At 49.1% G+C, this 70,676-nt stretch overlaps 2 protein-coding genes and 2 long non-coding RNA genes across 4 annotated transcripts in view; 2 read left to right on the top strand and 2 right to left on the bottom strand.

Moving 5' to 3' along the window:
* LOC136793650 (uncharacterized) overlaps nt 1-2,443 on the top strand; it is a 13,994-nt gene extending 11,551 nt beyond the window's left edge. Inside the window, exon 3 of the long non-coding RNA XR_010839278.1 lies at nt 1,981-2,443. This is a non-coding gene — a long non-coding RNA (uncharacterized lncRNA). The remainder of the gene's footprint in view (nt 1-1,980) is intronic.
* An 18,529-nt stretch (nt 2,444-20,972) lies between these two features.
* LOC136793637 (uncharacterized) lies at nt 20,973-68,988 on the top strand. The gene is made up of 3 exons (XR_010839253.1): nt 20,973-21,097; nt 30,505-30,579; nt 68,902-68,988. It is a non-coding gene; the product is annotated as an uncharacterized lncRNA (long non-coding RNA).
* LOC131756670 (Golgi-associated RAB2 interactor protein 4-like) lies at nt 39,948-40,937 on the bottom strand (the record flags this gene model as incomplete). The annotated part of the gene is made up of 1 exon (XM_059063684.2): nt 39,948-40,937. A coding segment is annotated over exon 1 (990 nt), but the record flags the coding sequence as incomplete, so codon positions are not given.
* LOC131757213 (Golgi-associated RAB2 interactor protein 4-like) lies at nt 49,164-50,153 on the bottom strand (the record flags this gene model as incomplete). The annotated part of the gene is made up of 1 exon (XM_059064503.2): nt 49,164-50,153. A coding segment is annotated over exon 1 (990 nt), but the record flags the coding sequence as incomplete, so codon positions are not given.
* Nucleotides 68,989-70,676: the final 1,688 nt, after the last annotated feature.

The following is a 70,676-nucleotide window of genomic DNA, read 5'->3' as shown; positions in this document are numbered from 1 at the left end:
AGGTGGGCTTCAGTCATTGTGGCGCGTGGGCTCAGTAGTTGTGGCTCCTGGGCTCTAGAGCGCAGGCTCAGTAGGTGTGGTGCACGGGCTGAGTTGCTCCACGGCGTGTGGGATCTTCCCCGACCAGGGATCGAACCCCATGTCCCCTGCATTGGCGGGTGGGTTCTTAATCACTGTGCCACCAGGGAAGTCCTCACCAGAGATTTCTATGAGACTTCTCTCCTGGACAGTTGCACGTGCAAGCCCCTTACCTGACTGAGTGAGATGGGTTGTAGTTTTTGATGATCAGCAAAGCCTAAGTAAATCAATGCCCACGTGGGAAGTCCTCAGTCATCTTTCAACTGCCCGTTCAAATGGTACCTCCTTTGAGGAGCCTCCCCTGAATTACCTAATCGAACCTATTCTTCCTTCCTCTGTGCTATTGTAGAATCTCATATGTGTCTCTTTTACAGCATTAATCTTATTTTATTCAATTTTAGATTTACTGTATTATTTTTAAAATTTCATATTAATTTAGAATTATCTTGTCATTGTCTAGAAACCATAGTTGTCTTCAAATATGGTTGCATTAAATTTATAGGTCAATTTGGGGAGAATTGACATTTGATAATCTTAAACCTTCTAATCCATGCGGGTGATACTATCTAGTCTTTTATTTAAACATTTTAAATATCTCTCGGCTTATACAATGTATTATAAAAATTCACTGTAGATGTGTTGCACATCTTCCAGTAAATTTATCCCTAAATATTTGATGCTTTCTGATATTATTGTCAATGGGATTTGTAAGATTGTAATTTTCCAGTTGTTCGTGCTGGTTTATTGGTTTTTGTGTGTTGATCATGTGTCCTTTCACCTTGCTAAATTCACTTACTAATTCTAGTTTTGGTGTTTTTTTTGTTTGTTTTTTTTTAAGGATTTCTTGGAATTTTCTCTGTAGACAATGATGCTGCCTGTAAAGAAAGTTTTACTTTTTCCTTTCCAAACTGTGTGACTTTTATTTCATGTTCTTGCTTTATGCATTAGCTAAAGGCTCCAGCCTAGAATTTAGTAGATGGGTTAAGAGCAGTTATCTTTTCATTGTTCCCTCTCTCAGGGGAAATCTTCAATCTTTCACCATAAAGTATGTTGTTAGCTGTAGTTTTATTTCAGAATTGCCTTTTGTCAAGTTTAAGAAATTCACTTCTAGTTTTAGTTTTCTGGGCATTTTTATCGTGCAGGATTATTGGTGTTTTTCAAATGCTTTTTCTGCATCTATTGAGCTGAATACTTGATTTTTTTTTTTTTTTTTTTCGGTACGCGGGCCTCTCACCGCTGTGGCCTCTCCTATTGCGGAGCACAGGCTCCGGACGCGCAGGCTCAGCGGCCATGGCCCACGGGCCCAGCCGCTTCGCGGCATGTGGGATCTTCCCGGACCGGGACACGAACCCGCGTCCCCTGCATCGGCAGGCGTACTCTCAACCACTGCGCCACCAGGGACGCCCTGATTACTTGATTTTTAATCCTTCATTCTGTTAATGTGGTCAAGTACACTGATTGTTGTTTAGATGCTGAGTTGGCCATTCACTCCTGGGAAACCCCATGTGGTCGTGGTGCATTATTTGAACATATTGCTGGATTCAACTGGCCAGAAGTTTGTCAAGAATTTTTGTATCTGTATTTATGAACGATGTCGGTCTGTGATGTTTTTCTTGAACTGTTTTTGCCAGAATTGATATAAAAGCTTGTTTTTAATTAAAATTTATTTTTAATCAAACATATACATAATTTAAAATCATCAGATAGTGCTAGAAGGCTGATGGAGTAAGTAGCATTAGTTTCAACTACAGATAATTTGGAACGCCAAATATCTGCACTTAAACAAGATATATATGTACTCTCATTTAAAAGCAGTCTGAAAGGAAGGGAGTCAAGCTGGTATGGCAGCTCCACTGTGTCATCAGAGACCTAGGCTCATTGTCTTTTCCTGGTTATCCTTAGGGTCACTTCATATTCCAAGATGGCTGCTGGAGCCCCATTCATCAAGTCCATATTCCAGGCCATCAGCAAGAGAAAGGGGAAGGAAAGAGAAAGGTGGTCTGCCTCTCACTTTTACAGAGCCTTCCAGAAGTCCCACATGACCCTTCTAGTTATGTTTCTTTGGCCATCATTGTATCATATGACCACATCTAGTTGCAAGGAATGCAGGGAAGTGTAATCTTTTAGCTAGGTACATTGCCCAGGATTTACTGAGGAAGAAGAGGAGGATGGATACAAACATTATGCTGAGGCAAAAAGGCCAAGACACAAAAAGGGTACACACTGTATGATTCCATTTATCGGAAACTCTGGAAAAGCCAAATCTAATTTCTAGTGACATTACTGATTGCAGGTCAGGACTGAATGGGATGGAGCAAAAAGAAACTTTGGGGAATGATGGAAATGTTCTGTAACTTGATTACATGGGTGTATGAATTTGTCAGAATTCATCCAAATGTATACTTAAAATGGGTGCGTTTTTGTGTATATACTTCAATAAAGTTAATTTTTATAAGTTTGGAAAATCTCAGCAACCATAACAAAACTACTCGTAAATTTTGTTCATGTCCGTCATGTCTTCATTCGTTTGCTTACCTTTGCATGACTGAAATCAGAACGTACCTAATGACTTTGAATCTTGCTTTTTTCATTTAACATTACATCATAAAATTTTCCATATTGCTTCATTAATTTTCATAATCACCATTTTAAATGACTCTATAATCTTTTGGGAATTGAAAATGTAATCTATACTTACAGTAAAAAAAAAAAAAAAAAAAACACAAACAAACTTCGGAGACCCCCTACACAGTAAGAGCTAACTCTTCCCCTGAACTCTGACCTTTAAGGCCCCTTACTTAGAAGTAGTGGACAATCCAGTTTCTAGTATGTACATTCAGAAATATTCTATGCATATAAAGACAAGATGTGAACGTCTTTCCCTCTCCTTTTAGACATAACTAAGACAATACAAGATGCTTGCTTTTGCCCATAATACAGCTTGGTTACCATCTCATGTTCCTACATCAAAAGGGGCCTTGTTCTTTTTAACCACTACATGTATTCTACAGTGTACTGAACCAATATTGATAAGCACTTAGGGTTTTCCCAGGTTTTTTTTTCTGTTTCCCATACCACAAGGTATAATGTTAAAGTTTTGACTCAGCTATCAATTTACAGTAGATGCCACATTCCAAAGGCAGTGCTAGCCTGTATGCAAAATGTACCACAAAAGTAGCTGAGAGCTTGTCACATGATCATTGAAACCTCTCAGCTAAGCTGAGGATATAAAAGGGTGGAGAGGGAAGAGATTGTGAAGGGATTTGGGAGGGCTTCCTCCACCCGTTAAGGTCAAGAAAGACTTTCTTCAACAGGTAACTCAAAGGGCTCAGTATACGTCCCTACAGTCAGGGGTCTGACTTCTGTCTAGGAAACACCGAGGAGGAAAGAAATACTAGAATGATCTCTTAAGGGTATAAAGTGGTGTGGCTCCTGCTGTGCTCATCCTGTGGGCTCAGGACTTTTCCAGAGAAAATTACACAAGTTTTCCCGTGCAGCGGTTGGCTCTAAGTCGGTGCCATCTACACCCCCCTCCCCCTCCCACTGGCTTCCTCTGGTCTGTCAGCTGGAGGCAAGGCCAGCTTTGCCCATGAATCACAACCTGTTTCTCTCATATGCTCAGCACAAGTCAGGGGCGGACAGGCCAGGACATCTGGATAAGGTCTGGGTCCAGTTCTCAGCCTGGCTCCTTGCCTTTGACCATCTTCGGCCCCTAGCCCACCTACCCTGTGGGCTGGGCTGAAATAGAGACCCCGTGGGTCACTGTGCTCAGCCTGAAGGGCTTCTCTCTTCCTTCCTACCACCTGCATCAAGACAGGTGCTTCTTCTCACCCCGCTGCTGCCCTCCCGGGAGAGCCTGCTTTCTGGGCTTCTTTCCCCTCATTTGCTCCTCTTGATCTAGAGGCCAGTTGCCAAGGTCATGACATGCACACACTCCCTACGTGATCTGTCCTTGCAGTCCTTGGGTTGTTCTCTCTCTGCTCCTCCCGCCCTCAACTCTGCCCAGGGCTGGCTGTCCCCAGGACAAGGCATACGCTCAGAGAAGACGAGCCCCTGTTAGCATCCTTGGGAGCAAAGCAAAATTCTGCAAGGAAAGTCACTGCCCATGAAGATAATATCCAACAAGGTGCTTCTCAAACTTTAATTTGCATTGGAAGCATCAGAGGATCTTGCTGAACCGCAGACCCTGACCCAGGCTATCTGGATGATGAAAGTGTGCATCTCTAACAAGCTCCCACGTGATGCCAGTGCTGCTAGTCTGTGGACCAGACTTTGAGTGGCAAAGACTTAGGACATTCCAAAGCCAAAGTGATTTTTAAAAAGTCATTCTTTGGGGTCATCTCATAGGTAGAGAGAGCAAACAGAATTAAAAATAAATTACTGGGACTGCCCTGGTGGTCCAGTGGTTGAGAATCCGCCTTCCAATGCAGGGGACGCAGGTTTGATCCCTGATTTGGGAACTAAAGATCCCACGTGCCGCGGGGCGACTAAGCCCGCACGCCACAACTAGTGAGTCCGCGTGTTGCAACTACAGGGCCCATGTGCTCTGGAGCCCGCACACCATAACTAGAGAGAAGTCCACACGCCGTAACCAAAGATCCCGTGTGCTGCAACTAAGACCCGATGCAGCCAAAAATACATAAATAAGTAAATAAATATTTTTAAAAGATACATCCTCAAAAATAAATAAAATTAAAAATAAATTATTGAAATATTGTAAAGCACAAGGGCTTTTATTTCTTTCAAGGATACGTATTATCATGGAGTGGAGTGACAGAGGGCTAAAAAAGAGGGTCCTGTGACTCTGCCGCAACAAAGAGGGAAGCACTAAGATTCACAGGTCTGTTTTCCTGCTACATGTGAGGGCTTCCAAACAGCTTGAAAATGCCTGATTCTCACCCATAGACCAGGGTGCTATGACGGATTCTCGTATCCATTTTTTTTTTTCTTGGCCATTTTTAGGGCGTTTTCTAACCCTCCTTGAGTGTGTTCTTATCTATGCATTGAACAAATGAACAAAGAATTGGATTAGTTTGCTAAGAAATTAGTTTCCTCACTGTACAAAAGTAAACTCTGGTCCCATCACTACGTTGTCACAAAGTCTGTGCACTGTTCAAGTTAATGATGCTTTCCCCAAACCTAAGCCAGGCTCACACCTGTTTCCTTCTATTGCCGCTGCTTGCCCAGGGGTTGCTCGGGGTTACATGAATGTGTTTTCCTGAGCAAGGCTGGGCAGTCACTGTTGCTGTCCTGCAAGGACAGCCAGAAACAGCTCTTCTGTGATCACCTCTCCCCGCCTGTGCCGGGTCGGGGTGGGGATGCAGGAGGATTGGCAGGGAAGCTAAGAGGCTGCTTTGAGAGGCTGCCAAGTAAAGTGCTGCACGGTTATCTCTGAGTCATCAGGGCAGGGACGAGCTTGGAGGAGTGGGGTTTTCCTGCCAGTATTGTGGTGTCTCTGGGTATGAGCAGATGCAATTGGCTGTGTGGACTGGCAACCAGCCCCGTGGCTACTGCCTCATTTGCATCATGATTTATATGGTTGGGTCTTAGACACTCATGGGTAGGTGTTTTTCTGAAAGGTTTAGACAGACACATGCTTTATGCCTATCTAGGCAAGTGAAGAGTTCTTTGGAGTGATGAGCAGATTTTTGGCTGTTGCTTAATTTGTGCATTTCTACCAGTGGTGCCAGCTGCTAATGCAGTGATAGCTGCATTAGAAGCTGGAGCACCTCACTAGGGTCCACATTATGAAAAGCTTCACGTTGGGCCCTTGGCGTTGGAGAGGAGAGGCGATAAAGAGAACTGGTAAATACAGCCCTGGTTTTTGAGGAACTGACAGTCTGAGGCAGGAGGAGAAGCAAAGAAAGATCCTGAGAAATCATGAAGGAACTTCTGTGCAAATGGGTTTAGGAAGCACAAGGGCACGGGGCGGTGACCGTGGAGAGAGCAGAGGTGCTGCAGCCCTAGGGGGCGGGGGGAAGCAGAGGGGAATTCGCTGTGTCCTCTAGGGAGTTACTTAACCTCTCTAGGCTTTAATTCCCACCCCCATCCCCACATCCCACAGCGAAATCCCACAGCAACTGCCAGCTCAGTTGCTTGGAGGATTAAATGAGAGAATGCATATAAGATGTCTGGAGCAGCACCTGCTGTCAGTGGCACCTGTCACAATTATTATTGTCAATAGGATGGAACCACGGACCAACCATGATGCTGTCTTTCACATTTAGCCTTCCACTGTGAGGAAGGCCTGCCCTGAGCTCCCTCACTCCCTCAAACCTTGGGTTTTCCTTGGAATCGACAGCACCAGTGAATGGCTGGACAGAGGGCAAAGTGCCATCTGTGGCCACCAAACAGGATAGAACAGAATGAGGCTGAGAGGACCACTTGAGGGTAAACGTCAGAAGTGCAACCTCAGGGACAGAGAGCATCACTCACTTTCTACCCCCAGCCAGCTGGCTGGAACGGGTTGGCAGACTGAGAGGTTGCATGATGAGTAGTTACGAGCATAGGGCCAAACCGGGTTCAAATCTCAGCACTGTCACCATTCATATCCCCTTGGGAAAGTGACCTTAACCTCGCTGCATCTCTGTTCCTTGATCTGTCAGATGGAAATAATCATAGTGTTGTTGTGAGAATCAGAGAAGTTAACACATACAAAGGGGTCAGAACAGTGTCTGGCATGGAGTCAACACACTATTCTTTAAAAAAAAATAAAAAATTATTTATTTATTTTGGCTGCACCGCATCGGTATCTTTGTTGTGGCACGCGGGATCTTTAGTTGCAGCACGTGGACTTTTAGCTGCAGCACGCATGTGGGATCAAGTTCCCCGACCGGGGATCGAACCACGGCCCCCTGCATTGGGAGCGCGGAGTCTTTTACCCACTGGATCACCAGGGAAGTCCCTGCTATTCTTATTTAGCAGAGATCCTTGGGTATGACGTTCTGGGTTTTGTCCCTCTGCGATAATTTTTGGGGAGGTGGCTGGCCTGTGTATGGTAGTGTGACGGGGGGCTGTGGCGGCAGAGGACTGAAGACACCCAGGTGGGCAGGCAGAGCCCTGCCTTTGCCCTGGTCTGTGGGTTGTCAGGGAAGGGGAGGATAAGGCTGCTTGCCAGGAGGGAGGAGGATGTGCTTGTCCAGGGTCTTAAAGTTCCTTTAAAGGACTCTAACGAATTTTCTAGGAACATCCATGAGGAGCTCGGGGCCCTGCCCAAGGTGTCATCTCCTCTTGCAGGTGGAGAATGGCTGTGTCTCCATGACCCTTCTGGGGCACCATGCCCACCAGCTGTAGCCTCTGCTTCCCAACCCGCCAGCAGCCCCTCAGCCCAGGCACTGGTGCCTAAACCTTACCCTGGCAACATCTGACTTTTCCCACCACTACTTTCCCCTCTTTCGTGTTCCTTCTTTACTGAAACAAAACAAACAAACAAACAAACAAGCAAAAAACCCTTGTTGTGTCATATCTAGTCTTGTAAGTCACTTTAGGTTGCTCTTGGAATAGGCAGAGTATAAATAAATAAACTTGTTCCTGGAGTTCTCGTTTACCTTTCTTCAAGTTTTTACAGCAGTGATTTTCAAACATTTTTTTCAGAGATATCCCCCCTCCTCCGCTTTTTTTTTTTTTTTTTTTTTTTGATGTGGACCTTTTTCTTAAAGAAGATGTTGGGTGTAGGAGTTTATTAATTTATTTTATTTATTTTTGCTGTGTTGGGTCTTCGTTTCTGTGCGAGGGCTTTCTCTAGTTTGGCAAGCGGGGGCCACTCTTCATCGCGGTGCGCGGTCCTCTCGCTATCGCGGCCTCTCCTGTTGCGGAGCACAGGCTCCAGACGCGCAGGCTCAGTAATTGTGGCTCACGGGCCCAGCCGCTCCGCGGCATGCGGGATCCTCCCAGACCGGGGCTCGAACCCGTGTCCCCTGCATTAGCAGGCGATTCTCAACCACTGCGCCATCAGGGAAACCCGATGTGGGCTGTTTTTAAAGTCTTTATTGAATCTGTGACAATATTGCTTCTGCTTTATGTTTTGGTTTTTTGGCCATGACGCATGTGGGATCTTAGCTCCCCGACCAGGGATCAAACCCACACGCCCTGCACTGGAAGGCAAAGTCTTAACCACTGCACGGCCAGGGAAGTTCCGAGAAATCCTTTAGAAAAATTTTTTTTTAAATTTTTGGCTGCATTGAGTCTTCACTGCTGCTCACAGGCTTTCTCTAGTTGCGGCGAGCGGGGGCTACTCTTTGTTGTGGTGCGCAGGCTTCTCATTGTGGTGGCTTCTCTTGTTGCGGAGCATGGGTTCTAGGCGTTTGGGCTTCAGAAGTTGTGGCGCACGGGCTTAGCTGCTCCACGGCATGTGGGGTGTTCCTGAACCAGGGCTCGGACCCGTGTCCCCTGCATCGGCAGGCGGATTGTTAACCACTGAGCCACCACGGAAGCCCCCGAGAAATCCTTCTTCAAAAATGAAATATTTCGGTCTTCCCTGGTGGCGCAGTGGTTGAGAGTCCGCCTGCCGATGCAGGGGACACGGGTTCGTGCCCCGGTCCGGGAAGATCCCACATGCCGCGGAGCGGCTGGGCCCGTGAGCCATGGCCGCTGAGCCAGCACGTCCGGAGCCTGTGCTCCGCAACGGGAGAGGCCACGGCAGTGAGAGGCCCGCGTACCGCACACACACACAAAAATAAATAAATTAAAAAAGAAAGATTTCATAGAAGCTCTACATATATTATATATACCTCGGGTATTGTGGGCTCGGTTCCAGATCACCACAATAAGGTGAATATTGCAATAAATCGAGTCTCACAATTTTGGGGGTTCCCCAGTGTATATAAAAGTTATGTTTACACTGTACTGCAGTCTATTAAGCCAAAGTAGTATGTCTAAAAAAATGTATTAAAAATATATAAGGGGCTTCCCTGGTGGTGCAATAATTAAGAATCCGCCTGCAAATGCAGGGAACACGGGTTCGAGCCCTGGTCCAGGAAGATCCCACATGCCGCTGAGCAACTGAGCCCGTGTGCCACAACAACTGAGCCTGTGCTCTAGAGCCCGCGAGCCACAACTACTGAGTCCACGTGCCACAAGTACTGAAACCCACGCGCCTAGAGTCCGTGCTCCGCAACAAGAGAAGCCACCGCAATGAGAAGCCTGCCCGCCGCAATGAAGAGTAGCCCCTGCTCGCCGCAACTAGAGAAAGCCCGCAAGCAGCAAAGAAGACCCAATGCAGCCATAAGTAAATAAACAAATTTATTTTAAAATAGAGAGAGAGAGAAAATAAAAATTTATTTAAAATATTTTATCACTAAAAAGTGCCACAATAATTACAATAGTAACATCAAAGATCACTGATCACAGATCACCATAGTGTAATAATAACAAAAAAGTTTGAAATATTACAAGAATTACCAAAATGTGACACAGAGACATGAAGCGAGCAAATGCTATTGGAAAAATGGCACCAATAGACTTGCTTGATGCCAGGTTGCCACAAACCTTCAGTCTGTAAAAACCACAATATCTGTGAAGCGCAATAAAGTGAAGTGCAATAAAAAATAAAATGATATATATATATACGTGTATATATATATATATATATATACATCTGTATGTATATATACATATATATATCCATATATATGTGTATATATATATCTTGCTCAGTTAAAGCATGAGAAGGACCCCGAGCACCCAGGCCCTGGCCGTTCCCTTTTTTTGAGGCATCCTTAACAAGCCTTAGCTCTGGGGATCCCTGTTTGTAAACCACCAGTCTGCTCCATGGAAAACATGCTGCAATACTTAGTATGTCATTTTGATGCAAAAAATAAGGAAGTGAGATGGTTTCTTATGACCTTTTGGACAATTTGCTAACTAGTGGTGGAATGCTAAAGAATGAAATGCTAAAGAATTCACTAGTATCTAACAGAAAAGAACTGTGAACGAAAACAAGTCTTGGGGTTTGCCTGGTGGCGCAGTGGTTGAGAATCCGCCTGCCGATGCAGGGGACACGGGTTCGTGCCCCGGTCCCGGAAGAGTCCACATGACGCGGAGCGGCTGGGCTTGTGAGCCATGGCCGCTGAACCTGCGCGTCCAGAGCCTGTGCTCTGTGACGGGAGAGGCCACAACAGTGAGAGGCCCGTTTACCAAAAAAAAAAAAAAAAAGTCTTATTGACTCTTCTATTATAAAAGATAATCATTGTGAGTTTAAGTAACAATTTGGTCTTAAATATTACTGATGGAATGTCACAGTTAAATGTGGCTCCTTCATGTGAAATGTAGAAGAAAAAACTTCAGAAGTCATGATGGAACAGAGTTTTAACTGATAACTGACACAACATCTCTATCAGCTGCCTCTGTCTCCCCCATACCAGTGAATTCCCCATTCCTCAAAATGCCTCCACTTTCCGGTCTCCCTCCTTAAAGAGGGTTTAACCCTCTTTCTTCTCAACTCCCAACTCCATGAAGCCTCTTGTAAGCTACCTAGTCCAAACCTTGTAGCACTATGTCAAGCACAGGCTGCTCTGAGTTAGGATGCGGGCCTGGCTCCCCCAGGGAGGGGATAACGTGGTGTCTGAATCACTTTGCACTTAATGGTCAGCCTACACTAGGGCAGTGGCACCAAATAACTGCCACCGTTATGCTCTAATTCTGCCTGGTACCTAACACAGTGCCAGCTTCTAAAATAATTCAAACTTTTACGGCCGTGTTGGTATAAGTCAAATATATTAATATCATATGTCAAAACATCTTCTTCAGACCTAAAATTAATTGTTTTCTTCTGATTAAAATACATTGCAGCATTTTTGTAAGTCTCCCAAAATTCTGTAGTACTTGGTACTCGGCAGGTATATAAGACTGCTGCTTGCTAGCTATGTGGACTGGGCAATTTACTTAACTTCTCTGGGTTTAGTTTTCTCATTTGTAAAATGAGGATAATAATAGGACCCAATTTGCCAAATTAAACGTTATCTATCACTTGTTTTGCACAGTTAAAAACTGGGAAGCAGGGCTTCCCTGGTGGCGCAGTGGTTGAGAATCCGCCTGCCGATGCAGGGGACACGGGTTCGTGCCCCGGTCTGGGAAGATCCCACGTGCTGCGGAGCGGCTGGGCCCGTGAGCCATGGCCACTGAGCCTGTGCATCCGGAGCCTGCGCTCCGCAAAGGGAGAGGCCACAACAGTGAGAGGCCCGTGTACCACAAAAAAAAAAAAAAAAAAAAAAAAAAAAAACTGGGAAGCACAAAGGAGAAAATCTTAATTTCTTCTTGTGCTCTGATCCAACCTCAAATCTAGTGTTTCACTGTACTCTTGGCAAAAACAGACTTCCTATTTCAAAGGAAAAGCACCACAAAAAACAAATGAAACCAAACCAAAAGCCCTTTCTGAGACATCCAAGGACTCTTGCCAAGCACCAGCTTGATGAGTTCATAGTAAATGAATCAGAGACACACGCTTTAGATTTCCCTCTCAAAGTCCCAAGAGAGAAACAGGAAGGTGAGGATTTGAGAGAGCTCCTGGCTGTGCCAGCCCCACTCCACCAGCTGAGCGAGAGATCAGAGTGCCCAAGAGCCCCTCAGACATCCTTCCCCTGGGCTCAACTCACATTTCTCATTTGAATGTGTCCTGTCCCAGAGAGTAGATGCCATCGAGGGGCCCTGACAAGAAACCAGATAGTAAACACGGCACCCCAAACCCACTATTTGGTTATTGCTTAATCCTCCACCTCTATTCTGTCCATTTCTAGCTGCAGACAGGTAGGATTTCTAAGAAAGATCTGGGGGGTGGAGGTGGTGGACTGGCTCTCTGTGGGTGATGTTCTCCAGGAAACTCAGCTAGCTTCCTGAAAGATGTCATACACTGGAATGTTCTCAGGGGCTGGCAGGGGAACCCTGGAATGACTCAAGTGAGGACCTGAACCAGGAAAGGGTGGGTTATGGCCTAAAACCACACTCTCCTCTCACTTTGTCAAACTGCCTCCATTTTACTCACAGCTTTATCTCCTACCCCAATAACCAGGAAGACTTCCTAGATGAACTAGAAGCCATTTCCACCCCAGGTCCCGCTCACACCTCCAACACCCTCATTTGCATATGCCGTTAGATTTTATTGACAGCTGAGTGATCTGTGAATAGCTTCAGCAGGGTCCACTAATGGAATGCAATGAGTTGGATCGCAGCTTTTAAAAAGATCTGCTCGACATCCAGTTTGGTTGAGCCCCCCCCCCCCACCAGAGCCAATTTGTCAGAAAGTCAGTCAATACACGTGGAGTGATCGTGCACTGCTAGCAAGTCCTTTTGCCAAGCACTGGTTAGTGCAAGACCGAGACAGATGTTAAAGAAAGACCTGACCCTGACTCCTAGAGATGGAGAAGTCAGGGAAAATATAAACGGAAGCCACAAAGAACTCCAGACGCAAACATCTACAACCTGACTTGTTAACCTGTGTGGTCATGCCCAGCAGAGGTAAGTGTTCCCCACTGTCTTAATCTGGCTAAGGGTCTAGAGGCGGCTTCTTCCTCTCTGCCCAAGCAGGCCTTTATATGGAGCACACAGTATCTCCAATCCTAAGTGGAAACAAAACAAGTTTGGCACTACCGCTCACCCGCTCTAGGCATCCCCCCAGCCCCAGGAAGCAGGAGGGGCTTCCTGCCTAGAGGAGAGTAAAAGGCTCTCATCACTCAAAACTGGGCACCACACATCCCACAGCAGAGAAGGGGAACACTCAGCAGTTGCATCAGCAGATCTGTGTAAGAACCCACCACCTGGAGAAGACAACATGAATGCAGAATTGTAGCTGGAGGCTGTGGTTTGCGGTGACCACTGTGACCCACTGTAATTATCATGCACCAGGAGAGGGCCTGTGCTGGGCGTTTTGGAGCACAGAGATATATAAGACAGCTCTCTGGCCTTGGGACATCCTATATGAAGAGTCAACCAAAAGCACAAGGCTGTCTGCATTCAATGCCAAATGGCTGATGTGCACAGTGTATCAGAGGAAAAGAAATAATAATGGTAACATTTATTGAGCGCTTCCCATGTGTCAGAGCGCTATTCTAAATGGTTTATATATACTTAATTTTTCCAACAACCCGTAAGGTGGGTACTAGTAGTATTCTCATTTTATTGATGAGAAAAGTGAGGCTCAAGGAGATTAAAGAATTCACTTGGTGTCACATGATTTTTAATGGTAGATCCAGGATTTGAACTCAAAATTCCACTTCCACAAGCATGTTTTTCTTAAGAGATGGGAAAGGACTCTGGGAATGAGAGGTAACAGAAGGCACAGGACTCTGACTCTTGTTTTTTTCTTTTTCCTTTTTTTTTTTTTTTTTCTGTGTGTGTGTCTGTCTGTGTGTGTGTGTGTGTGTGTGTGGTACGCAGGCCTCTCACTGCCGTGGCCTCTCCCGTTGCGGAGCACAGGCTCCGGACGCTCAGACCCAGCGGCCATGGCTCACGAGCCCAGCCGCTCCGTGGCATGTGGGATCTTCCCGGACCGGGGCACGAACCCGTGTCCCCTGCATCGGCAGGCGGACTCTCAACCACTGCGCCACCAGGGAAGCCCTGACTCCTATTTCTGTTACTTATTTTTGATATAGACAGGGAAATTCAATGGCTGAGTTTTAAAGTAGGAGCATGCCTTAACAGTCGAGAGATCGTTTCTGATGTTTAGTTTTGCAATATTTAAAATCCTCAACTTGTGAGCATGGTTTTAAATTATATATTCAGTATCTTGTAATAATTCTCTCTATATATATGAATCACTTTGCCGTACACCTGAAACAAACACGATATTTAAAATCAACTATATTTCAATTATAAAAAAATTATACAGTGCGAGAGCAGTGGGCTGGGACTGTCTGGCTGGCGGGGAAGGGGAGGAGCTGAGGGGCAAAGAGGAAGGGAGGGCCGGGAGGGAGAAGCAGCTCTCCTGGGGGCTGCCTGCGTGTCGCTGCGGAGTCCCAGGCTTGCCTCTGCATCCTGCGCTCCCTGATGCGGCCTCCGTGTCACAGGCGGGACGGAGGACGGAGGGGAGGGGCATCCCGGTCGGGTGGGCGTGGGAGAGCGTCCTCAACAACCTCTTTCTTCCTCCTTGGGGTCGAGTCGTTCGCGAGGCAGCTCTCTTATCCTGGTGGGTCCCGTCCCGCAAGGGTCCCGGGTCCTGACCCTCGGTCCTCGGAGACCGTGTCAGGCAGGACCCAGAGTCTCCTGAACCACAGCGCCATCGTGTGGCCGCTGACAGGTGCCTCTGGGGCTCCTCTGGCTCCGCTATCCCGCGCTCTACCCACCTGTGCTGGTGGGTTTCAGTTGGCTGTCTTCTGGGGCAGGGAGGCGAGAGGGAAAGTGGGCCTGCCTGCCGAGGCCGGGACCAGATTTGCTTGGCTCTGAGAACTGGCTTCTCAGAGCGTAGCATATTGGAAGGAATGATCATTAGAGCTGGGCGGGCCAGAGCCCTGCCCCCCTTGCTTAGGAGCTTTTGTCCCTGAGCCTCTTGGGGCCTCAGTTTTCCCATCTGTTAAAGGGGCATAATCATACCTGGTGGAAGATAAATCGCGAAGCCTCTAGAAGCCTCCACCTCCTGCAAGCGGTGGGAGCTCAACGTGTCATTGATGGTGCCATAATCCTCAGTCACCCCAACAGGTCTCAATGCTGCTGAGACTCAGGCTTGGCAGACGGCAGGTGTTCGGGGTGCAAACCACTAGGAATGCCTTCTTAGTGCCAGCTTATTAGTGGGATAGCCCCAGGGCTAAATATTTGCCTATTCTCATAAAAGATAACAGTCCAGTTGGTCTTGCAAACCACATAGGAACAGCTGGCTAATCTGTTCACCAGCTCAGGGGAATGCTCCGTCTTCACCATTTACTTCTGCCTCCCACGTCTGCCCGAGGGAAGCCCTCTGGGAACAAACACATCCCACTTCTGAGAGGCACTGCAGTTGCAGTGGTGAGGGGGAGGCAATAATGCAGGGGATCCCGCAGACCCAGAGTTCACTTGCCGGGTGAGGACCTGGGGCAAGTCACTAACTTCTCCAAACCCCTGTCTCTCACCTGTGAGTCAGACATCGTAGCTCCCAATTCCTTAGGCTTTGTGGAATTAAATGAGGTATTCATGTGAAACGCTTAGTACACTGGATTTAGTATGTATTAACAACACCAGAGAACTTATTAAAATACTAGTAACCGGGCTCCACCCTGAGTTTCTGAATCAGTATATCTGGGGTGAGGCTCAAGAGTGTGCATTTCTAATTTGCATTTCACGAGATGCTGCTACAGTCTGTCCCAGGACCAAACTTTGAGAAGGACTAATCTCGCATATACTAGACCTGCAATTCATGTTCACTGGGACTCCCCAGCCATCCAAGTACAAATCAAAAGGGAGAATGACAAGATATGGGGGAATGTGAACCCAAACCCTATCAAGCAAAAGCTGCAAGCCCAACATCCAGCTAGTAGTAAGAAGAGTTCCATTTCACAAACGTAAATTGAATGTCTTCTCTCCATTGCTTCCATATGCTCCGTTGGACAGTGCTTTGCTCACATGCACTGTCTCATTTGATACTCATCCTAGCCTTCTGAAGTGTGTGACGATCAGGAGGAAGGGGCTCTCGGAGAGGTCCAGTGATTGCTGAGGGCACAGAGCTCTGGAAGGCAGAGTACAGGCAGCTGGTGCCGGCTGACTATGATGGGGGCCCTTTCAAGCTGCCTCTCAGACACCTGAGCATGCTTGGCCGAGGCTGGGTGGGCCCCTGTGAACCTGCCTCGGGCCCTGCCCTCTGACGGCTTCTGTCCCGTCTGAATTCCCATCGCGAGCACACTCTCTTAGCCAGCTGAGTCTGCTCTGGGGCCAAGGGCCGAATCACCTCGCCCTTGCCAGGCTCATTGGCTCTGCCTCTCTTCTCACCCACAGGACACTTTGTCCTTCTAAGAGTGTGGCATGTGTCCTCACCTCTGGCTGTTTGCTCTGGGCTCCAAGGCTCCCAGCAAAAGGAGGAGGTCCTCAGGGTTTGGGGTAGAACCAGTAGGCCGTCCCTTGGCAAGCAGCACATACCAAGCCCTGCAGGTCTCAGAAGGAGTCCTCCCTTCCCTATCTTGGGCATCTGAGAGGCTGCAGAGACCCAGCCATAGCAACACCCCAGGAGCGAGCCACCTCGAGAGGCTCAGATGGAGGTGCTGCTCTCCCCCACTCAGCCTGGGTCGGGGAGGGAAGGGGCACTAACTGCACGGACTTCAGGATGCCAGGGTTCCCTCCTCCAGGCCCAAGATCCACTTGTTTTTATGGTTGCTGGAGGGAACAGGGGCTTGAGAGCAAAAGGCCGTCATCTGAACCAACGCTGGGTCTCTGCTACCGAAATAGCTGTGTGGTCTAAGGAAGTCGCAACGTCTTCGCCTGCATTTGTTTCCTCCTTTGCAAAGAGCTGAGGAGGACCCGCCTCCTAGGGCTGCTGGGCGGGCTGAATGACATGGGTGTGTTCGAGCTGCTGGCACCTAATGAGCAGTGAATAACCCCATCTTCCTTCCTTTGGTGAGCCTGTTCCTGAAGGTACACGGGCCGTGAGACAAAGACCCCACCTGCTAGGAGCTTCTACCCCACAGTCTTGCCCAAACAGGGCAATGGCAGGAGGTCTGAGACTGGACCCGGCTGGGGGCATTGGGTTCAGGAGGTGAGGCTGCTGGTCCAAGGGATGGGCACCCAGTGTGTGAGCTCTGCAGCTGGGTGACTGAAGCCTGCTCCGTGCCAGCTGGGCTTGAATCAGAGCTAATGGCCTGCTAATGGTTTTCAGAGCTTTGCCTTGGAGGTGTGGAGAGCCGTGTGACTCACTGAGAGCCCCGTGTGGCTCACTGCCGTGGCAGCCGGTGCGACTGGAGGCTCTTCCATCCAGCAGCCTCTGCTCTCAGCACCTTTCGTTTCATGTTCTTTCATTTATATTTATTCATTCTGCAAACACTAGTCAGGAACCCAGAATGTGCTTGGCCCTGGGAGCACAGGCCCGGCTGAGGAAGACAGACTTGAAGGGGGGAAGGACTGAAGGTGGGTGACCTCCCACCCATCACCCCCTCTCCTCATCAGGCTCTGAGTGGCGGGGGGTGGATGAGTCAGAGCTTTCCTCCAGGCTCCCGAGGCTCACCCCCTTTCTCATGGGGTCACAGGAAAGGCCTGAGGAAGGAGAAGTGTTTGAGGTTAATTGTGCTGAACTTGGCTCCTGAAGGGATGTGGGATGGGGAAGGAGGAAGCATGGAAGATAGTGCCCGGGGGACCAAGAGAAGGTACCACTGACAGCTGCGGCCATAGAACTGCCTTGGAAGGGGAGAAGATCAACTTGGTTTCAGTTTGTTTTCTTGAGTTTCTTTTCTTTTAGAAGATGAAAAGGGAGTCAAGAAGCCCAGTGTGAGGATCCTGGGGGATAAAAGTGAGGACGGAGAAAGGGTAAATGAAATGCTTCCTTGGCCCCAGCTCCCTCGAGCCTTCCTTCCCGGTTTCTCTGTCTCCAGCATCTCCCCTCTTCCTCTGGCCATCCTCTCTACCCTCTTGTCTCTTCAGTGCCTCTCCATCCCAGACTACCTCTGAAGCTCCCGAGGAATAACTGAAAAGTACAGCGACCGCCAAAATTGCTTCCCCGGCCCTGGCTCCACCTCTGCATCTGCTGTCCAGATTTTGCTTCAAAGTTCTGCCCGCCACTCACAACCAGAAAAGAAGTATTGATTAGAAAAGAAAAAGAAGTTGGGAATTTGAGTTGGAAAGTGGAAGGAGCAAGGGATCTCTTTCACATTCAGCTAATGGCACTGTGGCTAGTGAGCTGTAGTGGGACATCAATACCAACTCCAAACCCCACTCACATCCTGCTGAACTGAGGTCTGAGTAAAGGCTAACTGATGGATGGTGACAGTGAAGTGACTTGTCTAAGGGTATTCGATAAAGACTAGTTCTTCTCTCCCTCTCCTCCTCCAAATTTCCTGGAGGTCCCAGGACATTCCTAAGACCCCCCCCGCATCATCTCTGTGGCCGTAAACTAGCTTCTAACCTCTTGTCCAATTGCCGGAGCCTAGAGGCGGTTGGGAGCTTTGGAGTAACGAGCCTGGCCTCTTACTAGCTGTGGGAACTTGGGAAGTACTTAACTTCTCAGAGTCTCAGTTTCCTCATCTTAAAAAGGGGGGTAATAATATCTACCCAATGGGATGCTGTGAGGATTCAATGAGATCATGAGTTTGAAGGGCTTAACATGGTACCCAGAAGGGAGTATGTTCTCAATATGTGTCAGTCAATAATGATTCCAATAAAATCTCTACTTGGACGACCTACGAGTACCTTACACTCAGTATTGCTTGCCCACAAACCAGCTCCCTGGCCTCACTTTCTAGTTCCCTTACTGGAGTTAGCATTCCTCCTACATGTCCTCGGTGGTCTGGTCACCTGGATTCTATTCTGTTCTTTCCTCGTGTGAACTTTCTACCATCTCCTCATGCCCAAGTTCAGCCTTTCGTTATGTTTTCCCTGGGCCCCATGACATCAGCGCTCCTGTTCAATCCCTCTCCACAGAGCCACCAGATTTAGCTTTTGGATTATGTCACTCTCTTCCTCAGGAACCTCCGGTGACTCCCCAGTGACCACTACTAATGTAACTACACACTCCTCACCCTGACGGTTCAGGTCCTCCACACTATGGCCTGATGCACCCCACCCCCCTCCTCCCTGTCCTTTCCCTCTCCCAACTCTTCCCCTCGGATGGGACATCACTGTCCCCACCACCCTCTTGCTCCCCAGGGTATGCTCTGTCAACAGAACAGATTGTAGAGACTATCCTAGGCAAAAAAAAAATAAAAATAAAAGGAATCTTTTGATGCTACCCTCAACCCACCAGTACACTGGTCTACTCAGTCAAGGTTCCCCAGAGGAACAGATTTATATATAGAATATATGTTATTTTGGAAAACAGTGAAATTTAATGAATCAGTATATCAGGATGTTTCAGCTGCAAATAACAAAACACTTGGAATAAAGAACTAAATGACCGGGCTGATTAATCACAGCAAACCTGCAGGTCAGAGACAGGTGATGCCAGGATTGGTGTGGAATCTCTGAGAGATCATCAAGGACTCAGGCCCTTCCACCTTCTCTCTCTGCCTTCTTCACGGCTGCCGCGGTCTTCCCTCATGGCGGCAAGATGGCTGCAGTGGCTCCAAGCTTCCATTCTCATGTAGCAGCTTCTCAAGTAGGAAGAAAAGGGGTAAGGGTGAAATCAGTGAGGAAAAGCTTTCTCAGAGCTCTAGTAGCTTCCTTCTGGGTCTCTGGTCAGAACTGGGTCACAGGTCTAATCTTAAACCAATCACTGGACAAAGGGATGGGACGGACCAATCATGATACATCTACCTGGGCCTGATGGATGTACGAACAATTGAAAACTTGGGATTCTGTTAGCAAGAAAGGTTTGAAGCAGCTGTTTGGTGGGTTACACTGTTTCTTTCAGGAGAAAGAAACAGTGTCTGGCTGTTGTAGCCAAAAAGGGAATTTATTGGGAAGAAAATATAGGGTGGGGCCTGGAGGAAATAGGCAGAAAACAGCAGGAGCTTTTGAAATAAATGCTTTTCAGCCAGAATGGCCTGGTACAGACCCCTCATCACTGGGAAAGAATTCTAGTGCCTCTGTGCCTTGCGTCACTTGTTCGAGACAAGTCTTGGCAGAAGTAGCATATTGAATCAGGCTGGGGTTCAGGTCTATGACCTGGACACCTGGGTGCAGAGAGGAGCACCTGGCCTGTTTAGTGTCCCAAGTAGGCACCTACCAAGACCTTATCCAATGGGAGATTCTCATCCAATAGGAAAGAGGAGTTGGAAGCTGCACAGACAACACAAAGCCAGACAGCACAGCTAATATCCAGGAATTAGAAAAGCCTCTGTGAAGCCTGTGGCTTGGGAGATGCAGTCCTTGGGAAGCAGTGGTTGGCCTTATTTATTTCCACCATGATTAATTACCAGGAAACAAAGTAATGACTATATGCTCCATATCATTTTGCAAATCTTATTAACTGTTGGGTAAGTTCAATTTATTTACAACACTAATATCTGTTTTTGTCAGCCAAGTTGGCAGTGTGGTTAGCCGTTGGCAACTTCAAGGAATTAGAATATGGTTAAAACAAACATTAGAAGGAACATCGTCTCTGAGGAGGCTGGGCTGGGGAGGAGTTTCATCTTAGGGCCTTAACTGCAGCTGCTTCTCCCTTGGGTCTTTTCTGCAGCCCCGTGCTCCCGCCACTGCCCCCCCCGCCCCCCCCCCCCCCCGCCCAGGTAAGACATTGATAGGAGCAGAGGCTCCTGAGGGGCCCAGGTTACATCTCCAGTGACTTGGCGATGGGTTGAGTTGGTTAGGAGGAGAGAGGCAGGTGGTCTTGCATTTTACAAGTTCTATTGAATTGAGGCAAAATTTCTGGTCATCTGTAGGACCTTCAATTAAAATGAGTTGAATAGGAGTTTACACAGCCCTGTTTCATCAGCCCTGAATGCAGGGACCTGGGTCTGGGATGGAGGAAAGGATGGGGCAAGAGTGCGGACAAGGGCTTCCTTGGTGGCACAGTGGTTGAGAGTCCGCCTGCCGATGCAGGGGACGCGGGTTCGTGCCCCGGTCCGGGAAGATACCGCACGCCGCGGAGCGGCTAGGCCCGTGAGCCATGGCCGATGAGCCTGCGCGTCCGGAGCCTGTGCCCCGCAATGGGAAAGGCCACAACAGTTAGAGGCCCGCGTACCGCAAAAAGAAAAAAAGAAAAGAAAAAAAATAATAATAATATATAAATAAATTAAAAGAGGGCGGACAGCCAGTGATGCGCACACTCGCACCTGCGCATGCGCATACTGGCGCATGCGCCCAGTCGCCCCTGCGCACAACGGCGCAAACCGTGTGCGTGCGCAGTTCGTTCAGTCGGCGCCGGCCTCCTGCGATGTTCGTTGAGGTGAAATTGGCTCCTGGAGCCAGTCTAGTCAGCCTTGAGAATCCTGTGCCGGCTGTTCCTTCTTCTGGAGAGGATGAAGCCACGGAGTCTGCTGAGGTAATGGCCTGGGTTTTAATTGGTGCTGAGTGACCTCTTTGCGGGAGGCTTCAGGGTTCGATTCATGCTTACACTTAGGGACAGACGAGGTTCCCTCTTCTTGGGGGCCCACGGGGGTGGGGATCGTCAGCTTAGGGCACGTCAAATGTCCTTGGCTACATCCACTACAATTTAGACGCTTCCGATGTTTAATATCTTTCCTCGCGGTGCACACTGAACCTTGGCGGAGAAACTCAACAATGGTGGTTGGCACATCATGTAAAAAGAAACATTCTCTTATGAATAAAACTCCTGACTAGAATATTCAAGTCTAATCACTATGCAATTTTAATCATCTTCTTTAAACCCCGCCCCCCGGCCTGCCCCTTATCAGGCCCACTGAGTAGCCTCCTGAGGGAACATCACAAACTCTCTTACCAGGAGCTCCATGGGAGGGATTGACCCCCGTGCTCAAATCACCAGGCCTGAGGCAACCCTACACAGCCAAAGAGGAGTGAGAGAGGGGGAAAGGGGAGCCCACCCTCCTTCTGCCACCTGGATTCCTCTGGGACTCAGGAACCCAGCTGAAGTTGTCTCTCTGCCCTCACATACCCCTCACACACTCAGATTTCCTCCTCAGAGCCTCTTCCTTGCCCAGGTGGAGCCATGGATGTGTGTGACAGCTCAGTTTCCATCTACCCACCAAATCCAACCTTCTCAATGACCCCATGAAGGCCTGCTTTCTTCAAAGACTCCTTTCCTGACTGTCCTGCCCCTCCTAGACCTCGCACCCCAAACTCACTCTCTCCCCCACCATCGTTAAGGCAAGGCGTTTATTTCCCTCCAATCAGACACAGTGCTTCTTTCCTTGGTGATCTCTTTTTCCTGGCTTAAAGGCCACCTCTGGTGTTTACTCAGCGTGATTTCCCTGGACTACAGATATGATGTGTGTAGCAAATAGAAGGGGTGGGAGGCTAAAGGTAGTCGTTACCATCCATGTATGACATTCCTTCCAGCTTTTTTCTTTCCCAGTTCGTTCGTTCACTTGTTCATTCATTCATCAGTCAGAGCTTGCTCATTTGTCATGTGTCAGGTGCTATGAAAGATAAAGGGCATGAAAGAAAATGGATAAGACATGGTCTCTGCTCTCACGAAGCTCAGAGTCTAGTAGGGCAGGACAGTTACACAAGCAGATAGTAGTGAGTGCAATGCTGAAGCATTACGGGAGCAGTGTGGAGAAGCACTGAACCTGGGTGGGGATGAAGCTGAATTGCAAAGGATGAGGAGGCATTGGCCGGGAAAGGTGGGGTGGGGGACTGGAGATCAAGAGACAGTGGTCTCCCAGGGAGAGGGGACTGCACAAATAAGAGCCTGGAGGCCAAAAGGCACCAGGTGTGTGTTGGGAACTAAAGGTAGTTTAGAGTTGCTGGACCTTAAGGCAGGGAGTGGTGAGCGCTGAGGCCAGAGTTGCTACACACCCAGGGTGTCATCATACTGTAGTCAGTGCCGATGGATCCCCCTGCTGGGGACAGTTTTTGTGACCTTAGACCATGGCCCTGAATGGGTCCCAGAGGCAGGTAAGGGCTGAGCTTGGTGGGCGTTACAATTTGAAAAGGGCCAAAGGACATGAACTTCAGCCTCATGCTAGCCCAGCTCCCTGGGCCTCACCGTATGTGTCCTTCCAGACACCCACCCTCTGGCTCTTCCTTCCCGTTCCCTCCCTCTGAGGTCACAACCTTTCAGAACCGGAAGACACCTTAAATGCCATCAAGAATAAACGCCACCCTCTTTTTTTTTTTTTTTTTTTTTTTTTGGTACGCTGGCCTCTCACTGTTGTGGCCTCTCCCGTTGCGGAGCACAGGCTCCGGACGCGCAGGCTCAGCGGCCATGGCTCACGGGCCCAGCCGCTCCGCGGCATGTGGGATCTTCCCGGACAGGGGCCCGAACCCGCGTCCCCTGAATCGGCAGGCGGACTCTCAACCACTGCGCCACCAGGGAAGGCCAAGTCCCTCTTTTAACAAAGAAAGACATGGAAGCCTGGAAAAGGGGTTGCCGGCGGTCACACCGCCAGTTAATGGCAAAATCTGCCCATCTGTTCTTCCCTCAACCCCAGCTCCCTACTGGCTGAGTGGACAACACACCCAGCTTCCACCCCCTCCTCCCAGCTTCTCTGGGTATTTTCTTTCAGGCTTTCGGGTGTGCCTGAGGCGAATTTACTTAAACCTCTCCTCCAACAGTTCCTGTTTGGTGGGGGTGGGACCTGGGGTTGCACAGTAAGGCCGGAGGAGAGGTTTGTGGGAAATGCACTTCCTTACTCTAATGAGGACGTTTCCAGAAGTCCCCTCGCTCTCCCTGGTTGTGGGGCAGGGGCTGGGCACAACACAGGGTGGAAACTGTCGGAGGAGGTTCGGAAGAAGGAGGCCCCTGGGAGACAGACACAGATGTGAGGTAGGAGGGCCCCCCCACGTAACCTCTCGGTCAGGTGTGCTGGCGTAGCCTGGTGTGTGGTCTTGAGGAGAGCACAGAGAGCGGACACCAAACAGAAGGACATCTTGTCCTGTGGCCCTCCCCTTGGTAGTGCCCTCTGGGGGTTAGGGGCGGGGAGGGCAGCATACCAGGAATTATGGGAAGTGATCAGGAGGAGCGGCTGGCTTGCCGCGATGCTAGGGGTGATGCCTGGAAGCCCCTGGTGCATGTGCGGCAGTAGGACGGGGTCACACGTGTATCCGTTCTGTAGATGATCGCCTGCAGGTGTTCACTGTATCCTCGTCCCCTCCCCTTGATGTTGGTCTGTCCTGTGACTTGTTTTGGCCAAAGGAATGGAGCATAACATTAGCAGAAGCTGTAAATGTGCTCGTGTGGTTGAGCTTCACCCTGACACACAGAGCACGTCTTTAGCGTCCACTAGTCCCAGAATTCAGAGACGTGTGGGGCAGATGTGAACACGACCCGCGGTCTGATGCAGAGCCACCGCAGCCCACTTGCAGGCCTTTGAATGAGAGAGAAATAAACATCACCATCTGAGAGTTTGAGGCTGGCCAAGAGCAAATCCTAGAATACAGGTTCCTTTGCGAGTGACAGAAAGTACAAATGAATTGTGCCGTAAATCAAAAAGGTTTTATTTTCTCACATCGAATGTCCAGAGGTAGGCCATCCAGGGAGTTGTCCAGAGCCAAGATCCTACTAGCTTTCTGGTTCCTCAGAAGCTGTGGCCCTCAGCTTCGTGGTCAAAAGTGATGTGAATGCTCAAGGTGCAACCGTCGTGTCCACACTCCAGCCAGGAGGAAGGAGGAAGGAGGAAGGAGGGGGAGAAGAGCATACCCATCTCTCTAAAGAGACTTCCCAGAAGTTTTTGCACACCAGAAGTCATTTTCCAAGTATTTACAACATGGATTTCAATTAATCAGAATGGATGCCCTCTGTCAACGACAGGTACATGGGTACCTGTACTTGTGGGTTGTCCTGATCACATCTTTCCACGTACAAATCTCATTGGCTACAGCTCAGTCGCGTGACCACACCTGGCTTCAAGGAACACTGGGAAATGTAGTCTTTATTCCAGACGGCCATGGGCACACTTAGCTACTATCAAAGAAGGAGAGGACCTTTACAGTGGGACAGCTAGCATCTCTGCCACACTATGGAAAGTACTTAAAGCTCTCAGTACAGGTCCACAAACCCTTGCCACAATTTGAAAGACAATTTTTCTGAAAACAAGTATTTTTCAGAAATCATTAGATGGCAAAACTTGACCCGAAGTGTGTGTTTATCCCCCTTGTGAATATTCGTATATTTGCTGCAGAAATATAACGTTTGATCATGAGGTGCTGCCCTGGATCCCTCTAGGGTATTTGTATGTGTGTGTGAGATACACACGCAAGTACAGTATTTCCTGTAAAATCTTTTAAAAGTCTGAATTTGAAACCCATTTGGCTCAGGGGTTTGGATAGAGTGATCATACATCCCAGTTTGCTTGGGATATTCTGGTTTGCCCTTGTCCTGGTGACATTATTAATAGCTCTCCCAACTTTCACTTTCACAATTGCTCAGTTTGGATGATACATTTATAGGGTCAACCTATGGATAAGAGACTGTGAACCTGTACAAACTAAGCTCTCAGTTAAGGGCAGCTGTTATTACTGTTCCCCAGCAGAGCTCCTGTAGTGCCTATTGATATATACAGATATGCTAAAATGTTTCTTCAAGTAACCATTCAGCTCCTCAGGGCTAAACGGTACCCTCCTGCCGGTTTTGTCTCCATTCTTCATGAATTGGCCTCCAAGATAGTGTGGCAGTCAGTTTCATCCCAGCCACGTCTCAGAGAGCACAGGCTTGGAAGCAATGAACACTAAAATCAAGGCAGTTTTACTGAGTCAGGAACATGACTAGCAAATTCTGAACCTTGGCAGACTTTTCTCTCTTCATTCCTGGCGAATTTAAAAAATAGGTCTGGAGATGCCTGTGGATGCAGCAGAATTCCACAGGCATGATACCCTCTTCGCACCTGAGCAGAGATGTAAGGGAAACAGCTGAGTCAAAAGGCCTTTTCTTGCTTTCGTTAATTGTCCTCTGGGTCTCATGGCCAGGATCCCAGCTGTGAGCAGGGCCGGGCCTGGACAAACCCATAGAAGGCCCCCTTGTGTTCTCTTCCCCTCTGCTCCCTTGGCATCCATGTACCCTCTTAGCTTTCCCACCGCGAGGTGCAGAGAAGTGGATCCCAAACTTGGCTGGTCTTCAGTCAGGCCTGGGGTGTGTGCGAAGAGAGATTGCTGAGGCCTGCCCCAGGTCAGTGATTTGGGAGTCTGGCGCCAAGCCCAGGAATCTGTGTTTTAACTATTCCCCTGGTGATTCTGAAGAGCAGCCCAGTTTAAGAAAACACTGCCATGGTGCAATGAGCAAGGACTTTGGAATCAGACGAAGCGGAGTTCAAGTTTAACTTCTGTCACTGTGGCCTGGGGCTGTTTCTAAGCTTCTCTGAGTCTCAGTCTGCCCATCTGTAAAATGTGAAACTTCAGGAATATAATGTATTTTATTTTATTTTTAAAAGAATTAAAAACTCTCCTTTGAATATATAGTTACATTGCATTTTTTAATGCTCAGTGTTTTTATTGTGTTCACGCATGTGGGATCTTAGTTCCCTGACCAGGGATCCAACCCACGCCCTCTGCAGTGGAAGTGTGGAGTCTTAACCACTGGACCGTCAGGGAGGTCCCAATGTATTTTAAATTTAAAAAATTGTTTTTCAGATTGAAAGTCTATTCTTCTTCTCAAACATAAAATCAGACACTCCCCAGGTAGCCCATTAACACACTGGGAGAACCAAGGAGAATCTCATTGCTGAAAAGAACAGGCATAGGCTTGCCTCCCACCTTATCCTCTGCTCCCCTCCCATCCGGGACAGCAAAGGGCAGAGTTCATGACCTCAGGGTGACAACAAAAGCAGATTTGTCTATGCTTGGCAGGTAGTGTGCAGTCAACAAATATTTGTCGATTGCTTGCTTGATTTTATGTTTTTGTTTACCCAATTTCCTCTAAAATCTTGAGGAATCTAATTCTTGTTTGTGGGAGAGGCATGGTGGGAGAGAGGTGAACTGTGGGATTAGATAATATTTTATAGATGGGCTTTTATATTTCTGCTGTATTTGTGTCAATACGTCTCAATGAGAGAGGATGGTCTTTAGAGTCTGATGGATTTGGTGCCAGTTCTTGCCTTCACCATGCGGTCAGGACAAACGACTCTTTTTTTTTTTTAAATTAATTTATTTTATTTGTTTATTTTTGGCTGCACCGTGTCTTCGTGGCTGTGCACAAGCTCTTTCTAGCTGTGGTGAGCAGGGACTACTCTTGGTTGCAGTGCGTGGGCTTCTCATTGTGGTGGCTTCTCTTGTTGTGGAGCATGGGCTTTAGGCGTGCGGGCTTCAGTAGTTGTGGCAGGCGGGCTCTAGAGCACAGGCTCAGTAGTTGTGGTGCACGGCCTTAGTTGCTCCGCGGCATGTGAGATCTTCCCGGACCAGGGCTTGAACCCGTGTCTCCTGCTTTGGCAGCCGGATTGTTAACCACTGCGTCACCAGGGAAGCCCCAAACTAAACTCTTAGTGGATTAACACGTTGAAGGTTTACCTCATCCAAGTCACAGTCCAGTGCAGGGAGCAGAGGACAAGGTGAAGGGTGCTCTGTTCCATGTAGTCACTCAGGGAGCAAGCTCCTCCCATCTTTTTGGCTTCCTGGTACCCTGGGTCATCCAGATAGCGATGGGAAAGGGCATGATGTACCAAGGTTTTTATGGACTAGGACCGGAAGTGGCAAAATCACTTCTGTCCCTATTTCACTGGCAGAATTCAGTGATGCGGTCAGCCTAATAGCAAGAGGACCAGGAAATATAGTTTAAGACGTGCCTAGAAAGAAAAGGAGAAAGTGGATAGTAATGAGCAGTAGAAGGTTCTGCCAGAACCATTCATCAGCTCTGTGACCTTGGGCAAATGCCTTTAACTCTTAGCCTTAGTTTCCTCATCTGTACGATGGGAATGATACACATCTATTGGGCTAGTTATAAGACTTAAAAGAGATATATTACATGCTTGATACACAGTGTGCCCTTGCCTTTTACATACATGGAAGAGCATGTTTTCTTTCCTCTGAGTAGCCCCAAATACTGACTAGTTGAAAGTTTTGGCCTTCAATAAACTTTCCACCAAGCTAGGGGAACACAGATGAGAACACAGCTCCTGTCCCCTGAAGTGGAGGGTTCAGTTTGGATCATCTCTTTTAAGCGAAGCAGTGAGGCGGTCCCTGAATCTTGGGGGAGTTTGTCTTCAGGTGTTTTCATGACATGTGTTAAGGGTTTGCCGGTGTATTACCTTAAAAACGAGAAACGGGCTTCCCTGGTGGCGCAGTGGTTGAGAGTCCGGCTGCCGATGCTGGGGACGTGGGTTCGTACACCGGTCCGGGAAGATCCCACATGCCGCGGAGCGGCTGGGCCCGTGGGCCATGGCCGCTGAGCCTGCGCGTCCGAAACCTGTGCTCCACAACGGGAGAGGCCACAACAGTGAGAGGCCCGCGTACTGCAAAAAATAAAAAACAAACAAACAAACAAAACCCAGAAGCATCTGTACTCTAGTTACCTGAAGGAAAGAACCAGAAGACAATGACGTCCATGGCAGCACCAAGCAATTATGTTAATACAAGTAAAAACATTCTGATGACGCTTGGTAGTCTGTTGGAAAGATTTTGGAAAAAGTATTTTCTTCTCTTGAAATCTTTAAGCAAAGGTCAGTTTGTGCCTTTTGGAGTTAGTCAGCACCTCCCAGCCTAGGGGCAGAAGAACGGAAGCTGTTTCTTCTGTGGCCACCTTCTTCCCTCCTGTCCTTTCTTGGAATGGTCCTCCTGCAAATGAGACGCCTAAGGCTTCGTGCCTGAGTTGACCTACCCCAGAGCTATCCTCTGAGGTCTTCTTTATTGGAACATCCAGACTGCTGCCTAACCACTCTGGCCAGGTTGCAGAACATTCTGTGTACTTGACCAGCCAGACCCAGTGAGGACAAGTAGAAGGGGGTGGATGTAGGAGATGCAAGAAGAGGGGAGAATAGCAGAGCGTTGTCATGGGGAGTGGGACATAAATAATGCCTTGTTTCAGAGATGCAGTAATGCCCTGGGTGCTCTGCCCTCCACTGTGTACCCCGTTGGGAGGTTTTGGCAGGGCATGGGGCGTAACCAGAGCTCAGAGCCAGGAGAGGAGAAGGGGGGAGGGCTTGGCAGCCAGATGCTTTCTCTTCCTCTGACTTTTGCTGGGTCACTTACTAATGACAGGGAAGCCAGACTGTGCTTCTTTTCTCCGAATGACTTCCAGCCACATCGCTCCCCAAACTCCAACTGGAGGCCACTCTATTTTTAAATTTCTCTTCGGAAGTAGATTCCAGAATTTCCCTAAGTCTTCCCGTCAGGGGAGCTGCTGATCTCCAGTAAATCCAGGGTCACATAGCTTTCTATACTCATTTGCCTTCAGTTTGCATAAATTAGCATGCCGCCAAAAGCAAGCAACCCCAGGAATTAACACAAAAGGACTCAGCTTTTGTGCCCCAGGGAGGTGATGAGGGAGGCAGCGTCATCCCCAGAGAGAGCGGCAGCCCTGACTTGTTGGCAGGAGGTTCCGTCGTCCCCTTGGCCTGCAGGTCCTCAGCGTGGGCTGGTGGGAGGAGGCATCCTCAGATCTGAGTAAACGTCAGAAGGGAGGGAAGCTGGGGGCAGGGGTGGGAGCAGATGTGGAAGGTCCCAGTGAGACGGAGTGCCATTCCAGTGGAGACGGAGACAGCCCGTGGGGCGGGGACAAAGGGAAGAGGGGAGAAGGAGCAAGAGTGGGTGGGTAAGTAGAGGCAAGTTGGTGGCGAGCACTACATGGCCAGTTAGGAGGGCACACGGTGGACATTTGTTAGCTAGCGAGCTTACGGTCCGAGAGAGCGTGTGGCCAGGCGAGTTTCCCAGGAGCCATTTGCATCCTCTCTCGGCAGGCGCGTGTTAGACTGGGTTTTCTCGCTGGGGTCTGGAAAGTCATCCCTTGGGTCTCTGAGGTGTCCCAGCCTGAAAGTGCAGATGACAGATTTTAAGGTGGTTCCAGATGAGACAGGTGACAGCAGGACAGGACTCTGGGTTGTTTTCCCAGAAGGAGGAGCAAGCTACCCCGTCCGCCAATACCGCTCATTTCCCCGGTGGCCGCGACACTCTTGAACCTGAGTGAAGGGCGCTGCCTGGCGTAGGAGCAGAGGGAGGTGGAGCGGCCCTCACAGCCCGGGGAGGCTGGCACCTGATGCAGTGCCCACTGTCCTAGGTAACACACCTGTCTCTAAGCCACGGAGTTTACTGACTGCTGGCTGTAGGCTGGCCACTCTCCATAGTGCAGGGTCTGATACCTTCTAAGACCATGCACTCCGTGGAGTCAGCCCGTGGTACGGTCAGTAGTGTGGACTTGGGTGTCAGACCCCTTGGGGTTTAATCCTGGCTCCACCACTGGGGATCTTGGGTAAGGTATGTGAACACATCTGTGCCTCAGCTTCTTCATCTGTAAAATGGGAATAACACTGACTACTTCATAGAGCTGTGGAGAAAGAACTAAACACAATAATCCCTATAGAAGTCTTAGAACAGCAGCTGTGTGAGAGGAAGGGCTCAATCGATACAAACATTATCATATGCGGCAGCCCCAAATAAGATGCAGTGAAAACGATTGCAGAACTTGGAGAGAAACACGGGGTGGGCTGCTAATTTCTTGGCCCCGTGCCCAGTGTGGCAGCTGCTCATACAATTTCTACCCAAGCTGATGCAGCCACAGCACCAGACCGTGTGGACAAGGGCCAGTCGTGGGCTCTGGCCAACCACAGGCTAGGAAATAACACTGTTAGCTGATGATGGTTCCTTGTTATTTCCCCCTCCCTCCAGCAGGGGAGTATGAAGGAAAAGAAATGGCTCCTGTGTTCGTTTGGCTGGAGAAAGGGACCCCAGCAAGAAAGAAAGGTATGGGACCCTTGGTGACTTGTTTCTACCACTCCCAATAGAGGGCCCCTAGGGAGGGCCTGGCATCGTGGGCAAGAAGGGACTGAACATTATGAATGGTCTCTCTCCATGTCCTGGGCCTCCCATCACTTAGAGCTGGCAGAGGGCTGCTGGAATGAGGGGAGCAGGGACTGTGGAAGGTCACCGTTGTGCCTGGATGCAGGAGAATGACGGATGGACTCGTGACTGTAGGTCTTTATAACAAACATTCATAGAGCCTCTAATATGTGTGCTGCACCTGGGGACTCAGAAACTATAAGACATGGCCACTCCCCTAAAGGAGGTTACAGGCTGTACTAGTTGAAAAGAATTACTTCAATCCCTTCTTCTCAACACAGCCCTTCACAGGTGCCACTTCTCCCTCTGTCCTGGGCACTTAGACAGCCTTGGGGACTCTCACCGTTGGCCTAAGGTGACTTCCCTGACAGCACACCTGTGTCCCACTCTCAGCTTATCACCGACTTGCAGAACTGCTCTCTGCCCGAAAGCACTGGGCTGGCGGATTACAAAGAGTTCTGAGAGGCTTCTTAACAGGCTGTTCTCCACATCATTACTACTCAGATCCCAGAGCAACGTGCCAGCCGCCTGCTTTTTCTCCAGCCCATGCTCTTCCCTCAAGATCAAGCCGCTGGGAATTCCCTGGTGGTCCAGTGGTTGGGACTCCGTGCTTCCACTGCAGGGGGCAAGGGTTCAGTCCCTGGCTGGGGAACTAGGATCGCACATGCCTCGAGGCACGGCCAAAAAAAAAAAAAAAAAAACCTCCGGCTGCTGATGTTATGGGATGTCTCATAGCCCAGCCTGGGCTCCCTACTCTGGGCCCCATAGTCCGCTTGCTTGAAGTGAACGGAGGAAATAGACTGTAATGTAACAGAGTTGTTGTCTCTTGGACCTGGCCTTAAGAGTTGTGTCTTCGGGGCTTCCCTGGTGGCGCAGTGGTTGAGAGTCCGCCTGCCGATGCAGGGGACACGGGTTTGTGCCCTGGTCCGGGAGGATCCCACATGCCGCAGAGCGGCTGGGCCCTGTGAGCCATGGCCGCTGGGCCTGTGCGTCCGGAGCCTGTGCTCCGCAACGGGAGAGGCCACAGCAGTGAGAGGCCCGTGTACTGCAAAAAAAAAAAAAAAAAAAAAAAAAAAAAAAAAAAGAGTTGTGTCTTCTTGTTTTACATCACCTCCAATTTATCCTCAGCCTGACTTCAGTCATCACCAGCCTAAGTTAAATCCTGGATGCCCAGAAAATTTCAAAACTGGCTGCTAGTTGATTCTTGAATTCAGGGAATTCTTGGACTTTGGGATCAAAAGAAGCTACTTGTGTCTGGAGTACAAGGAGGTGGTTGGAGGGGGGCTGGTTATATGGATCCCAACTTGCCGTATCTGTGTTCCCCCCTCCCCCCATCCATCCATCTCTGAAGGCCAAGACCCAGGCCAGGGCTGGGACAGGCCTCTCTGGGCACAAAAACCTGCCAGCATTGATTTCGCTCCTGAACCAAGAGGCCAAAAGGACATTGTGACGGTGAGGCAATGAACGTGAAACAGAAACGAGTGGCTTTAGTTTCAGGAAGTCCGAAGTGGAAAGCAAGTGTTGACATTCTTTAAGACCCACTGTAGGCTGTATTTTGTGCTGCGCTAGCCAGAAGTCTGCTACTTACTTGAAGTAGGACCTTGGGAAAATCCCCTTCCTCTCTAGGCCTCAACTTCCTCATCTGTAAAGTGCATGTGGGATTAGTCAAGATCCTTCTGGGCCTGACCTGATATGGTTCTAGGTGTTCCAGTAATCTGTCACTCAGAGGACAAAGAGCCTGAAGGTATGTGGGGAGAGATGGGGAGGAAGGGACTAAGAAAGGTTCAGTGGGAGTCCCTGTGAGTTTAGCTAACTGATAGCAGAGAGGAAGAGAGGGGAGTAAAAACATAAAGCGAAAATGGGGAAAAGGGAAAAGCGTTTAAGAGTGGGGACTAAGGGGGCCACCAGCATGACCTCAGCGCTCCTCGGGCACATCCGGGCCAGTTTACTTAGTTAGGATGGGGGGTAGGGTTGGGAAGTGGCAAACTGTATTTTCCAAAGAGGGCCACGATGATATTGCCACCCGCCATGTTCTTTGACATCGTGATCTTACCATTTCCCTGTCAAGAGGTGGAGTCTCGTTCCTCTCCCTTCAAATCTGGCCTGGCCTTATGACTTGCTTGTAACCACAGAATGTGGTAGAAGTTATGCTGGGTGACTTCTGAGGCTCAGTCAGAAGCAGCTTCCACTTGGTTATCTTGGGTCACTGGATCTGAGGGAAGCCATCTGACTACCTGAGACCATCATGCTGGAGAGGCCACATGTAGGCATTCCCGTTGACAGTCCCAGCTGAGGCCCACGTACCAGCCGTTTCCCTCAAGGCACCAGATACGTGGAAGAAGCTCCTTTTGACTCTCCAGGCCAGCCTCGCTTGATACCACGAGGAGGAGAAGATTTACCCCGCTGAGTCCTACCCAGATTTCTCATGTAGAAGAATCTATAAAATATAAGAAAATGACTGTTGTTTTAAGCCACAAAGCTTTGGGGTAGTTTGTTATAAAGCAAAAGGTACCGGCACAGGATGGTAGGAGATGTTTAAAAATATGAGCTCCCTTGCAATGAAAAATCCTTAAAAATGTATAAACAAGACTTTAAAGATTTCAGAGATGTGTGAAATTTCAAAATTAATTTGGAAACCAACTTTAAATTTTGCCTATTAAGGACATTACAAACAAAACTACCGTTTTCTGTAGGTCACCGTATTATATATTTGAAAATATATTTTTATCATGAGAAAGGGAGAAAAGTCACTATATCCCACCTGAATGGCTGAAAGGAAAGAGGTAACCAGTATCAAATGTTGGCAAAGATGTGGAACAACCAGGACTTTCATACATTCCTGGTGGGAATTATTATTTCCACAGTCATTTTGGAAGGAAAATAGCTTGGCAGTATAATCAGAAGCTGAACATATGCATATATTCAATTCCATTCCTATGTATATGCCGAACAGAAGTTTATATATATTTTTACCAACAGATCTGTATATAGATGTTCATAATAGCACTATTTTTATTTTTATTTTTATTTTTTTATTTTTTATTTTTTTTGCAGTACGCAGGCCTCTCACTTCTGTGGCCTCTCCCGTTGAGGAGCACAGGCTCCGGACGCGCAGGCCCAGCGGCCATGGCTCACGGGCCCAGCCGCTCCACGGCATGTGGGATCCTCCCAGGCTGGGGCACGAACCTGTGTCCCCTGCATTGGCAGGCGGACTCTCAACCACTGTGCCACCAGGGAAGCCCAATAGCACTATTTTTAATAGCCCAAAGCTGGGAATAACTTAAATCAATAACAGAATAAGTTGTAGTATCATCACACAAAGGAATACTGGAGAGCAGTGAAAATAAATGGACGATCGCCAGGAAAGTCATGCACAAACCTCATAAATATGATGTTAAGGAAAAGAAACCCGAGTCAAAGAGTACATACTATGTGATTCCACTATGTAAAGTTGGGGGTTTTTTTTGTTTTTTTTGTGGTACGCGGACCTCTCTCACTGTTGTGGCCTCTCCCATTGCGGAGCACAGGGTCCGGACGCACAGGCTCAGTGGCCGTGGCTCACGGGCCCAGCCACTCGGTGGCATGTGGGATCTTCCCGGACCGGGGCACGAACCCGTGTCCCCTGCATTGGCAGGTGGATTCTCAACCACTGCGCCACCAGGGAAGCCCTGTAAAGTTGAAAAGCAAACAACATTCATCTGTGGTGTTGGAAGCTAGGGTAGTGGTTACCCTTGAGTGGCTGCAAGGGGGCCCTTCCAGAGTTGCAGGGATGTTCTGATTCTTCGCCAGGTGCTAGTTTTGTGGGGTTGCTTATCTCGTGAAATGTCATCGAGTGGTATGCTTACGATGGCACACTCTCCTGCATGAATGTTATAAATTGACCATTGATCAACATTGGGGTTAGGAACCTCCCCACCCCCAGGTGAAAATCCCTATATAACTTTACAGTTGGCCCTCTGAATCCGCGGTTCCGCCTGTGCGGGTGCACCCAACCACGGACTGTGTAGTACTGTAGTATGTATTTAGTAAAAAAAAAAAATCCAAGTTTCAGTGGACTCGAGCAGTTCAAACTCGTGTTGTTTCAGGGTCAACTGCACTTCAGAATATAATGTTAACAGACAAGGAGGCAGGACATGATCTCAAGGCCAAGGATAGATGTTTAAAAAACTAATTTAGTTTTATGAGAAGCAATATATTTGTTCTTATTTTTCCCTTGAACCAGTGTATATTGCATTGTGGCAGGGTCCTGGGACTGTGAAAGTGTCAGTGGGAAAAGAAAAGAGGGGTGCCGTGGTGAGCATCAGCTGAAGCTGTGGGGAGCAGGCTAGCTGTCCAGGGAAGGCACTTCTCAGCAGCTCCTTGCTGCTGCATTCACAGTACCTGCAAACTGTATCATGTACATGCATGTGCCGATCTAGAAAGGTGTTTCCCAACCTTTCACAGGCTGTGGCACATGTGGAAAATGACATCATTGGAATGGCACACACTGGGGTACCAGATGGGGCTCCTGGCAGCCCAAGCCAAGTGGCCTGGTCCTCCAGGTGCTCCCACGATGAGGGGGGTAACAACCTCAGCACACCGGTGGGATAAGGTCCTCTTACAGAGAGTGTGGGAAGCCATGGGCCTCCATTATCCATTTCACATTCTCTGAACTGGCAAAGGGGAAGAGTCTAGGTTTCCATTGCCCTTCTGCTCTTGGAGAAACCAACTCTGCACACCCCTCGGCCCTGGGTTACAGGTCCCATTTGCAGTCATGAAGATCATGGGGTTCAGGGGAGTTGTGCGGCATTCTGGGTCTCTCCTCTATGCTGTGGCCTTACTTCTATTTCTAGCCTCATTTCCCACCGCACAGCCCGCTCTCTCTGCCGAGCACATTACACCCTGGGCACACTGCAGTTGTCTGTCATCTGTGAACATCTCCCAAGCCCTTCTCCCTCTCCATCACACCATTCCCTGTGCCAGAGCACTCAGCCCGCCATCCCTGTGCTAAGCCCTCCACTTCTCCGTGAAGCCTCTTTCTGTACACTGAGGCCACTACCACGCTGTGATTTGTATTATAGGCGCGCGCGCGCGCGCGCGTGTGTGTGTGTGTGTGTATTGTATGTGAACATCCTCATGGTCCCGGATTCCCTATCTTGCCCACAGTAGGTGCTCAGCAGTTGTTTCTCAAATGGCTTCCATGCTGCAGAGGGACCCTGGCACTAACTCCACCCCTGTTCTTGGCGGTGACTCATTGTCCCCTTGGGTTCGGATCCCCAGCCTCTCAGGGACCTTTCAGCCATTTCAAGCTCTACAGCTCCACTGCCAGGGGCCTGGAGCCATGCCGCCTGGATGAGACACATCCTCATTGCCCAGACCCCCCCACCTCCCCTAGCTCACACCTTTGGGGTTGGCATTAGACTAATTGTGGTGTGACAAAGCGAAAGGGTCACGGTGACTCAGCCTCAGTGCTGACTCCCCTCATTCAAGCGCCAACCTGCAGTACCAGCATGTGGCCACAAGGGGCTCTCTGGGGCGACTCTTTGCCCAGGGGAGGAGGGCTCTCAGATAAACAAGGAACTTCTCAGGGGCTCTGCCCCTCTCCAAGTGCTGAAGCCCCACTGACCGCCTCGGCTGCCTTATCCTGATGTTTTACCCTTAGCCGTCTAGCAGCTGTTGTTTTCTATCTGAACACATTACTCCTTGCTTTCCCGTTGAGCCTCTTTTCTGGCCACCCACTCTACTGACCAATAGCCGCCACAGGGGCAAGTCACCTCCACCTCTGTCAGTTCTACTTCCTTTAGATGAGGGCCAGACCTACACCATGAGCTCCCCGTCTTTCAGGATGTGGGCTGGAAAATTGTCCTGTTCCATCTCTTCAACACCTCCCGACTCTGCCCCCTTCTGTCTCCCCAGTGCCACCCAGGTTCAGGGCTCCCCAACTCTGCCAGGATTAATGCAGTGGCTTCCTGGAGGACCCCGTGTCTCCAGACAGCCCCCTGCCCATCAACTCTCCACCCTGGAGCCAGAGGGATCTTACTCCCATCAGACGCTGGCCTTCAGTGGTTCCGCAAGTCTCATACACTCAAATAGTACCCCAGGCTCCCCAAGACCCAGCTGCCTGATTCTCCAGCCTCACGTCCCTCTTCTCTTGCCCTCCAACCAGTGGTACTGACATACCTGTAGTTGCTTAACACACCGTGACGTTTCAAGCCTTTGTACTTTGCACGCGCTCTTTCCTGTGGCCTGATCATCTCCAACCCCTCCCCCACCTTTACCGTTGCTCCTCATACTTCCTTCACCTGGCTGAGCCCTATTCATCCTTAAAAGTGCCAATTCCCCTGTGAAGCCTTCCCTAACCCCAAAACCCCTCCTCTGAATAGATCCAGTCCCCAAACACACGTCTCTGATTGTATTTGTCACTCAGAGTTGTGATAATTACTCGTGCTGTCCTGTCTCCTCCACCATCCGTGTACCTCTATGCGGGACCGGGTTGGCACACTGTCTGAAAGTTGTTGCACTGAGGTAGCTCCCTCTCTGCACCATCACCTCCCACCCTGAGCAAGTCCTTTAAATGCTCTGAACTTCCGTTTGCTTATCTGCAAAATAGAAAGATGTGAGCATCGGAAGGGGGCACACACATTCAAGAACTTTATAAACGACTAAGGGCTATGCACATGGTTTTAACACTTTTTCTTCCTTCAGACTAGTGTTTAGCTGCACTTGCCTGTGTGGAAATCATAAGATCAAAGGAATGTGATGTGATCTTTTCGTAATTTCTCCACCTTGGGTCCAAGGAAAAGCTGGTGGAGAGTAAACCATTCATTGTGTCTCCCTGCAGCTCCTAGTCTTCTCGGAAGCTCTGGGTTAATCCTGGGGTCAGGAACCTTGTCTGGCCAGGGGCAACAGTGCCTATGTGTAGGTCTCGGGCTGTCTCGCTTTCTCATCAGTGCTCCCCACCAAGTGCCCTCCATTCCCTCCACCAACAGAAGAGACCTCTCCCCACCCTCCCGTGATGAGGTCTGTGGAAGTCACAAACTGAAGGTCCAATCAACAAGGATGCTCTGACCTAACAAATAATCTCACTCACGTGAGGGTTAAGGATTTGATTTTGGAGCCCCAAGAAGAAAAAAGTTCCTGAAGATTTGATATGGAAAAACCCTTCTGAGTAGGGCATTCCAAAGTTTAATTAGTGGCTGCAGGAGGACTGGACGCTGGGTGTTCCAGGAGTGGACGCTGGAATTCCAGGTGGGAGCGTGTTTATGGCTGCAGCGCGGGTCATGCCAGAGGCTAGAGGTAGAAGCCAGGGAGCCAGACGCAGCTCAGGGGTGGTCTGGATGCTCTCGAGAGAAGGCCAGCTAAGAGCTGTGAGCTCACTGAAGTCCGATAACCGGCTCCCAGCCCCCACCCCTCCCTCCGCTCAGTCTAGTAAAATTGATGCTCATCTCTGTAGTTTTGGAACATGATGGTAAGAATGCTGGTGCCTCGGGTTCTTGTGCCGGTCCTATCTCAGGCTTGTTTGCTTGCCTCCGTCCCGTGCCCCGGACAGGGCTTTGCGTAAAGAAGTGGGCTGGTGGATGACTGTTCTGCAAAGATCCCATGTGCGACTGGAGCAGGTTACCTTCTCTGAGCCTCAGTGTTCTTACCTGGAAAGTAGGCATATCGTTCCTTCTTTTCCTAATAACCAAACCAGCGTTCTTGTACTTTACCTTAAATAAATGTAATTTAAAGATGCCAAGCCTTTCTGACATCACTTTTGTGCATAAAGAAAAGTGAAAAAAAGAGAAAGGCATTGGCAATAACTCCATCACAACTGCCGCGGTGACCTTGCTGATTTCAGAGTTAGTAAAATGTGAAAAATACACCACTTGTGTACCTACCATCTTGCCTAAGAGATGGAGCGATTCCCAGCAGCACTAACAGCCTTGTGTCAACCTCCTTGACCTAGCCTTTCCACCCTAGAGAAAACTGTCCCAAATTTTGTGTTTACTCTTCCCTCATTTTTAGCTACAGTTGTTTTTAAAACATGTACCCTATGCAATACATTGTTTGGGCTTGTTTCAGAATGGGCTTGTTTCAGTATGGTTCCGTGAGTGGAATTGTATCCCATTCTTTTGATGTTTTTAAAAATCAGGAGAAGTTGATCTATGCTAATGTGTGTAGCTTATTTATTTTTCACTATTGAATATTGCACTCACTTCATAGTCTGCTGTATTAATTCTGTTGATGGAAATTTGGGCTGTTTCCTGTGTTTTGCTGTTAAGTTATTTTTGCTATACACATTCTCACAGTTGTTCCTTAGAACATGTGTGTTTCTCCAGGGTATATACCTGGGAAGGGAACGGCTAAGTCTAGGTGAGAGTGCTTGCTGTTCTGATTGCTAGCCACTACTGCTGCCCTTATTTCTGTCCACTGAATAGCCCGAGGGGACATGCGTCCCTGTTCTTGCTTTGTTTACAGGCCTTCAGAGGGAATAAGCATTTATAAAAAACAATACGGGCATAGTGAAGGAGAGCTTCCCAGGCCATAGTCTGACTTTCCACCATGGCTGGGGGTGTGGGGGGGCAAAGCCAGAAAGGAGTGGAGGCCAGATGGAGCACCGCTGTTGGCGCTGAGCATGTGTGTGAGGTGGGGCTGCGCTTGACTGGACACTGGGTCTCAGACTGTGGCGCAGCTGACCTCCCAGAATCCACTGTGAGGCTCCGTCTGGGCTTCGGGACCTAGAAAGTCAGACAGAACACGGCATGCATTCTCAGATTTTTATTTCAATTTCCGTAGGAAACTGCAATGGGCTCTCCAGGGGTATTTCCCTGAGCCCTGGTTCCCTTTGCAGCTCCCAGCTCTAGGTCCTTCAGCGGTCGCTGGCTCCGTGGTCTCAGATGTCACACCACCAGTGATTTCCAGGCCCTGGCCACTCTCTGCTGTCTCTGTGATGGCCTCCATTCGGGTCCCTTCCACTGCCTTCGGCGGGATGCTCACATATTCCTCGCGTGATGAGGCCACACTGTCTTTGTCGTAAGCTTGGCTCTGACATTCCTGAAGAAAGAGCCGATCCTGCTGAGTCTCTTGGTGATGGAACCTGAACTTGCTGTAGGTAAGCTCCTGCCCGATTTGTGCGAGGTCCTGGACTCGTTGGTGATGGGAGCACGGCTGATGGCTTTGTGAGCAGTGCCCTGCTTGTTGTCCCCCGGGCTGCCGTGGCCTTTCTCCTTTTGGTCGTCTCTAGTGGCTCTCCGGCTGCCTGAGCCCGGGCCGGCTGCTTTTTGGATGGTCTTGTTCCCCGCAGTGCCCCCAGTGGCTGTGTTGGTTTTACTTGCTCCTGGACCCTTGCTGGCTGTGGCTGCTATGGCCATGCTCTGCTCTTCGGGGGCAGGAGACTTGATCTCTGCCACGCTCAAAGCACCCGCTGCGGTGCCGCCTGCCACCCCTGCTGTCTCCACCTTTGTCGTTGCCCGCGATGCTGACTCTTTGTCAAGCACTGTAGGTTTTGCTTTGGCAGTGGCCACATCGGACATGGTATCGGGCTTGTGGGAGTCCAGTTGGATCCCCTCCCCGCCAGCAAAAGCTGCAGACCCGACCGCGGCCACCTCAGAGGGCGTGTGGAGGCTCCTGATGCTCACCTGGTCCTCATCCCACTCTCCTTGGAAATCCTCCACTGCCGGGCTCCTCCCGTCCTCCTCCTCCTCCTCGAACAGAGTCCTGCAGATCATGTCCCCGGCTGGAACAGCGTAGGTGCGGCTGTGACCGTCCAATGGTGGTCGCAGGAGGTAAATCAGCTCTTCCCAGTAGGCGAAGAGGTCTTCCTGCGCGTCCAGAGGGGCACACAGCTGCAGGTAGAAGGAGCGGCCAGTGGCAAACTTCACGCGCAGCTGTCGTTTGTCACGATCGTGCGTGGAGATCCTCACAAACTTCAAGGGAAGGAGCCTGGTGAGCTCTAAGGTCTTGGCAACCTTGTGGCTCTTCCCCTTGGTGGGCTGGCTGTGCTCAGCGTGCTGTTCACAGCCGGTGGCCCGTCGGGCCAGCAGCATGATGTCTGGGAGTGGGAGGACGGGGCTGGTGGATGCGATGCCCACGGTCACCGTGCAGTCACAGTTGTGCACGTCAATCACGTGTCCCCTCTTCGTGATCTGGATAAAGTCGCTCTCGAATATCGGCGCGTACTTGAAAATGTCGTATTCGCCGTTGTGCAGTTGCTGCTGCAGCTCCCCCATGGTGCTTTTGAACAGGCCCAGCCCGGTGCTGCTCTGGGCCGTGTGATACGGGAGCAGAGAGTCCCCACTCATGGCTGTCTTCGATCACTGCCAGGCAGCGTGGTTAAGGCGGGCCCCTGGCTCTTCCCTCCCTCGGCCTAATGGGCCGAAGAGCAGAGCGAGCTGCGGTGCTCCTGCGTCACGCAGGCGGCCTTACGGCAGGTCTTCCAAGCCCAGCCCACAGGCCCCCACCTTTGCCTCAGGGTCTCCCAGAGGCAGGGGTGTGGGTAGGGGCACCGCTGGTCACAGCGGGGACTCTGTAGGGCGGCTGGACCCCAGGCTGAATCTCTTCAAGTGTGTAGAGAGGTATGGTAGGCTCCCCCTCGGCCTCAGCTCACTTCCGCTTCTGGGTTTTTATCTCCCCAAGCGGCTGTGAACGTCAGTCCTAGTGAGAGAAGTAACCACTTTCTCGGCCTAAGGCCCTGGCACAGCCTATTTATCCTCTGATGCCCTTTGTGACCTATCACTGTCACATAGCCCTTTGCCTCATCCCCCAGCTGCCCCGCCCCGCCCGCCCAGTGCAGGGCCCCCATCCTCTCACAAACGCGCCATTGCCCCCGCGGAGGACAGGCCTATCCTGCCAGTGACTGAGGTGGCTACTAGAATAAAAATGTCTTCAACTGGGAAAATTTTGTGTGGGTCCTTTTTCTTTTCCTCCCCCAGATTTAGCTACTGGATGAAATCTATAGGAATGTATGATGATGGGCTAAATTTGAACCATTTAAGCCCATGGTTTAATTGTATCGAATAACGTAGAGCTGGCAGTGGCGATCCTTAGTCTGTCCTTTCATAACATCTCAGTAAACATCGATGGTGATTTTTAATAATAACATTAAAAATTGGTAGGAGGAGGCAAGAAAAGATAGAGACAGACAGAAGACTACATTAACTATTTAGGAGTTCTGGCTGCTAAGATCAGGAAAGGAACCTCAGATCCAGAACTGCCCTCCAAGCCCAGAAACCGTGAGGTCTCACCAAAGATTTCTCTTCTTGTTTTTTTGGTTTTTTTTTTTTTTTTTTTTCCACTGCGTTGGGTCTTTGTTGATGCACGAAGGCTTTTTCTAGTTGCGGCAAGCGGGGGCTACCCTTCGTTGTGGTGTGCAGGCTTCTCATTGTGGTGGCTTCTCTTGTGGCAGAGCACGGGCTCTAGGTGTGCATGCTTCAGTAGTTGCAGCACGCGGGTTCTAGGGTAGGTGGGCTTCAGTCATTGTGGCGCGTGGGCTCAGTAGTTGTGGCTCCTGGGCTCTAGAGCGCAGGCTCAGTAGGTGTGGTGCACGGGCTGAGTTGCTCCACGGCGTGTGGGATCTTCCCCGACCAGGGATCGAACCCCATGTCCCCTGCATTGGCGGGTGGGTTCTTAATCACTGTGCCACCAGGGAAGTCCTCACCAGAGATTTCTATGAGACTTCTCTCCTGGACAGTTGCACGTGCAAGCCCCTTACCTGACTGAGTGAGATGGGTTGTAGTTTTTGATGATCAGCAAAGCCTAAGTAAATCAATGCCCACGTGGGAAGTCCTCAGTCATCTTTCAACTGCCCGTTCAAATGGTACCTCCTTTGAGGAGCCTCCCCTGAATTACCTAATCGAACCTATTCTTCCTTCCTCTGTGCTATTGTAGAATCTCATATGTGTCTCTTTTACAGCATTAATCTTATTTTATTCAGTTTTAGATTTACTGTATTATTTTTAAAATTTCATATTAATTTAGAATTATCTTGTCATTGTCTAGAAACCACAGTTGTCTTCAAATATGGTTGCATTAAATTTATAGGTCAATTTGGGGAGAATTGACATTTGATCATCTTAAACCTTCTAATCCATGCGGGTGATACTATCTAGTCTTTTATTTAAACATTTTAAATATCTCTCGGCTTATACAATGTATTATAAAAATTCACTGTAGATGTGTTGCACATCTTCCAGTAAATTTATCCCTAAATATTTGATGCTTTCTGATATTATTGTCAATGGGATTTGTAAGATTGTAATTTTCCAGTTGTTCGTGCTGGTTTATTGGTTTTTGTGTGTTGATCATGTGTCCTTTCACCTTGCTAAATTCACTTACTAATTCTAGTTTTGGTGTTTTTTTGTTTGTTTTTTTTTAAGGATTTCTTGGAATTTTCTCTGTAGACCATGATGCTGCCTGTAAAGAAAGTTTTACTTTTTCCTTTCCAAACTGTGTGACTTTTATTTCATGTTCTTGCTTTATGCATTAGCTAAAGGCTCCAGCCTAGAATTTAATAGATGGGTTAAGAGCAGTTATCTTTTCATTGTTCCCTCTCTCAGGGGAAATCTTCAATCTTTCACCATAAAGTATGTTGTTAGCTGTAGTTTTATTTCAGAGTTGCCTTTTGTCAAGTTTAAGAAATTCACTTCTAGTTTTAGTTTTCTGGGCATTTTTATCGTGAAGGATTATTGGTGTTTTTCAAATGTTTTTTCTGCATCTATTGAGCTGAATACTTGATTTTTTTTTTTTTTTTTTTTTTTCGGTACGTGGGCCTCTCACCGCTGTGGCCTCTCCCATTGCGGAGCACAGGGTCCGGACGCACAGGCTCAGTGGCCGTGGCTCACGGGCCCAGCCACTCGGTGGCATGTGGGATCTTCCCGGACCGGGACACGAACCCGTGTCCCCTGCATTGGCAGGTGGATTCTCAACCACTGCGCCACCAGGGAAGCCCTGTAAAGTTGAAAAGCAAACAACATTCATCTGTGGTGTTGGAAGCTAGGGTAGTGGTTACCCTTGAGTGGCTGCAAGGGGGCCCTTCCAGAGTTGCAGGGATGTTCTGATTCTTCGCCAGGTGCTAGTTTTGTGGGGTTGCTTATCTCGTGAAATGTCATCGAGTGGTATGCTTACGATGGCACACTCTCCTGCAAGAATGTTATAAATTGACCATTGATCAACATTGGGGTTAGGAACCTCCCCACCCCCAGGTGAAAATCCCTATATAACTTTACAGTTGGCCCTCTGAATCCGCGGTTCCGCCTGTGCGGGTGCACCCAACCACGGACTGTGTAGTACTGTAGTATGTATTTAGTAAAAAAAAAAAATCCAAGTTTCAGTGGACTCGAGCAGTTCAAACTCGTGTTGTTTCAGGGTCAACTGCACTTCAGAATATAATGTTAACAGACAAGGAGGCAGGACATGATCTCAAGGCCAAGGATAGATGTTTAAAAAACTAATTTAGTTTTATGAGAAGCAATATATTTGTTCTTATTTTTCCCTTGAACCAGTGTATATTGCATTGTGGCAGGGTCCTGGGACTGTGAAAGTGTCAGTGGGAAAAGAAAAGAGGGGTGCCGTGGTGAGCATCAGCTGAAGCTGTGGGGAGCAGGCTAGCTGTCCAGGGAAGGCACTTCTCAGCAGCTCCTTGCTGCTGCATTCACAGTACCTGCAAACTGTATCATGTACATGCATGTGCCGATCTAGAAAGGTGTTTCCCAACCTTTCACAGGCTGTGGCACATGTGGAAAATGACATCATTGGAATGGCACACACTGGGGTACCAGATGGGGCTCCTGGCAGCCCAAGCCAAGTGGCCTGGTCCTCCAGGTGCTCCCACGATGAGGGGGGTAACAACCTCAGCACACCGGTGGGATAAGGTCCTCTTACAGAGAGTGTGGGAAGCCATGGGCCTCCATTATCCATTTCACATTCTCTGAACTGGCAAAGGGGAAGAGTCTAGGTTTCCATTGCCCTTCTGCTCTTGGAGAAACCAACTCTGCACACCCCTCGGCCCTGGGTTACAGGTCCCATTTGCAGTCATGAAGATCATGGGGTTCAGGGGAGTTGTGCGGCATTCTGGGTCTCTCCTCTATGCTGTGGCCTTACTTCTATTTCTAGCCTCATTTCCCACCGCACAGCCCGCTCTCTCTACCGAGCACATTACACCCTGGGCACACTGCAGTTGTCTGTCATCTGTGAACATCTCCCAAGCCCTTCTCCCTCTCCATCACACCATTCCCTGTGCCAGAGCACTCAGCCCGCCATCCCTGTGCTAAGCCCTCCACTTCTCCGTGAAGCCTCTTTCTGTACACTGAGGCCACTACCACGCTGTGATTTGTATTATAGGCGCGCGCGCGCGCGCGCGTGTGTGTGTGTGTGTGTATTGTATGTGAACATCCTCATGGTCCCGGATTCCCTATCTTGCCCACAGTAGGTGCTCAGCAGTTGTTTCTCAAATGGCTTCCATGCTGCAGAGGGACCCTGGCACTAACTCCACCCCTGTTCTTGGCGGTGACTCATTGTCCCCTTGGGTTCGGATCCCCAGCCTCTCAGGGACCTTTCAGCCATTTCAAGCTCTACAGCTCCACTGCCAGGGGCCTGGAGCCATGCCGCCTGGATGAGACACATCCTCATTGCCCAGACCCCCCCACCTCCCCTAGCTCACACCTTTGGGGTTGGCATTAGACTAATTGTGGTGTGACAAAGCGAAAGGGTCACGGTGACTCAGCCTCAGTGCTGACTCCCCTCATTCAAGCGCCAACCTGCAGTACCAGCATGTGGCCACAAGGGGCTCTCTGGGGCGACTCTTTGCCCAGGGGAGGAGGGCTCTCAGATAAACAAGGAACTTCTCAGGGGCTCTGCCCCTCTCCAAGTGCTGAAGCCCCACTGACCGCCTCGGCTGCCTTATCCTGATGTTTTACCCTTAGCCGTCTAGCAGCTGTTGTTTTCTATCTGAACACATTACTCCTTGCTTTCCCGTTGAGCCTCTTTTCTGGCCACCCACTCTACTGACCAATAGCCGCCACAGGGGCAAGTCACCTCCACCTCTGTCAGTTCTACTTCCTTTAGATGAGGGCCAGACCTACACCATGAGCTCCCCGTCTTTCAGGATGTGGGCTGGAAAATTGTCCTGTTCCATCTCTTCAACACCTCCCGACTCTGCCCCCTTCTGTCTCCCCAGTGCCACCCAGGTTCAGGGCTCCCCAACTCTGCCAGGATTAATGCAGTGGCTTCCTGGAGGACCCCGTGTCTCCAGACAGCCCCCTGCCCATCAACTCTCCACCCTGGAGCCAGAGGGATCTTACTCCCATCAGACGCTGGCCTTCAGTGGTTCCGCAAGTCTCATACACTCAAATAGTACCCCAGGCTCCCCAAGACCCAGCTGCCTGATTCTCCAGCCTCACGTCCCTCTTCTCTTGCCCTCCAACCAGTGGTACTGACATACCTGTAGTTGCTTAACACACCGTGACGTTTCAAGCCTTTGTACTTTGCACGCGCTCTTTCCTGTGGCCTGATCATCTCCAACCCCTCCCCCACCTTTACCGTTGCTCCTCATACTTCCTTCACCTGGCTGAGCCCTATTCATCCTTAAAAGTGCCAATTCCCCTGTGAAGCCTTCCCTAACCCCAAAACCCCTCCTCTGAATAGATCCAGTCCCCAAACACACGTCTCTGATTGTATTTGTCACTCAGAGTTGTGATAATTACTCGTGCTGTCCTGTCTCCTCCATCATCCGTGTACCTCTATGCGGGACCGGGTTGGCACACTGTCTGAAAGTTGTTGCACTGAGGTAGCTCCCTCTCTGCACCATCACCTCCCACCCTGAGCAAGTCCTTTAAATGCTCTGAACTTCCGTTTGCTTATCTGCAAAATAGAAAGATGTGAGCATCGGAAGGGGGCACACACATTCAAGAACTTTATAAACGACTAAGGGCTATGCACATGGTTTTAACACTTTTTCTTCCTTCAGACTAGTGTTTAGCTGCACTTGCCTGTGTGGAAATCATAAGATCAAAGGAATGTGATGTGATCTTTTCGTAATTTCTCCACCTTGGGTCCAAGGAAAAGCTGGTGGAGAGTAAACCATTCATTGTGTCTCCCTGCAGCTCCTAGTCTTCTCGGAAGCTCTGGGTTAATCCTGGGGTCAGGAACCTTGTCTGGCCAGGGGCAACAGTGCCTATGTGTAGGTCTCGGGCTGTCTCGCTTTCTCATCAGTGCTCCCCACCAAGTGCCCTCCATTCCCTCCACCAACAGAAGAGACCTCTCCCCACCCTCCCGTGATGAGGTCTGTGGAAGTCACAAACTGAAGGTCCAATCAACAAGGATGCTCTGACCTAACAAATAATCTCACTCACGTGAGGGTTAAGGATTTGATTTTGGAGCCCCAAGAAGAAAAAAGTTCCTGAAGATTTGATATGGAAAAACCCTTCTGAGTAGGGCATTCCAAAGTTTAATTAGTGGCTGCAGGAGGACTGGACGCTGGGTGTTCCAGGAGTGGACGCTGGAATTCCAGGTGGGAGCGTGTTTATGGCTGCAGCGCGGGTCATGCCAGAGGCTAGAGGTAGAAGCCAGGGAGCCAGACGCAGCTCAGGGGTGGTCTGGATGCTCTCGAGAGAAGGCCAGCTAAGAGCTGTGAGCTCACTGAAGTCCGATAACCGGCTCCCAGCCCCCACCCCTCCCTCCGCTCACTCTAGTAAAATTGATGCTCATCTCTGTAGTTTTGGAACATGATGGTAAGAATGCTGGTGCCTCGGGTTCTTGTGCCGGTCCTATCTCAGGCTTGTTTGCTTGCCTCCTTCCCGTGCCCCGGACAGGGCTTTGCGTAAAGAAGTGGGCTGGTGGATGACTGTTCTGCAAAGATCCCATGTGCGACTGGAGCAGGTTACCTTCTCTGAGCCTCAGTGTTCTTACCTGGAAAGTAGGCATATCGTTCCTTCTTTTCCTAATAACCAAACCAGCGTTCTTGTACTTTACCTTAAATAAATGTAATTTAAAGATGCCAAACCTTTCGGACATCACCTTTGTGCATAAAGAAAAGTGAAAAATAGAGAAAGACATTGGCAATAACTTCATCACAAGTGCCGCGATGCTGATTTCAGAGTTAGTAAAATGTGAAAAATACACCACCTGTGTACCTACCATCTTGCCTAAGAGACGGAGCGATTCCCAGCAGCACTGACAGCCTTGTGTCAACCTCCTTGACCTAGCCTTTCCACCCTAGAGAAAACTGTCCCGAATTTTGTGTTTACTCTTCCCTCACGTTTAGCTACAGTTGTTTTTAAAACATGTACCCTATGCAATACATTGTTTGAGCTTGTTTCAGAATGGTTGCGTGAGTGGAATTGTATCCCATTCTTTTGATGTTTTTAAAAATCAGGAGAAGTTGATCTATGCTAATGTGTGTAGCTTATTTATTTTTCACTATTGAATATTGCACTCACTTCATAGTCTGCTGTATTAATTCTGTTGATGGAAATTTGGGCTGTTTCCTGTGTTTTGCTGTTAAGTTATTTTTGCTATACACATTCTCACAGTTGTTCCTTAGAACATGTGTGTTTCTCCAGGGTATATACCTGGGAAGGGAACGGCTAAGTCTAGGTGAAAGTGCTTGCTGTTCTGATTGCTAGCCACTACTGCTGCCCTTATTTCTGTCCACTGAATAGCCCGAGGGGACATGCGTCCCTGTTCTTGCTTTGTTTACAGGCCTTCAGAGGGAATAAGCATTTATAAAAAACAATACGGGCATAGTGAAGGAGAGCTTCCCAGGCCATAGTCTGACTTTCCACCATGGCTGGGGGTGTGGGGGGGCAAAGCCAGAAAGGAGTGGAGGCCAGATGGAGCACCGCTGTTGGCGCTGAGCATGTGTGTGAGGTGGGGCTGCGCTTGACTGGACACTGGGTCTCAGACTGTGGCGCAGCTGACCTCCCAGAATCCACTGTGAGGCTCCGTCTGGGCTTCGGGACCTAGAAAGTCAGACAGAACACGGCATGCATTCTCAGATTTTTATTTCAATTTCCGTAGGAAACTGCAATGGGCTCTCCAGGGGTATTTCCCTGAGCCCTGGTTCCCTTTGCAGCTCCCAGCTCTAGGTCCTTCAGCGGTCGCTGGCTCCGTGGTCTCAGATGTCACACCACCAGTGATTTCCAGGCCCTGGCCACTCTCTGCTGTCTCTGTGATGGCCTCCATTCGGGTCCCTTCCACTGCCTTCGGCGGGATGCTCACATATTCCTCGCGTGATGAGGCCACACTGTCTTTGTCGTAAGCTTGGCTCTGACATTCCTGAAGAAAGAGCCGATCCTGCTGAGTCTCTTGGTGATGGAACCTGAACTTGCTGTAGGTAAGCTCCTGCCCGATTTGTGCGAGGTCCTGGACTCGTTGGTGATGGGAGCACGGCTGATGGCTTTGTGAGCAGTGCCCTGCTTGTTGTCCCCCGGGCTGCCGTGGCCTTTCTCCTTTTGGTCGTCTCTAGTGGCTCTCCGGCTGCCTGAGCCCGGGCCGGCTGCTTTTTGGATGGTCTTGTTCCCCGCAGTGCCCCCAGTGGCTGTGTTGGTTTTACTTGCTCCTGGACCCTTGCTGGCTGTGGCTGCTATGGCCATGCTCTGCTCTTCGGGGGCAGGAGACTTGATCTCTGCCACGCTCAAAGCACCCGCTGCGGTGCCGCCTGCCACCTCTGCTGTCTCCACCTTTGTCGTTGCCCGCGATGCTGACTCTTTGTCAAGCACTGTAGGTTTTGCTTTGGCAGTGGCCACATCGGACATGGTATCGGGCTTGTGGGAGTCCAATTGGATCCCCTCCCCGCCAGCAAAAGCTGCAGACCCGACCGCGGCCACCTCAGAGGGCGTGTGGAGGCTCCTGATGCTCACCTGGTCCTCATCCCACTCTCCTTGGAAATCCTCCACTGCCGGGCTCCTCCCGTCCTCCTCCTCCTCCTCGAACAGAGTCCTGCAGATCATGTCCCCGGCTGGAACAGCGTAGGTGCGGCTGTGACCGTCCAATGGTGGTCGCAGGAGGTAAATCAGCTCTTCCCAGTAGGCGAAGAGGTCTTCCTGCGCGTCCAGAGGGGCACACAGCTGCAGGTAGAAGGAGCGGCCAGTGGCAAACTTCACGCGCAGCTGTCGTTTGTCACGATCGTGCGTGGAGATCCTCACAAACTTCAAGGGAAGGAGCCTGGTGAGCTCTAAGGTCTTGGCAACCTTGTGGCTCTTCCCCTTGGTGGGCTGGCTGTGCTCAGCGTGCTGTTCACAGCCGGTGGCCCGTCGGGCCAGCAGCATGATGTCTGGGAGTGGGAGGACGGGGCTGGTGGATGCGATGCCCACGGTCACCGTGCAGTCACAGTTGTGCACGTCAATCACGTGTCCCCTCTTCGTGATCTGGATAAAGTCGCTCTCGAATATCGGCGCGTACTTGAAAATGTCGTATTCGCCGTTGTGCAGTTGCTGCTGCAGCTCCCCCATGGTGCTTTTGAACAGGCCCAGCCCGGTGCTGCTCTGGGCCGTGTGATACGGGAGCAGAGAGTCCCCACTCATGGCTGTCTTCGATCACTGCCAGGCAGCGTGGTTAAGGCGGGCCCCTGGCTCTTCCCTCCCTCGGCCTAATGGGCCGAAGAGCAGAGCGAGCTGCGGTGCTCCTGCGTCACGCAGGCGGCCTTACGGCAGGTCTTCCAAGCCCAGCCCACAGGCCCCCACCTTTGCCTCAGGGTCTCCCAGAGGCAGGGGTGTGGGTAGGGGCACCGCTGGTCACAGCGGGGACTCTGTAGGGCGGCTGGACCCCAGGCTGAATCTCTTCAAGTGTGTAGAGAGGTATGGTAGGCTCCCCCTCGGCCTCAGCTCACTTCCGCTTCTGGGTTTTTATCTCCCCAAGCGGCTGTGAACGTCAGTCCTAGTGAGAGAAGTAACCACTTTCTCGGCCTAAGGCCCTGGCACAGCCTATTTATCCTCTGATGCCCTTTGTGACCTATCACTGTCACATAGCCCTTTGCCTCATCCCCCAGCTGCCCCGCCCCGCCCGCCCAGTGCAGGGCCCCCATCCTCTCACAAACGCGCCATTGCCCCCGCGGAGGACAGGCCTATCCTGCCAGTGACTGAGGTGGCTACTAGAATAAAAATGTCTTCAACTGGGAAAATTTTGTGTGGGTCCTTTTTCTTTTCCTCCCCCAGATTTAGCTACTGGATGAAATCTATAGGAATGTATGATGATGGGCTAAATTTGAACCATTTAAGCCCATGGTTTAATTGTATCGAATAACGTAGAGCTGGCAGTGGCGATCCTTACTCTGTCCTTTCATAACATCTCAGTAAACATCGATGGTGATTTTTAATAATAACATTAAAAATTGGTAGGAGGAGGCAAGAAAAGATAGAGACAGACAGAAGACTACATTAACTATTTAGGGGTTCTGGCTGCTAAGATCAGGAAAGGAACCTCAGATCCAGAACTGCCCTCCAAGCCCAGAAACCGTGAGGTCTCACCAAAGATTTCTCTTCTTGTTTTTTTGGTTTTTTTTTTTTTTTTTTTTCCACTGCGTTGGGTCTTTGTTGATGCACGAAGGCTTTTTCTAGTTGCGGCAAGTGGGGGCTACCCTTCGTTGTGGTGTGCAGGCTTCTCATTGTGGTGGCTTCTCTTGTGGCAGAGCACGGGCTCTAGGTGTGCATGCTTCAGTAGTTGCAGCACGCGGGTTCTAGGGTAGGTGGGCTTCAGTCATTGTGGCGCGTGGGCTCAGTAGTTGTGGCTCCTGGGCTCTAGAGCGCAGGCTCAGTAGGTGTGGTGCACGGGCTGAGTTGCTCCACGGCGTGTGGGATCTTCCCCGACCAGGGATCGAACCCCATGTCCCCTGCATTGGCGGGTGGGTTCTTAATCACTGTGCCACCAGGGAAGTCCTCACCAGAGATTTCTATGAGACTTCTCTCCTGGACAGTTGCACGTGCAAGCCCCTTACCTGACTGAGTGAGATGGGTTGTAGTTTTTGATGATCAGCAAAGCCTAAGTAAATCAATGCCCACGTGGGAAGTCCTCAGTCATCTTTCAACTGCCCGTTCAAATGGTACCTCCTTTGAGGAGCCTCCCCTGAATTACCTAATCGAACCTATTCTTCCTTCCTCTGTGCTATTGTAGAATCTCATATGTGTCTCTTTTACAGCATTAATCTTATTTTATTCAATTTTAGATTTACTGTATTATTTTTAAAATTTCATATTAATTTAGAATTATCTTGTCATTGTCTAGAAACCATAGTTGTCTTCAAATATGGTTGCATTAAATTTATAGGTCAATTTGGGGAGAATTGACATTTGATAATCTTAAACCTTCTAATCCATGCGGGTGATACTATCTAGTCTTTTATTTAAACATTTTAAATATCTCTCGGCTTATACAATGTATTATAAAAATTCACTGTAGATGTGTTGCACATCTTCCAGTAAATTTATCCCTAAATATTTGATGCTTTCTGATATTATTGTCAATGGGATTTGTAAGATTGTAATTTTCCAGTTGTTCGTGCTGGTTTATTGGTTTTTGTGTGTTGATCATGTGTCCTTTCACCTTGCTAAATTCACTTACTAATTCTAGTTTTGGTGTTTTTTTTGTTTGTTTTTTTTTAAGGATTTCTTGGAATTTTCTCTGTAGACAATGATGCTGCCTGTAAAGAAAGTTTTACTTTTTCCTTTCCAAACTGTGTGACTTTTATTTCATGTTCTTGCTTTATGCATTAGCTAAAGGCTCCAGCCTAGAATTTAGTAGATGGGTTAAGAGCAGTTATCTTTTCATTGTTCCCTCTCTCAGGGGAAATCTTCAATCTTTCACCATAAAGTATGTTGTTAGCTGTAGTTTTATTTCAGAATTGCCTTTTGTCAAGTTTAAGAAATTCACTTCTAGTTTTAGTTTTCTGGGCATTTTTATCGTGCAGGATTATTGGTGTTTTTCAAATGCTTTTTCTGCATCTATTGAGCTGAATACTTGATTTTTTTTTTTTTTTTTTTCGGTACGCGGGCCTCTCACCGCTGTGGCCTCTCCTATTGCGGAGCACAGGCTCCGGACGCGCAGGCTCAGCGGCCATGGCCCACGGGCCCAGCCGCTTCGCGGCATGTGGGATCTTCCCGGACCGGGACACGAACCCGCGTCCCCTGCATCGGCAGGCGTACTCTCAACCACTGCGCCACCAGGGACGCCCTGATTACTTGATTTTTAATCCTTCATTCTGTTAATGTGGTCAAGTACACTGATTGTTGTTTAGATGCTGAGTTGGCCATTCACTCCTGGGAAACCCCATGTGGTCGTGGTGCATTATTTGAACATATTGCTGGATTCAACTGGCCAGAAGTTTGTCAAGAATTTTTGTATCTGTATTTATGAACGATGTCGGTCTGTGATGTTTTTCTTGAACTGTTTTTGCCAGAATTGATATAAAAGCTTGTTTTTAATTAAAATTTATTTTTAATCAAACATATACATAATTTAAAATCATCAGATAGTGCTAGAAGGCTGATGGAGTAAGTAGCATTAGTTTCAACTACAGATAATTTGGAACGCCAAATATCTGCACTTAAACAAGATATATATGTACTCTCATTTAAAAGCAGTCTGAAAGGAAGGGAGTCAAGCTGGTATGGCAGCTCCACTGTGTCATCAGAGACCTAGGCTCATTGTCTTTTCCTGGTTATCCTTAGGGTCACTTCATATTCCAAGATGGCTGCTGGAGCCCCATTCATCAAGTCCATATTCCAGGCCATCAGCAAGAGAAAGGGGAAGGAAAGAGAAAGGTGGTCTGCCTCTCACTTTTACAGAGCCTTCCAGAAGTCCCACATGACCCTTCTAGTTATGTTTCTTTGGCCATCATTGTATCATATGACCACATCTAGTTGCAAGGAATGCAGGGAAGTGTAATCTTTTAGCTAGGTACATTGCCCAGGATTTACTGAGGAAGAAGAGGAGGATGGATACAAACATTATGCTGAGGCAAAAAGGCCAAGACACAAAAAGGGTACACACTGTATGATTCCATTTATCGGAAACTCTGGAAAAGCCAAATCTAATTTCTAGTGACATTACTGATTGCAGGTCAGGACTGAATGGGATGGAGCAAAAAGAAACTTTGGGGAATGATGGAAATGTTCTGTAACTTGATTACATGGGTGTATGAATTTGTCAGAATTCATCCAAATGTATACTTAAAATGGGTGCGTTTTTGTGTATATACTTCAATAAAGTTAATTTTTATAAGTTTGGAAAATCTCAGCAACCATAACAAAACTACTCGTAAATTTTGTTCATGTCCGTCATGTCTTCATTCGTTTGCTTACCTTTGCATGACTGAAATCAGAACGTACCTAATGACTTTGAATCTTGCTTTTTTCATTTAACATTACATCATAAAATTTTCCATATTGCTTCATTAATTTTCATAATCACCATTTTAAATGACTCTATAATCTTTTGGGAATTGAAAATGTAATCTATACTTACAGTAAAAAAAAAAAAAAAAAAAACACAAACAAACTTCGGAGACCCCCTACACAGTAAGAGCTAACTCTTCCCCTGAACTCTGACCTTTAAGGCCCCTTACTTAGAAGTAGTGGACAATCCAGTTTCTAGTATGTACATTCAGAAATATTCTATGCATATAAAGACAAGATGTGAACGTCTTTCCCTCTCCTTTTAGACATAACTAAGACAATACAAGATGCTTGCTTTTGCCCATAATACAGCTTGGTTACCATCTCATGTTCCTACATCAAAAGGGGCCTTGTTCTTTTTAACCACTACATGTATTCTACAGTGTACTGAACCAATATTGATAAGCACTTAGGGTTTTCCCAGGTTTTTTTTTCTGTTTCCCATACCACAAGGTATAATGTTAAAGTTTTGACTCAGCTATCAATTTACAGTAGATGCCACATTCCAAAGGCAGTGCTAGCCTGTATGCAAAATGTACCACAAAAGTAGCTGAGAGCTTGTCACATGATCATTGAAACCTCTCAGCTAAGCTGAGGATATAAAAGGGTGGAGAGGGAAGAGATTGTGAAGGGATTTGGGAGGGCTTCCTCCACCCGTTAAGGTCAAGAAAGACTTTCTTCAACAGGTAACTCAAAGGGCTCAGTATACGTCCCTACAGTCAGGGGTCTGACTTCTGTCTAGGAAACACCGAGGAGGAAAGAAATACTAGAATGATCTCTTAAGGGTATAAAGTGGTGTGGCTCCTGCTGTGCTCATCCTGTGGGCTCAGGACTTTTCCAGAGAAAATTACACAAGTTTTCCCGTGCAGCGGTTGGCTCTAAGTCGGTGCCATCTACACCCCCCTCCCCCTCCCACTGGCTTCCTCTGGTCTGTCAGCTGGAGGCAAGGCCAGCTTTGCCCATGAATCACAACCTGTTTCTCTCATATGCTCAGCACAAGTCAGGGGCGGACAGGCCAGGACATCTGGATAAGGTCTGGGTCCAGTTCTCAGCCTGGCTCCTTGCCTTTGACCATCTTCGGCCCCTAGCCCACCTACCCTGTGGGCTGGGCTGAAATAGAGACCCCGTGGGTCACTGTGCTCAGCCTGAAGGGCTTCTCTCTTCCTTCCTACCACCTGCATCAAGACAGGTGCTTCTTCTCACCCCGCTGCTGCCCTCCCGGGAGAGCCTGCTTTCTGGGCTTCTTTCCCCTCATTTGCTCCTCTTGATCTAGAGGCCAGTTGCCAAGGTCATGACATGCACACACTCCCTACGTGATCTGTCCTTGCAGTCCTTGGGTTGTTCTCTCTCTGCTCCTCCCGCCCTCAACTCTGCCCAGGGCTGGCTGTCCCCAGGACAAGGCATACGCTCAGAGAAGACGAGCCCCTGTTAGCATCCTTGGGAGCAAAGCAAAATTCTGCAAGGAAAGTCACTGCCCATGAAGATAATATCCAACAAGGTGCTTCTCAAACTTTAATTTGCATTGGAAGCATCAGAGGATCTTGCTGAACCGCAGACCCTGACCCAGGCTATCTGGATGATGAAAGTGTGCATCTCTAACAAGCTCCCACGTGATGCCAGTGCTGCTAGTCTGTGGACCAGACTTTGAGTGGCAAAGACTTAGGACATTCCAAAGCCAAAGTGATTTTTAAAAAGTCATTCTTTGGGGTCATCTCATAGGTAGAGAGAGCAAACAGAATTAAAAATAAATTACTGGGACTGCCCTGGTGGTCCAGTGGTTGAGAATCCGCCTTCCAATGCAGGGGACGCAGGTTTGATCCCTGATTTGGGAACTAAAGATCCCACGTGCCGCGGGGCGACTAAGCCCGCACGCCACAACTAGTGAGTCCGCGTGTTGCAACTACAGGGCCCATGTGCTCTGGAGCCCGCACACCATAACTAGAGAGAAGTCCACACGCCGTAACCAAAGATCCCGTGTGCTGCAACTAAGACCCGATGCAGCCAAAAATACATAAATAAGTAAATAAATATTTTTAAAAGATACATCCTCAAAAATAAATAAAATTAAAAATAAATTATTGAAATATTGTAAAGCACAAGGGCTTTTATTTCTTTCAAGGATACGTATTATCATGGAGTGGAGTGACAGAGGGCTAAAAAAGAGGGTCCTGTGACTCTGCCGCAACAAAGAGGGAAGCACTAAGATTCACAGGTCTGTTTTCCTGCTACATGTGAGGGCTTCGAAACAGCTTGAAAATGCCTGATTCTCACCCATAGACCAGGGTGCTATGACGGATTCTCGTATCCATTTTTTTTTTTCTTGGCCATTTTTAGGGCGTTTTCTAACCCTCCTTGAGTGTGTTCTTATCTATGCATTGAACAAATGAACAAAGAATTGGATTAGTTTGCTAAGAAATTAGTTTCCTCACTGTACAAAAGTAAACTCTGGTCCCATCACTACGTTGTCACAAAGTCTGTGCACTGTTCAAGTTAATGATGCTTTCCCCAAACCTAAGCCAGGCTCACACCTGTTTCCTTCTATTGCCGCTGCTTGCCCAGGGGTTGCTCGGGGTTACATGAATGTGTTTTCCTGAGCAAGGCTGGGCAGTCACTGTTGCTGTCCTGCAAGGACAGCCAGAAACAGCTCTTCTGTGATCACCTCTCCCCGCCTGTGCCGGGTCGGGGTGGGGATGCAGGAGGATTGGCAGGGAAGCTAAGAGGCTGCTTTGAGAGGCTGCCAAGTAAAGTGCTGCACGGTTATCTCTGAGTCATCAGGGCAGGGACGAGCTTGGAGGAGTGGGGTTTTCCTGCCAGTATTGTGGTGTCTCTGGGTATGAGCAGATGCAATTGGCTGTGTGGACTGGCAACCAGCCCCGTGGCTACTGCCTCATTTGCATCATGATTTATATGGTTGGGTCTTAGACACTCATGGGTAGGTGTTTTTCTGAAAGGTTTAGACAGACACATGCTTTATGCCTATCTAGGCAAGTGAAGAGTTCTTTGGAGTGATGAGCAGATTTTTGGCTGTTGCTTAATTTGTGCATTTCTACCAGTGGTGCCAGCTGCTAATGCAGTGATAGCTGCATTAGAAGCTGGAGCACCTCACTAGGGTCCACATTATGAAAAGCTTCACGTTGGGCCCTTGGCGTTGGAGAGGAGAGGCGATAAAGAGAACTGGTAAATACAGCCCTGGTTTTTGAGGAACTGACAGTCTGAGGCAGGAGGAGAAGCAAAGAAAGATCCTGAGAAATCATGAAGGAACTTCTGTGCAAATGGGTTTAGGAAGCACAAGGGCACGGGGCGGTGACCGTGGAGAGAGCAGAGGTGCTGCAGCCCTAGGGGGCGGGGGGAAGCAGAGGGGAATTCGCTGTGTCCTCTAGGGAGTTACTTAACCTCTCTAGGCTTTAATTCCCACCCCCATCCCCACATCCCACAGCGAAATCCCACAGCAACTGCCAGCTCAGTTGCTTGGAGGATTAAATGAGAGAATGCATATAAGATGTCTGGAGCAGCACCTGCTGTCAGTGGCACCTGTCACAATTATTATTGTCAATAGGATGGAACCACGGACCAACCATGATGCTGTCTTTCACATTTAGCCTTCCACTGTGAGGAAGGCCTGCCCTGAGCTCCCTCACTCCCTCAAACCTTGGGTTTTCCTTGGAATCGACAGCACCAGTGAATGGCTGGACAGAGGGCAAAGTGCCATCTGTGGCCACCAAACAGGATAGAACAGAATGAGGCTGAGAGGACCACTTGAGGGTAAACGTCAGAAGTGCAACCTCAGGGACAGAGAGCATCACTCACTTTCTACCCCCAGCCAGCTGGCTGGAACGGGTTGGCAGACTGAGAGGTTGCATGATGAGTAGTTACGAGCATAGGGCCAAACCGGGTTCAAATCTCAGCACTGTCACCATTCATATCCCCTTGGGAAAGTGACCTTAACCTCGCTGCATCTCTGTTCCTTGATCTGTCAGATGGAAATAATCATAGTGTTGTTGTGAGAATCAGAGAAGTTAACACATACAAAGGGGTCAGAACAGTGTCTGGCATGGAGTCAACACACTATTCTTTAAAAAAAAATAAAAAATTATTTATTTATTTTGGCTGCACCGCATCGGTATCTTTGTTGTGGCACGCGGGATCTTTAGTTGCAGCACGTGGACTTTTAGCTGCAGCACGCATGTGGGATCAAGTTCCCCGACCGGGGATCGAACCACGGCCCCCTGCATTGGGAGCGCGGAGTCTTTTACCCACTGGATCACCAGGGAAGTCCCTGCTATTCTTATTTAGCAGAGATCCTTGGGTATGACGTTCTGGGTTTTGTCCCTCTGCGATAATTTTTGGGGAGGTGGCTGGCCTGTGTATGGTAGTGTGACGGGGGGCTGTGGCGGCAGAGGACTGAAGACACCCAGGTGGGCAGGCAGAGCCCTGCCTTTGCCCTGGTCTGTGGGTTGTCAGGGAAGGGGAGGATAAGGCTGCTTGCCAGGAGGGAGGAGGATGTGCTTGTCCAGGGTCTTAAAGTTCCTTTAAAGGACTCTAACGAATTTTCTAGGAACATCCATGAGGAGCTCGGGGCCCTGCCCAAGGTGTCATCTCCTCTTGCAGGTGGAGAATGGCTGTGTCTCCATGACCCTTCTGGGGCACCATGCCCACCAGCTGTAGCCTCTGCTTCCCAACCCGCCAGCAGCCCCTCAGCCCAGGCACTGGTGCCTAAACCTTACCCTGGCAACATCTGACTTTTCCCACCACTACTTTCCCCTCTTTCGTGTTCCTTCTTTACTGAAACAAAACAAACAAACAAACAAACAAGCAAAAAACCCTTGTTGTGTCATATCTAGTCTTGTAAGTCACTTTAGGTTGCTCTTGGAATAGGCAGAGTATAAATAAATAAACTTGTTCCTGGAGTTCTCGTTTACCTTTCTTCAAGTTTTTACAGCAGTGATTTTCAAACATTTTTTTCAGAGATATCCCCCCTCCTCCGCTTTTTTTTTTTTTTTTTTTTTTTGATGTGGACCTTTTTCTTAAAGAAGATGTTGGGTGTAGGAGTTTATTAATTTATTTTATTTATTTTTGCTGTGTTGGGTCTTCGTTTCTGTGCGAGGGCTTTCTCTAGTTTGGCAAGCGGGGGCCACTCTTCATCGCGGTGCGCGGTCCTCTCGCTATCGCGGCCTCTCCTGTTGCGGAGCACAGGCTCCAGACGCGCAGGCTCAGTAATTGTGGCTCACGGGCCCAGCCGCTCCGCGGCATGCGGGATCCTCCCAGACCGGGGCTCGAACCCGTGTCCCCTGCATTAGCAGGCGATTCTCAACCACTGCGCCATCAGGGAAACCCGATGTGGGCTGTTTTTAAAGTCTTTATTGAATCTGTGACAATATTGCTTCTGCTTTATGTTTTGGTTTTTTGGCCATGACGCATGTGGGATCTTAGCTCCCCGACCAGGGATCAAACCCACACGCCCTGCACTGGAAGGCAAAGTCTTAACCACTGCACGGCCAGGGAAGTTCCGAGAAATCCTTTAGAAAAATTTTTTTTTAAATTTTTGGCTGCATTGAGTCTTCACTGCTGCTCACAGGCTTTCTCTAGTTGCGGCGAGCGGGGGCTACTCTTTGTTGTGGTGCGCAGGCTTCTCATTGTGGTGGCTTCTCTTGTTGCGGAGCATGGGTTCTAGGCGTTTGGGCTTCAGAAGTTGTGGCGCACGGGCTTAGCTGCTCCACGGCATGTGGGGTGTTCCTGAACCAGGGCTCGGACCCGTGTCCCCTGCATCGGCAGGCGGATTGTTAACCACTGAGCCACCACGGAAGCCCCCGAGAAATCCTTCTTCAAAAATGAAATATTTCGGTCTTCCCTGGTGGCGCAGTGGTTGAGAGTCCGCCTGCCGATGCAGGGGACACGGGTTCGTGCCCCGGTCCGGGAAGATCCCACATGCCGCGGAGCGGCTGGGCCCGTGAGCCATGGCCGCTGAGCCAGCACGTCCGGAGCCTGTGCTCCGCAACGGGAGAGGCCACGGCAGTGAGAGGCCCGCGTACCGCACACACACACAAAAATAAATAAATTAAAAAAGAAAGATTTCATAGAAGCTCTACATATATTATATATACCTCGGGTATTGTGGGCTCGGTTCCAGATCACCACAATAAGGTGAATATTGCAATAAATCGAGTCTCACAATTTTGGGGGTTCCCCAGTGTATATAAAAGTTATGTTTACACTGTACTGCAGTCTATTAAGCCAAAGTAGTATGTCTAAAAAAATGTATTAAAAATATATAAGGGGCTTCCCTGGTGGTGCAATAATTAAGAATCCGCCTGCAAATGCAGGGAACACGGGTTCGAGCCCTGGTCCAGGAAGATCCCACATGCCGCTGAGCAACTGAGCCCGTGTGCCACAACAACTGAGCCTGTGCTCTAGAGCCCGCGAGCCACAACTACTGAGTCCACGTGCCACAAGTACTGAAACCCACGCGCCTAGAGTCCGTGCTCCGCAACAAGAGAAGCCACCGCAATGAGAAGCCTGCCCGCCGCAATGAAGAGTAGCCCCTGCTCGCCGCAACTAGAGAAAGCCCGCAAGCAGCAAAGAAGACCCAATGCAGCCATAAGTAAATAAACAAATTTATTTTAAAATAGAGAGAGAGAGAAAATAAAAATTTATTTAAAATATTTTATCACTAAAAAGTGCCACAATAATTACAATAGTAACATCAAAGATCACTGATCACAGATCACCATAGTGTAATAATAACAAAAAAGTTTGAAATATTACAAGAATTACCAAAATGTGACACAGAGACATGAAGCGAGCAAATGCTATTGGAAAAATGGCACCAATAGACTTGCTTGATGCCAGGTTGCCACAAACCTTCAGTCTGTAAAAACCACAATATCTGTGAAGCGCAATAAAGTGAAGTGCAATAAAAAATAAAATGATATATATATATACGTGTATATATATATATATATATACATCTGTATGTATATATACATATATATATCCATATATATGTGTATATATATATCTTGCTCAGTTAAAGCATGAGAAGGACCCCGAGCACCCAGGCCCTGGCCGTTCCCTTTTTTTGAGGCATCCTTAACAAGCCTTAGCTCTGGGGATCCCTGTTTGTAAACCACCAGTCTGCTCCATGGAAAACATGCTGCAATACTTAGTATGTCATTTTGATGCAAAAAATAAGGAAGTGAGATGGTTTCTTATGACCTTTTGGACAATTTGCTAACTAGTGGTGGAATGCTAAAGAATGAAATGCTAAAGAATTCACTAGTATCTAACAGAAAAGAACTGTGAACGAAAACAAGTCTTGGGGTTTGCCTGGTGGCGCAGTGGTTGAGAATCCGCCTGCCGATGCAGGGGACACGGGTTCGTGCCCCGGTCCCGGAAGAGTCCACATGACGCGGAGCGGCTGGGCTTGTGAGCCATGGCCGCTGAACCTGCGCGTCCAGAGCCTGTGCTCTGTGACGGGAGAGGCCACAACAGTGAGAGGCCCGTTTACCAAAAAAAAAAAAAAAAAGTCTTATTGACTCTTCTATTATAAAAGATAATCATTGTGAGTTTAAGTAACAATTTGGTCTTAAATATTACTGATGGAATGTCACAGTTAAATGTGGCTCCTTCATGTGAAATGTAGAAGAAAAAACTTCAGAAGTCATGATGGAACAGAGTTTTAACTGATAACTGACACAACATCTCTATCAGCTGCCTCTGTCTCCCCCATACCAGTGAATTCCCCATTCCTCAAAATGCCTCCACTTTCCGGTCTCCCTCCTTAAAGAGGGTTTAACCCTCTTTCTTCTCAACTCCCAACTCCATGAAGCCTCTTGTAAGCTACCTAGTCCAAACCTTGTAGCACTATGTCAAGCACAGGCTGCTCTGAGTTAGGATGCGGGCCTGGCTCCCCCAGGGAGGGGATAACGTGGTGTCTGAATCACTTTGCACTTAATGGTCAGCCTACACTAGGGCAGTGGCACCAAATAACTGCCACCGTTATGCTCTAATTCTGCCTGGTACCTAACACAGTGCCAGCTTCTAAAATAATTCAAACTTTTACGGCCGTGTTGGTATAAGTCAAATATATTAATATCATATGTCAAAACATCTTCTTCAGACCTAAAATTAATTGTTTTCTTCTGATTAAAATACATTGCAGCATTTTTGTAAGTCTCCCAAAATTCTGTAGTACTTGGTACTCGGCAGGTATATAAGACTGCTGCTTGCTAGCTATGTGGACTGGGCAATTTACTTAACTTCTCTGGGTTTAGTTTTCTCATTTGTAAAATGAGGATAATAATAGGACCCAATTTGCCAAATTAAACGTTATCTATCACTTGTTTTGCACAGTTAAAAACTGGGAAGCAGGGCTTCCCTGGTGGCGCAGTGGTTGAGAATCCGCCTGCCGATGCAGGGGACACGGGTTCGTGCCCCGGTCTGGGAAGATCCCACGTGCTGCGGAGCGGCTGGGCCCGTGAGCCATGGCCACTGAGCCTGTGCATCCGGAGCCTGCGCTCCGCAAAGGGAGAGGCCACAACAGTGAGAGGCCCGTGTACCACAAAAAAAAAAAAAAAAAAAAAAAAAAAAACTGGGAAGCACAAAGGAGAAAATCTTAATTTCTTCTTGTGCTCTGATCCAACCTCAAATCTAGTGTTTCACTGTACTCTTGGCAAAAACAGACTTCCTATTTCAAAGGAAAAGCACCACAAAAAACAAATGAAACCAAACCAAAAGCCCTTTCTGAGACATCCAAGGACTCTTGCCAAGCACCAGCTTGATGAGTTCATAGTAAATGAATCAGAGACACACGCTTTAGATTTCCCTCTCAAAGTCCCAAGAGAGAAACAGGAAGGTGAGGATTTGAGAGAGCTCCTGGCTGTGCCAGCCCCACTCCACCAGCTGAGCGAGAGATCAGAGTGCCCAAGAGCCCCTCAGACATCCTTCCCCTGGGCTCAACTCACATTTCTCATTTGAATGTGTCCTGTCCCAGAGAGTAGATGCCATCGAGGGGCCCTGACAAGAAACCAGATAGTAAACACGGCACCCCAAACCCACTATTTGGTTATTGCTTAATCCTCCACCTCTATTCCGTCCATTTCTAGCTGCAGACAGGTAGGATTTCTAAGAAAGATCTGGGGGGTGGAGGTGGTGGACTGGCTCTCTGTGGGTGATGTTCTCCAGGAAACTCAGCTAGCTTCCTGAAAGATGTCATACACTGGAATGTTCTCAGGGGCTGGCAGGGGAACCCTGGAATGACTCAAGTGAGGACCTGAACCAGGAAAGGGTGGGTTATGGCCTAAAACCACACTCTCCTCTCACTTTGTCAAACTGCCTCCATTTTACTCACAGCTTTATCTCCTACCCCAATAACCAGGAAGACTTCCTAGATGAACTAGAAGCCATTTCCACCCCAGGTCCCGCTCACACCTCCAACACCCTCATTTGCATATGCCGTTAGATTTTATTGACAGCTGAGTGATCTGTGAATAGCTTCAGCAGGGTCCACTAATGGAATGCAATGAGTTGGATCGCAGCTTTTAAAAAGATCTGCTCGACATCCAGTTTGGTTGAGCCCCCCCCCCCCACCAGAGCCAATTTGTCAGAAAGTCAGTCAATACACGTGGAGTGATCGTGCACTGCTAGCAAGTCCTTTTGCCAAGCACTGGTTAGTGCAAGACCGAGACAGATGTTAAAGAAAGACCTGACCCTGACTCCTAGAGATGGAGAAGTCAGGGAAAATATAAACGGAAGCCACAAAGAACTCCAGACGCAAACATCTACAACCTGACTTGTTAACCTGTGTGGTCATGCCCAGCAGAGGTAAGTGTTCCCCACTGTCTTAATCTGGCTAAGGGTCTAGAGGCGGCTTCTTCCTCTCTGCCCAAGCAGGCCTTTATATGGAGCACACAGTATCTCCAATCCTAAGTGGAAACAAAACAAGTTTGGCACTACCGCTCACCCGCTCTAGGCATCCCCCCAGCCCCAGGAAGCAGGAGGGGCTTCCTGCCTAGAGGAGAGTAAAAGGCTCTCATCACTCAAAACTGGGCACCACACATCCCACAGCAGAGAAGGGGAACACTCAGCAGTTGCATCAGCAGATCTGTGTAAGAACCCACCACCTGGAGAAGACAACATGAATGCAGAATTGTAGCTGGAGGCTGTGGTTTGCGGTGACCACTGTGACCCACTGTAATTATCATGCACCAGGAGAGGGCCTGTGCTGGGCGTTTTGGAGCACAGAGATATATAAGACAGCTCTCTGGCCTTGGGACATCCTATATGAAGAGTCAACCAAAAGCACAAGGCTGTCTGCATTCAATGCCAAATGGCTGATGTGCACAGTGTATCAGAGGAAAAGAAATAATAATGGTAACATTTATTGAGCGCTTCCCATGTGTCAGAGCGCTATTCTAAATGGTTTATATATACTTAATTTTTCCAACAACCCGTAAGGTGGGTACTAGTAGTATTCTCATTTTATTGATGAGAAAAGTGAGGCTCAAGGAGATTAAAGAATTCACTTGGTGTCACATGATTTTTAATGGTAGATCCAGGATTTGAACTCAAAATTCCACTTCCACAAGCATGTTTTTCTTAAGAGATGGGAAAGGACTCTGGGAATGAGAGGTAACAGAAGGCACAGGACTCTGACTCTTGTTTTTTTCTTTTTTTTTTTTTTTTTCTGTGTGTGTGTCTGTCTGTGTGTGTGTGTGTGTGTGTGGTACGCAGGCCTCTCACTGCCGTGGCCTCTCCCGTTGCGGAGCACAGGCTCCGGACGCTCAGACCCAGCGGCCATGGCTCACGAGCCCAGCCGCTCCGTGGCATGTGGGATCTTCCCGGACCGGGGCACGAACCCGTGTCCCCTGCATCGGCAGGCGGACTCTCAACCACTGCGCCACCAGGGAAGCCCTGACTCCTATTTCTGTTACTTATTTTTGATATAGACAGGGAAATTCAATGGCTGAGTTTTAAAGTAGGAGCATGCCTTAACAGTCGAGAGATCGTTTCTGATGTTTAGTTTTGCAATATTTAAAATCCTCAACTTGTGAGCATGGTTTTAAATTATATATTCAGTATCTTGTAATAATTCTCTCTATATATATGAATCACTTTGCCGTACACCTGAAACAAACACGATATTTAAAATCAACTATATTTCAATTATAAAAAAATTATACAGTGCGAGAGCAGTGGGCTGGGACTGTCTGGCTGGCGGGGAAGGGGAGGAGCTGAGGGGCAAAGAGGAAGGGAGGGCCGGGAGGGAGAAGCAGCTCTCCTGGGGGCTGCCTGCGTGTCGCTGCGGAGTCCCAGGCTTGCCTCTGCATCCTGCGCTCCCTGATGCGGCCTCCGTGTCACAGGCGGGACGGAGGACGGAGGGGAGGGGCATCCCGGTCGGGTGGGCGTGGGAGAGCGTCCTCAACAACCTCTTTCTTCCTCCTTGGGGTCGAGTCGTTCGCGAGGCAGCTCTCTTATCCTGGTGGGTCCCGTCCCGCAAGGGTCCCGGGTCCTGACCCTCGGTCCTCGGAGACCCTGTCAGGCAGGACCCAGAGTCTCCTGAACCACAGCGCCATCGTGTGGCCGCTGACAGGTGCCTCTGGGGCTCCTCTGGCTCCGCTATCCCGCGCTCTACCCACCTGTGCTGGTGGGTTTCAGTTGGCTGTCTTCTGGGGCAGGGAGCCGAGAGGGAAAGTGGGCCTGCCTGCCGAGGCCGGGAGCAGATTTGCCTGGCTCTGAGAACTGGCTTCTCAGAGCGTAGCATATTGGAAGGAATGATCATTAGAGCTGGGCGGGCCAGAGCCCTGCCCCCCTTGCTTAGGAGCTTTTGTCCCTGAGCCTCTTGGGGCCTCAGTTTTCCCATCTGTTAAAGGGGCATAATAATACCTGGTGGAAGATAAATCGCGAAGCCTCTAGAAGCCTCCACCTCCTGCAAGCGGTGGGAGCTCAACGTGTCATTGATGGTGCCATAATCCTCAGTCACCCCAACAGGTCTCAATGCTGCTGAGACTCAGGCTTGGCAGACGGCAGGTGTTCGGGGTGCAAACCACTAGGAATGCCTTCTTAGTGCCAGCTTAATAGTGGGATAGCCCCAGGGCTAAATATTTGCCTATTCTCATAAAAGATAACAGTCCTGTTGGTCTTGCAAACCACATAGGAACAGCTGGCTAATCTGTTCACCAGCCCAGGGGAATGCTCCGTCTTCACCATTTACTTCTGCCTCCCACGTCTGCCCGAGGGAAGCCCTCTGGGAACAAACACATCCCACTTCTGAGAGGCACTGCAGTTGCAGTGGTGAGGGGGAGGCAATAATGTAGGGGATCCCGCAGACCCAGAGTTCACTTGCCAGGTGAGGACCTGGGGCAAGTCACTAACTTCTCCAAACCCCTGTCTCTCACCTGTGAGTCAGACATCTTAGCTCCCAATTCCTTAGGCTTTGTGGAATTAAATGAGGTATTCATGTGAAACGCTTAGTACACTGGATTTAGTATGTATTAACAACACCAGAGAACTTATTAAAATACTAGTAACCGGGCTCCACCCTGAGTTTCTGAATCAGTATATCTGGGGTGAGGCTCAAGAGTGTGCATTTCTAATTTGCATTTCACAAGATGCTGCTACAGTCTGTCCCAGGACCAAACTTTGAGAAGGACTAATCTCGCATATACTAGACCTGCAATTCATGTTCACGGGGACTCCCCAGCCATCCAAGTACAAATCAAAAGGGAGAATGACAAGATATGGGGGAATGTGAACCCAAACCCTATCAAGCAAAAGCTGCAAGCCCAACATCCAGCTAGTAGTAAGAAGAGTTCCATTTAACAAACGTAAATTGAATGTCTTCTCTCCATTGCTTCCATATGCTCCGTTGGACAGTGCTTTGCTCACATGCACCGTCTCATTTGATACTCATCCTAGCCTTCTGAAGTGTGTGACGATCAGGAGGAAGGGGCTCTCGGAGAGGTCCAGTGATTGCTGAGGGCACAGAGCTCTGGAAGGCAGAGCACAGGCAGCTGGAGCCGGCTGACTATGATGGGGGCCCTTTCAAGCTGCCTCTCAGACACCTGAGCATGCTTGGCCGAGGCTGGGTGGGCCCCTGTGAACCTGCCTCGGGCCCTGCCCTCTGACGGCTTCTGTCCCGTCTGAATTCCCATCGCGAGCACACTCTCTTAGCCAGCTGAGTCTGCTCTGGGGTCAAGGGCCGAATCACCTCGCCCTTGCCAGGCTCATTGGCTCTGCCTCTCTTCTCACCCACAGGACACTTTGTCCTTCTAAGAGTGTGGCATGTGTCCTCACCTCTGGCTGTTTGCTCTGGGCTCCAAGGCTCCCAGCAAAAGGAGGAGGTCCTCAGGGTTTGGGGTAGAACCAGTAGGCCGTCCCTTGGCAAGCAGCACATACCAGGCCCTGCAGGTCTCAGAGGGAGTCCTCCCTTCCCTATCTTGGGCATCTGAGAGGCTGCAGAGACCCAGCCATAGCAACACCCCAGGAGCGAGCCACCTCGAGAGGCTCAGATGGAGGTGCTGCTCTCCCCCACTCAGCCTGGGTCGGGGAGGGAAGGGGCACTAACTGCACGGACTTCAGGATGCCAGGGTTCCCTCCTCCAGGCCCAAGATCCATTTGTTTTTATGGTTGCTGGAGGGAACAGGGGCTTGAGAGCAAAAGGCCGTCATCTGAAGCAACGCTGGGTCTCTGCTACCGAAATAGCTGTGTGGTCTAAGGAAGTCGCAACGTCTTCGCCTGCATTTGTTTCCTCCTTTGCAAAGAGCTGAGGAGGACCCGCCTCCTAGGGCCGCTGGGCGGGCTGAATGACATGGGTGTGTTCGAGCTGCTGGCACCTAATGAGCAGTGAATAACCCCATCTTCCTTCCTTTGGTGAGCCTGTTCCTGAAGGTACACAGGCCGTGAGACAAAGACCCCACCTGCTAGGAGCTTCTACCCCACAGTCTTGCCCAAACAGGGCAATGGCAGGAGGTCTGAGACTGGACCCGGCTGGGGGCATTGGGTTCAGGAGGTTGAGGCTGCTGGTCCAAGGGATGGGCACCCAGTGTGTGAGCTCTGCAGCTGGGTGACTGAAGCCTGCTCCGTGCCAGCTGGGCTTGAATCAGAGCTAATGGCCTGCTAATGGTTTTCAGAGCTTTGCCTTGGAGGTGTGGAGAGCCGTGTGACTCACTGAGAGCCCCGTGTGGCTCACTGCCGTGGCAGCCGGTGCGACTGGAGGCTCTTCCATCCAGCAGCCTCTGCTCTCAGCACCTTTCGTTTCAGGTTCCTTCATTTATATTTATTCATTCTGCAAACACTAGTCAGGAACCCAGAATGTGCTTGGCCCTGGGAGCACAGGCCCGGCTGAGGAAGACAGACTTGAAGGGGGGAAGGACTGAAGGTGGGTGACCTCCCACCCATCACCCCCTCTCCTCATCAGGCTCTGAGTGGCGGGGGGTGGATGAGTCAGAGCTTTCCTCCAGGCTCCCGAGGCTCACCCCCTTTCTCATGGGGTCACAGGAAAGGCCTGATGAAGGAGAAGTGTTTGAGGTTAATTGTGCTGAACTTGGCTCCTGAAGGGATGTGGGATGGGGAAGGAGGAAGCATGGAAGATAGTGCCCGGGGGACCAAGAGAAGGTACCACTGACAGCTGCGGCCATAGAACTGCCTTGGAAGGGGAGAAGATCAACTTGGTTTCAGTTTGTTTTCTTGAGTTTCTTTTCTTTTAGAAGATGAAAAGGGAGTCAAGAAGCCCAGTGTAAGGATCCTGGGGGATAAAAGTGAGGACGGAGAAAGGGTAAATGAAATGCTTCCTTGGCCCCAGCTCCCTCGAGCCTTCCTTCCCGGTATCTCTGTCTCCAGCATCTCCCCTCTTCCTCTGGCCATCCTCTCTACCCTCTTGTCTCTTCAGTGCCTCTCCATCCCAGACTACCTCTGAAGCTCCCGAGGAATAACTGAAAAGTACAGCGACCGCCAAAATTGCTTCCCCGGCCCTGGCTCCACCTCTGCATCTGCTGTCCAGATTTTGTTTCAAAGTTCTGCCTGCCACTCACAACCAGAAAAGAAGTACTGATTAGAAAAGAAAAAGAAGTTGGGAATTTGAGTTGGAAAGTGGAAGGAGCAAGGGATCTCTTTCATATTCAGCTAATGGCACTGTGGCTAGTGAGCTGTAGTGGGACATCAATACCAACTCCAAACCCCACTCACATCCTGCTGAACTGAGGTCTGAGTAAAGGCTAACTGATGGATGGTGACAGTGAAGTGACTTGTCTAAGGGTATTCGATAAAGACTAGTTCTTCTCTCCCTCTCCTCCTCCAAATTTCCTGGAGGTCCCAGGACATTCCTAAGACCCCCCCCCCATCTTCTCTGTGGCCTTAAACTAGCTTCTAACCGCTTGTCCAATTGCCGGAGCCTAGAGGCGGTTGGGAGCTTTGGAGTAACGAGCCTGGGCTCTTACTAGCTGTGGGAACTTGGGAAGTACTTAACTTCTCAGAGTCTCAGTTTCCTCATCTTAAAAAGGGGGGCAATAATATCTACCCAATGGGATGCTGTGAGGATTCAATGAGATCATGAGTTTGAAGGGCTTAACATGGTACCCAGAAGGGAGTATGTTCTCAATATGTGTCAGTCAATAATGATTCCAATAAAATCTCTACTTGGACGACCTACGAGTACCTTACACTCAGTATTGCTTGCCCACAAACCAGCTCCCTGGCCTCACTTTCTAGTTCCCTTACTGGAGTTAGCATTCCTCCTACATGTCCTCGGTGGTCTGGTCACCTGGATTCTATTCTGTTTTTTCCTCGTGTGAACTTTCTACCATCTCCTCATGCCCAAGTTCAGCCTTTCGTTATGTTTTCCCTGGGCCCCCTGACATCAGCGCTCCTGTTCAATCCCTCTCCACAGAGCCACCAGATTTAGCTTTTGGATTATGTCACTCTCTGCCTCAGGAACCTCCGGTGACTCCCCAGTGACCACTACTAATGTAACTACACACTCCTCACCCTGACGGTTCAGGTCCTCCACACTATGGCCTGATGCACCCCACCCCCCTCCTCCCTGTCCTTTCCCTCTCCCAACTCTTCCCCTCGGATGGGACATCACTGTCCCCACCACCCTCTTGCTCCCCAGGGTATGCTCTGTCAACAGAACAGATTGTAGAGACTATCCTAGGCAAAAAAAAAAATAAATAAAAGGAATCTTTTGATGCTACCCTCAACCCACCAATACACTGGTCTACTCAGTCAAGGTTCCCCAGAGGAACAGATTTATATATAGAATATATGTTATTTTGGAAAACAGTGAAATTTAATGAATCAGTATATCAGGATGTTTCAGCTGCAAATAACAAAACACTTGGAATAAAGAACTAAATGACCGGGCTGATTAATCACAGCAAACCTGCAGGTCAGAGACAGGTGATGCCAGGATTGGTGTGGAATCTCTGAGAGATCATCAAGGACTCAGGCCCTTCCACCTTCTCTCTCTGCCTTCTTCACGGCTGCTGCGGTCTTCCCTCATGGCGGCAAGATGGCTGCAGTGGCTCCAAGCTTCCATTCTCATGTAGCAGCTTCTCAAGTAGGAAGAAAAGGGGTAAGGGTGAAATCAGTGAGGAAAAGCTTTCTCAGAGCTCTAGTAGCTTCCTTCTGGGTCTCTGGTCAGAACTGGGTCACAGGTCTAATCTT

This window comes from Kogia breviceps, chromosome 1, assembly GCF_026419965.1.
Source record: "Kogia breviceps isolate mKogBre1 chromosome 1, mKogBre1 haplotype 1, whole genome shotgun sequence".
In the NCBI taxonomy this organism is placed as follows: Eukaryota; Metazoa; Chordata; class Mammalia; order Artiodactyla; family Physeteridae; genus Kogia; species Kogia breviceps.
Note: the sequence above shows the minus strand (reverse complement) of the source record. Positions and strands in the feature narration are given on the sequence as shown.